General features: G+C 47.4%; 1 pseudogene; it reads left to right on the plus strand.

Moving 5' to 3' along the window:
- The first annotated feature begins 21,234 nt into the window (after positions 1-21,234).
- Positions 21,235-32,047, plus strand: LOC146180683 (protein ABHD1-like; annotated as a pseudogene).
- The last annotated feature ends 40,042 nt before the right edge of the window (positions 32,048-72,089 follow it).

Raw genomic sequence — 72,089 nt, forward strand, 5'->3', positions numbered from 1 at the left:
ACTTAGGTCGAGGCCTCCACCGGGGCGGAACACGATTTTAAGGTCTCGTGTGGGAGCTTAGGCAACGGTGGCGGAAGCTTTAGAACGGTGGAAGACTTGCCTTGCGTAGGCTGCGTTGGTGTGGCTGTGCCGGCCGGGGGCTGGTGAGTCGAGCTCTTGGGGGCTTGCTGGGCAGAGAGGACATCGGGGTGAGCCATACGTCGAGCCTCCATGGCCCGGTCCCATCTTGATGCAGTATCAGTAGTCCCATCTTCAGTGCGCACCATGCCGCTGTTCGTGGTCCGTGAAGTCGGGGGAGTGAAGGGTTAGGCCTAGGCCTAATGTGGCGGTGGCCGGCTCCCAGAGCAATCTCAAAGTTTATCCGCAAACTCGGGAAGACGGGCCCGAAGAGAGGGTGGACAGGTGCTTAACACCTTCATGCGTCGATTGCGGCTATTCGAAACATGAACAGTCAAGAATTCCGCACTCACGGCCGAAAATTGGAGGAGCTGATGCGAACACCAAGCGTCCGTGTCAAGCTCCAAGCCGGGAATCTCCGAGCCGCCAAGGTCGGGTTCGAACCCGGGTACTCCGGCACAGTAGTCGGGCGTCTTACCACTGCACCCCCCCCCCGGCGGAGCAAGCTGAGCCACCTCCTCTGCCTCTGATTAAAAAAAAAAAACTGATTTATTTACTTCTGCCCAGCCGGGGTGGTGCAGTGGTAAGACGCCCGACTACTGTGCCGGAGTACCCGGGTTCGAACCCGACCTCGGCGGCTGCGTTTTGATGGAGGCGAAACGAAGAGGCGTCCGTGTGCTGTACGATGTCTGCGCACGTTAAAGATCCCCAGGTGGTCGAAATTACTCCGTAGCCCTCCACTACGGCTCCTCTTTCTCTTTTTCCACTTTCATTCCCACCTTCCTCCCTTCCCTTACGGCGCGGTTGCGGTGTCCACAGAAAACAAGTGAGACAGTTACCTCGCCTTTCCCTTCCTATAAATAAATAAATCATCTGCCTCTGATTTAAAAAAAAAACTGATTTATTTATAGGAAGGGAAAGGCGCGGTAACTCTCTCACTTGTTTTCTGTGGAAACCGCAACCGTGCCTTAATGGAAGGAAGAAAGGTGGGAGTTAAAGTGGAAAGAGAGAAAGAGGAGCCGTAGTTGAGGGCTAAGGAGTAATTTCGACCACCTGGGGATCTTTAACGTGCGCTGACATCGCACAGCACACGACGCCTATTCGTTTCGCCTCCATCGAAACGCAGCCGCCGAGGTCGGGTTCGAACCCGGGTACTCCGGCACAGTAGTCGGGTGTCTTATCACTGAACCACCCCGGCGGGGCGTCCTCTGCCTCGTGCGGACAGAAGAGAGAAAGTAGAGAGGAAAGAAAAATAAGAGGGAGAGAAAGACGCGCGCCGCAACAGCCGTCGTCCATCACCTAAGCGGTGGCGGGTGCAATGACGGCCTACAAAAGATAAAAGTTCGGTGGCTGGCTAGTTCCTGCCGCAAGCGTCGTTGACCTATCGTCTCAGCCCCGTAGGGCCAGGAACAGCCACCCTTCACCTCCTTGGACAAAATGTGTCCCGCTTTATACCTCTTATGCCTCGGGACCTCTCGCTGCATATGCTTGTATATTTCGATTAACTAATAAACTCATCTTCAACTGCGCCCACTGTGGTCCCGCTGGCACGCACATCGCATCGCACTCTCCACCAACTCCAGATCAGCCATCCACGTGCACCCTAGCAACACAATTTTTCTCTTGCGCAGCCGCGGACTGGAATGGCCTTCCCAAAGACATTGCAACAACAACCTGTCCCATGAACTTTGCCCGCAAAGCTTCATCTATTTATCATAATCATAACACAACTTTGTTTACTGTCACATGGATGAATGGATGGAAACAGGGTGGTGATAGTCATCACCATGTTAAACTTTTCTTTTTGATGTTTTTACCTGAGATAATTCGTCAAATTTAACGACTTCCCTTGTAGTCCAGGGTTATCTATAAACACACGGGTTTAATTTCGACTTAGCTTCCATGTCCCCTCCCCACTATTTGTCCAAAAATCTTTCAAACGTCTCATGCTTACCTCTAGCGCCGATTCGTTCACGCTTCCTTTGTTAACTCTAAACCTCGGGGCCTCTGCTAGAGTGATTATGTCCGCATCGACATCTGGATGAATACTGCTACACTTCACTAGATGTTTAATCTACCACACATAGCACAAGTTTCATCTTCTTGATTGAACTTCCTTTTTTTTAGCTTCGGATTCTAAGGAACCCTGATCTAACTACACAAAGGCCGTTGCCTTTTGAGTTGTCGTAGAAGGTTGCCTTCTTAATCCGAGTTTTCCATTTCCTATATATGTCTAGGGTCGGCTTCTTTTCCCTTGAATTATTCCAGTTTTAGTTTGTCTTTTTTTTGCTTGTCGTTTAATGTTCTTTATTTCTCCGTCCTTCCTTCCTACATACTTAGTCGTTACTTTTCTGGTCCTCTTCCGCCACTGTGAGCCAATGCCCTTTCGGTATAAATATTTATATACTTTAGCTGGCCACCTATTGCCGTCCATTCCCCTGAGGCGTTCTTCGTAGAATATTTTGCTCTAAGCCTCTCGTGCCTCGAAAGATGACGAGCCCATGTTTCCCTGCACTGCTTCGCTTGTAGTTTTACCATGGGCTCCAAGTGCTAACCTTCCCAAATATCTCCGATTTATTTTTAACCCCGACTGAACTTCTGCCCTGTAGCACGAAACTATGTTCCCGAAGGTAAGCTCTGGTGCCATTATTTCTTTCCAAATACTTTAACTACTTCACATTTGTTGTGCCCTCCTAATGCCCTGTGCTTTGCTCTCGCGGCATCCCTTGGCCCCTTCGCCTTGATGACCTGTTCATGTTTTCCATGTATATCTGTCCTTCGTTTATTCATACACAGAGGTACTTATATCCTGCCAGTCTTGGTATCTCACTCCCTTGTACTGTGAGCTTTTTATCACCGAAATTGTTCTATACCACATCAGACCGTAAAGTCGACTGCATCCCCTTCGTATTAACATATATTCACATACATTCAAAAGTTTGTACCCGCCCCTAATGTAATGCCCCTCAAAAGGGGTCTTTATGAAATGAAATGAAAAAAAAAGGCCGTGTAAGGTGTAGTTGCTTGAGCTCGCGCCTCTGGACCGGTTAGATGGTGGTTCGATTCACCGTTAGATAAAGATTGTTTTCTTTAGGCGGCATTCCGATGGACATTTTCTGATCACATTTCTTCACATTGTCCGCATAAAGCCAAGAAAGGCTTTGACCTAAATATTATGTCAATTAATGAGACACAATAGTTCTTTGAGTGGCGTTCAGTGAGCTTTCATATCGTTGCGTTTCACATTTAGCGTCCATATGCTGGTCGAATTGGAGGCTAGTTTGCGACAGGGATTCGAACCGACGTTTTTACGTCGGGATGTGAAACCATTCCTCGTTGTGCAGTGGACTTTCTTATCAAGACTGTGACGCTAGCGTTCATCGTACAGCATTTCGTGGGATGTCACATCATTTAGCTTTGCACCTAGCATACACCTCTTATTCAAATTTCAGGCTATCTAGCTGCAAGGGGATCCAACCAGCCAGGTATGTACGTTTGAATGACATATATTACTACAACTTTCATTTAACAAATACGAGGTCACTCGTCCTGCGTTCGTCGTACAACGTTACCATGGTTTCACTCGACTTCTCGTTGCACGTGGAAAGCTGCCAGCCAATTAGGGTGCGAGCTCATGGTGGGGATTCCAACCGAAGATATATGAACTCGCAATCAGACATTTATGCTTTTTCCTTCAAAGCACGCAAGTAGTCTTTAGTGCCTTCCGAATTTTTTTAACGCGAAAGCTTTTCTAGACTCATGGTGAAAATCTCGTGTCGGCGAGATTTGTCCGCGAGATGTGAACTAGACTCCGCGACTGACATAGTGATAGATACTGCGCCTTTCCTGTCCTGTAAACCGATGATCGAATTCCAGTTGAAGAGATTTCAAGAGAACGCTCGCTGTGTTCAATAAGGGGCGCAAGATGCACCGTCTGCAGTAGCAACGCTCAGGCTTTCGCATTTTCCACAGCAAATTCTGGAGGCATATAAGGCGAAAGCCTTTAATGCCTTATACGCACGACCGCGTCCGGCGCCTTGTCCTACTCTAGCTGTCAATCCTCCTGACAGCCACGCCGGGCACCTGACCTTAGTTCTCCTTGTCTAGTGTCATGCCAGTGCGGTTGCAATGAAGACCGCCACTGCTAGTTATAGTGGTATAGTGATCGATAATGACAGTTAGTGGTAGTTTGGAATAGTGACAGTGATGATGATACCAAATATTACCATGATGTCATCACCTGCTGACACTACATGTTCTGACATCCTGATCGGATGTGACGTCATTATGAGTCCTATCCGGCCATGTCATCATCATCATCAAAACGTTTTATTTCCGCCGAAATGAGACTCCTTTCTGTACCCCCCGGCACGCAGGCCTAAGGAAGTCCTACTTAGGAGCCTCGCAAACTAACGTCTGGTGAAGACACATTGCTGCTTCACGGCCTCAGCCGCCAGGCGGATGGTTTGTTGCTGTTGAGCGTGGTTCTCGCTCCACAGCAAGGTCTCCCAGACTTCTCTATCTATATTTTGCTCGGTGCCCGGGCTGACAGCATATTCCCAAATTATGTGGTCTAGAGTGCCCCTCTCCGCGCATGTTATGCAATACTGACCTTTCTCCTCTTTAGAAATTGTCACGTATACCCAGAAGGGGCTTATATGATTTCCCCCATGCAATCTTCTCCACGCAATTGCCTCCTCGTTTCCGAGTGAATGGTCGGGCGGCGGATAGACCCTCCTGCTTAGCTTATAATATTCCGTGATCTCGTTGTATGAAATCAAGCTATCTGTCATGTCTATGCGAGAGGGCTGCTCTACGGCCGCCCGGTGATAGAGAGCTCGGGCAAGCTCGTGTGCAGCCTCATTTCCTGCAATACACTCGTGCTGTGGAATCCATATTATTTCTATATTACGTTCCATCGGCCTCGCCTCGATGACGCGTTTGGCCTCTTCCGAGATTCTTCCTTTCCCAAAGTTCTTCACTCCATTTTTGCTGTCACATAAAATTGTTCTGGCCGTGGTACCGATGCAAGCGAGCGCTATCGCCAGCTCTTCCGCCGTGCTGGCATCTCTCGTGCGGCTCGAAGCCGCTACCATTAATGCTCCTGCCCCACCGACAACCGCGGATACAACCGCCCCGTGCTGTCCGCACGCCGCGTCTACATAAGCCACCTGGTCTACCGGTCGCTTCCTCACCTTTCTCTCGCAGGCCTTAGCCCTATGCTCTCGCCTTTCTTTGCTGTACTCGGGATGCATGTTTCGCGGCATAGGTGGGACGCGTATCTTGGCCCTGATTCCTGGCGGGATGTTTACCATCTTGTGCATGCTACTTTCTGGCCGGATTCCTAGTCATTCGAGTATTGTTCTGCCCGTTTCAGACTGGCCGAGCCGTTCCCATTGGTATATTCTCACCCCCTTTGCCAGTTCAACCCATCTGTTGTGAACTCCTCAAGCCGCTCCGTCGACGTGGATATGGGGAGTCCCAGAGCTCGCTTGACGCATTTCCTCAATATTCTGTCTATCTTCTCTATTTCTGTCTTGATCATATTTAGGTACGGCTTCGCGTAGCATATCCGACTTATTACGTACGCCTGTGACATTTTCAGGAGGTTCCTTTCTTTTAGTCCTGTCCCCTTTGCTGCTACCCTCCTTAATATGTCTACTACTGGGTCTGCATATGTGGCTAATTTCTTTATGATGTTGGCGTTGTTGCCCTTCTTGTTGATAAACATGCCTAGGATCCTGATGTTCTTGACCCTGGGCACTTCCAGGCCATCCACCAGCACTTTAATTTCTACTTCTTTCTTGTTCCTGTCGTCGCTATTATATACAAAAAGCTCTGACCTTTGCGGTGAGCACGCCAGGCCTCTTTCGGCCCCATACTTCACCACTACGTCTGCTGCCCTTCGCAAACTCCACTAAATTTCCGCGTCGCTTCAGCTATTCCTCCAAATGTTTATGTCGTTGGCGTACATGCTGAATTTTATATCAGGGATATTGTTCAGCATAGCCGGGAGACCTCTCATAGCTATGCTAAATAGGAAAGGGGACAGTATGGCTCCTTGCGGGGTACCTTTGCTGCCCAGGCTTATGCCGGGAGACTCTGCGTCCTGGAATGTGATCACCGCCTTCCTATCTCGGAGGAAGTCCTCGATATACTCGTATGTTCTCTTGCCCACGTTTACTTCCTCCAGACCTCAGAGCACCGTCTCGTGTCGGAAGTTGTCGAAGGCCTTCGTGAGGTCAAGACCTAGGATCACCTTGGCATCTAATCCTTTCTTGTCTATAATGTCATGTTTTAGTCAGAGCATTACATCCTGCGTGCTATGCTTAGGTCTAAATCCCATCATCTCGTGCGGCGACATGTTTCCACCTTCAATGTATCTCGCTAACCACGTCTGCACTACGTGCTCCATGAGTTTCCCCACGCACGACGTCAGCGGGATCGGTCTTGGGTTTTCCAATTTTGGTTCCTTCTCCGGCTTGGGGATGAGAACCACCTCTGCCTGTTCCCATTAATCCGACAATTTACCCTCCTTCCATACTTTGTTCAAGTATCGTGCAATCGGCTCTATCGAGTCGTCGTCTAGGTTCCTGAGCATGACATTGGATATTTTATCCGGGACAGGGGCCGAGTGAGTTCTTAGTCCAGCTTAATAATAGGAACTGACGTCATAATGATGTTATAACCAGATGTGACATCAGCATGACATCGAAGGGTCGCGCTGAAAGGACGAGGTCTGAAGGAAAGAAGCTTGCGTAAACTAACCCAAGCTTACGTAATAACCCGCGAGAGCTATGCCACGCCGTTCCTAAATGTCATTTCGAAGAAGAGGAGGTTAGACTCTCATTCAACGGTGCATAAAGAGGGCCCTGGGCTTACCAATTACCACCTCCACAGAGAAGCTCCTTTCTATGGGAGTGCAGAATATCTGGGACGAATAAATGAATAAAAAACTTCATTTAGACAAAGGTAATTCTCCCTGCGTGGGTGAGGCCGTCAATCCAGGGCCCCAGTGACCTTTGCCGTCTTGCGTGCTCTGTCGATCAGCTTGAGCTGGTCATCAGGCGTCGAGCAGTACAACGCAGCCTCCCACTGCTCTGGTGTAGGTGTGGTGTTTAGTGTTGCTACCTGCGTTTTTTGATGCGCCCGTGTAACATGGTAGAGTGTAGGGGATTCCCCGCATAGTGGGCATTTATTCTCGTATGTTGTGGGATGAATTTTACTGAGTAGACTCAGTTTGGAGTATGTGGTAGTCTGTAGCGGTCTCCAGGCAACCGACTGATCTCTGTTAAGGTCTTCGTTGGGAGGTGGGTGTATTCTCCTTAGGGGTAGTTAATGTTCAAGGATTGCTCAATAGCGTCTAGAGACTGCGTCCAGTTCCCCTTCGTTGAGCGCCTCCCGGTTGGCGTATGCTCGGGCATTGGCGTCGGCACGTTGGTTACCTTTGACAGTCTCATGGCCTGGTGTCCACGCTATGAAGCATCTCGAAAAGGTGATTCTTCTTGCCTTGAGTATGCGGATGGCCACAGTGGATCCTCGCCCTGGTGGGTGACAGCGAGAGCGATTGCCGCTCAATGTTGTTGCCCTTGATCGAACCACAGTTGATTTCCCTAAGCTGGTAATCAACCACGCTGGCTACCGCTCCGTATTGTTCCTTGTATGTCGTCGCGTCGACGTACAATGTCTTTTTTTCTCCCTGCAAAGCTTCTGTCATGTGCTTCCGATCTTGCCTCTCTTCTGGCCTTGTGTATTTTCGGATACATATTTTTCGAAATCGGCTTCTTCTTAATGATCTCTCTTACCTCCTTCGATATGCTCCCCGTGCTATTTATTTCTGTGCAAGCATCTCTCATGCCCAGTATATTTAGCGTGTTCCTTCCCGTTTTCGTCTGCATGAGTCTTATTTTCTGCGCGAGAAGGTGGGCCTCGATGTGCTCTTGCACTGTGTTGTTTATGCCCAGTTTAGTGAATTTTTCGGTCGAGGTGTTGACCGGTAGTCCAAGAGCGCATTTGTAGGCTTTCCTCAGGATTGCCTCCAGTTGTTCTTTTTCCTGTCCGAGCGCAATTGGTAGGGGACACCATATACAATGCGACTTACAACTAGGGCCTGTACCAGCCTACATGTGTGCTCCTCGGACATGCCTCTTCATTTGTTGGAGATTCTTGGGATCATTCGCGTGATCTGCTCTGTGGTATTTGCTAGCTGCCTGACGAAATACCGGAGGCTGTCAGAAATACGCAGCTGGAGAGGTTAAGTATGTTAGGCCTGCAGACAGATAGAGGACTACGAAAAAAATCAACCCGCAGGACTGTCGAGAAAATATAATCATTCCCCCTCCCTCTTAACATGTATGAGGTGGGCACGGCGGACGCAGCCTGGCTATGTCACTAACCAGAAATCTGCTCTGCATTCTGCAGCTCGTCGCATCTGCGGCAACAAGCGGCTACACGTGTTCGCAATTTGATGGCATCATCGTCACCAACCGCCTTCGTCCTGATTTTTCCACGGACCGGATTTCAACATGGCCATTTCCAGGCATCATGCCTCAGCTAGCGACGCCACCTGGCAGTCGTGGTGTGACGTCATCAACTCACGCCGCTATAAAAGAAGCACCTCACGAGTACATCTTCTGTGGGCACGGCGGACGCAGCCTGGCTATGTCACTAACCAGAAATCTGCTCTGCATTCTGCAGGTTAGTTCTTACGGCAGTTCATTGCGCAGCGATTGTCGCAGCATTATTGTCCTGCCGTGCCCACGGAAGTGTCTCGAACTAGCATACGAGTGTTTTCATGTTTGCAAGTTGCTTCTTTGTGGGGACATTGAGGCCAACCCTGGTCCAACGCAGAAAGAGCTGTTTGAGCAGTTGCTTGAAGGTCAAACTGCTATTTGTAATGACATTTCCGAAATGAAAGCTCAGTTAACTAATGCCGAAAAAATGATAAGTAACCTTCAACAGATGCTCACTAAAATTGAAGAAAAGCTATCAGAAGCTTCTCCTTCTCACGACGATCAGGTTGAAACTACCCTTAAATCATTGGAACACGTCATTGGTTTCCAGACAAAAAAGTTAACAGATCTGGAGGACCGAAACAGGCGGTCAAATATAGTTATTCATGGCATAACTGACATCCTCGATGAAACAGAAGAGCTGCTCAAGGAAAAGGTTATAACGGAGGTAATGAAGGATAAGTTGAATGTGGAGTGCAATTCTATCGGCCGCATTCACAGGCTTGGCCGAGAAGGCACTAATCGTCCAGTGATCCTCTATCTCCAGGATTTCAATGAAAAGAAACTGATATTTGAAAACTGCAAAAAACTTAAATGCTCGAACATAAGTATTAGGAATGACTACTCTCAAGCTACACTAAAAAAAAAGGAAGCTTCTGTGGGACAGCGCACAAGCTGATAAACTTGAGGGTAAAAAAATATACCTAGTTCATGACAAACTCAAGATTGATAAAGAACTTTTTTTCTGGGATGAGGCTAAGAACATGCGTGTAAAGATTAACAGCAAACCCTCCCCGCAGCCAGAAACTTGACGCTTTTTACAAAAGTGCGACAAGCAACTGCGTATTATTAACCTAAACGCTCGCAGCGTGTTAAACAAAACAGAAAGTTACTTTATTAGAGCACGATCCACATATAGCAGTGATAACGGAGACGTGGCTGCGGTCTGAAATAAGTGACGAAGATGTGTTCCCTCAGTGCTATCAAGTTTTCCGCAAGGATCGAAATTCTAGGGGAGGCGGCGTTGCAGTCCTTATTAAGAACCATATAGAAGCTGTTCTCCTGGAAGATGACCCAAGTCTCGAAAGTTTAGGCATAAAAATCACGGGTTGGCGGCACAAATTTATTTTGTTCGCCATTTACAGACCTCCCAATGCGCCGCCTGAGTATTTAGTCAAGCTAGAAGGAAACATGTCTCAATTCCAATCAAATAAATTGTTACTAGTAGGTGACCTAAATTTACCTGACATCAATTGGGAACGTTTGCAAGCACTTTCGCGGACCAGTAAATATTTAAACATTATGCTTGACATAATGCTAACGCATGATTTAATTCAAATAGTTCAGGAGCCAACACGTGTGCAAGGACCCTGCGAATCTGTGCTTGATCTGGTATTTCTGCCCAGAATGTTAACTGAGTATAATGTTGGAGTTGTAGAAGGTATATCTGATCACCGTCTAGTCAGTATCGGTGTACCCATAGTCTCTTCCGCCTCATATGAAAAACCTGTAAAGCGATCCTTCAAGGACTACTCACGCGCAAATGATGCAGCCGTAATAGAACATATGGAAACCTGCCTCACAGACTTTAACGACAGTGACGTGACAACACTTTGGCGCCGTTTTAAAGACATTTGTCAGTTCTGTATTGATAACTTTGTGCCTGATCAATGCAAAGTAATTCACAAACAAAATCCGTCGATGACACGTGATTTTATTCACATGACCCGCAAGATAAAAAGGTTAAAGAAAAAACCCCTTCAACTCGATCACGTTAAAGAAATGAAAGAAAAACTTGCGCGTGCAGTACGGACCTCGAAGGAACGCTACTTCAATACAGTATTACCAAACTTTATTGTTGAACAGCCCGAAAAGTTCTGGAACCATATGAGCTAAAAAAAGAAACCAGTATCCCAGATTTGCATTGATGGTTCAATCATTACCGATCACCGGGATATTGCGAGTCATTTCAATTGTTATTTTCATAGCGTATTTTCTAATTCTGGTATTTGTTCATCCAATGAAAAAATTTTTCACCCATCTGAGACAAATTTTATTTCGCAACCTGGCATAGTTTCGATGCTATTAAACTTAAAAACTAAATCTTCAAGTGGTCCTTACAACCTCGGAAACATTTTTTTGAAACGATATGCTGAATCCATTGCAAAGTTTCTTGTTATTATATTTCGTGCTTCATTAATCGCTGGAAAATTACCGGATGACTGGAAGATAGCCAGAGTTGTGCCGGTGTTCAAGAAGGGCGACCGTTGATTGTAAGAAAATTACCGTCCGATATCACTGACATCCTCATGTTGTAAGCTAATTGAACATATTATTGCCAATCTGATTAATGAATTTCTGGATAAACACTCAATACTGTGTCATTTTCAGCACGGATTCAGAAAAGGCTATTCGACAGTTACACAACTAGTCACCGTAATACATTCACTCGCCTCAAGCCTTGATAAAAATGGTCAAATTGATGCGCTGTTTCTTGATTTCAGCAAAGCCTTCGATACTGTTCCACATGACAAACTGATTCTAAAACTGCGACATCTTGAACTTCCTGAAATTTTGATCGCATGGATAACGAAATATTTAACAAATCGCCACTAGTTCGTATCTGTTAATGAGCAACAATCTGGCTGTCTTCCGCTCACATCACGAGTCCCTCAATGAAGTGTCCTAGGCCCATTGCTTTTTTTAATTTACATAAATGAAATTACTACTGCAATCAATTCCACTGTGAAAATCGGTTTGTTTGCGGACGATTGTGTGCTCTTTCGCGAAATCATGGCACCAAACGATCAAATTGATTTAAATGCTTCTCTTGCTGGCATTTCTGATTGGTGCAATATCTGGGGAATGAGGCTTAACACTGAAAAAACTGTCTTTCTTCGTTTCTCTCGTCAAAAAGCTCCATTATCCTTTACTTACACGTTAGATTCGTTGCCTTTGCAGAAACGAACCAATTATAAGTACTTGGGTGTCACAATTGCTAACAATTTATCATGGAATTTACACATTGATAATATCTGTTCTTCGGCTCTGCGTAAATTATATTTTTTGCGGCACAAGCTTAAAAGTGCTCCACCTAACGTAAAATTGCTTGCCTATTATTCCTTAATTAGACCTAAACTTGAATATGCGTGTGTAGTTTGGGACCCGTTTACAAAACAAAATATTAAATGTTTCGAAAGGGTACAGAGAAAAGCAGTACGATTTATCTATTCCAAATTCTCTCGATACGACTCTCCCTCAGAAATAATGCGTAATAATGGTATTGAACTTCTTGAACATAGAAGGAAAGACTTACGATTGCGGTTACTTTCCATGCTTTGTGAAGGAAATTTGGCTCTTCATCTTATCTGTCTCTTTCAACATCTAGGCTTACTCGACACCATCATCCGAATTCACTAACACCTTATTTTGCAAGGACGGATGTCTTCAAATTTTCGTTTTTCCCTCGAACAATTGCAGATTGGAATGACTCGCTGTTGCCTGTTTCTATTGATTGATGTATTGCCCACTTGTAATATTGTTGTATTTTACCACCCTGCTTGGACCTGAGCAAGGTCTGCTGTATCTAATAAATAAATAAATAAATAAATAAATAAATAAATAAATAAATAAATAAATAAATAAATAAATAAATAAAATCCCATATTAACACAGAGAGGAGGGAGAAGCGGGCGCAAGCACTAATCAGATGCTTCGATTCGATGGACAGCAAGTCGGTTGAGTACGTGGACGTGGCAAGTGGCAAATAGGATCTGGCGGTCGCCTCGGTGAACGACGGCCTAGGTGCCCCGGTATCGGCCGCCGCCACCATTAGAAGCCGCAACATGGAAACGGCTGAAGTTGCAATAGCGCTCGTTCGCGTCGGAACGGAAGCCGATTTTATAATTAGGGATAGCAAAACGGCCATCTGGAACTTAGGAAAGGGTAGGGTCTCGCCGGAAGCGGCAAGGATTCTGGCCAGTAGACAACTAAAAAAAAATTATAGGGCTACTAAAGTGCGATGAGGCGGACGCGTTCGTGGTGATGTGGTCCGAAGCCTTACACTACGGCACTTCTTTCTTCTTCTTCTTCTTCTTCTCCCTCGTTGTAATGGCACATGCCCACAGTGGGGGATTGGCCAGAATTCGTTGTAGGTGACATAATATTTTTGATAATGAAGATTTGACTATATGATATAAATAACCTAATAATTAGGAGCTAGTGTTGCTGAAAAAATTTGAAATTTTGAGGCGATGTAATAGAAAGCAATGAAAAAAGGAATAAAATTGTAAATTACTAAAAATAATAAGGAGAAAAAATACAATTCAGACAGCTCAGCGCTAACACACAAATCTTCCAGTAGCAATATTATAATTATGAAGTACTTCACACACCGGTTTTAGGGCATACCCTTTGACGGTTGCACCAAAGGAGAGGAGGACAGGAACTGTAAATGGCAGTCCTAGGCGAGCAAGAGGTATTTCTAGATAATGTCTTCTCTGAGTAGCATACCTGTGGCAGGAGAGGATGTAATGTTCAATTGTTTCCACGTCATTACATGACGCACAAAGATTGGACGGCGTGAATCCAGAGCGACATAAATAAAGATTGAGGGAAGGAATTCTACAACGCATGAGCGTCATGGAAACCTCACATTGCCTCGAGGTACAACATCGGACATTCCAATGAAAATTTAAATGATTAAAATCCGTAGTCGCAAGGAGTGGCTCATGGCTCAAGGAGTTTAACGTTTGAAATCGTTCAAAACGGGATATATTTAGCAAGATAATATTGGGTACAACATCGGCAACAGGCCCACTGAGAGCTGAATTTGCTAAATAATCCGCCATTGTATTAGAAGCGATGCCGCAGTGTCCCGGAACCCACTGAAAACGTACTTCTTGTAAGTGTATCGGAAGGAAAAACATCAGGGTTTGTTTCAAAAGACGCATTTTCGGACTTTCTAATGCTGCTAAGACTGACAGGCAGTCAGAGAGTATGATTACGTGAGTAACATTGCCGGGAACTTTTTGAAGGGCCAAACCAATTGCAAGCAATTCAGCAGTAAATATTGGTGTGTAATCAGGGATCCGTACAGAAAAACTCCAATCAAGTGCTTTGGAGTAAATCCATATTGCTGCTTTTTCATTTCGTTGTGAGGCATCTGTGAAAATAGGTACGTGTCGTGGATATTGTAATAGATAATCTTCAAGGTGTCCCTTTATTACCGTGGTAGTCAAGTGTTTTGCATTAGATGGCAACGACTGGTCAAAGCACAGTGTGGAATTAGCTTGAACATTGCCAACACGTCTTACTGACCTAAGCGAAACTGCAATTTTGGACAGCAAGGACTGAGTAAATACAAATTGTGGTTGCTTATATTGCGGCCAATGATAATCTAGAAACTGAGATTGGTGTGTAATAAAAATGGGAGAAGCCACTCCAGACAGAGATTCCAGTGCTCTTAAAAAGGTTCGCACAGTTAGCAGCTCAAATCGAGATTTCAAGTCACGTACACGGGCCTCTAAATAGAGGACTGCATTTGAAACTGTTCTTGGCAACCCCAAACATAGTCGTAAAGCACGCCTCTCCAGTAGCAACAAAGGTCGTAGTTTGTAATTAGGACTGCCCGAGAAAAGAACACAGCCGAACTCCAGAATTGGTCTCAAATAAGTTTTATAGAGAAACAAAAGAGTATCTCTACGCATACCGAATTTCTTATGGCTAATTCGAATCAGGCGACCAAGGGCTCGTTCACCTTTCAGGCAATTACTTTTGATATGAGGCCGCCAGTCTAATTGGGAGTGGTATAATACACCCAAGTATTTTAATGATTCAACCTGTGAGATTTGTGAACCGCAATACATAAGGGAGATATAAAGAGGGTGTGCCGGTGGGAAAACGAGTACTGAGGATTTCTTCACGTTGAGAGTTAATTTTACTTTACCGAGCCAAACTTCAAGGGCATTCAAGTAGGCTTGCAATAGCTGATATAAGGAATGAACATCTCGTGCAGAAGAGAAAAAGGCAATATCATCCGCATACACGTACAATTTTATATTTGGATGAACAGGAATATCTCTCATTAATATATTAAATAGCAATGGAGACAGCACCGATCCCTGAGGCACGCCTCTAGTTTGGTAATAAGTTTCAGAAGTTATAGAACCTCTCGTGCAGAAAAATTTTCTATTGCTTAAGAATTCTTTTAACCATGCAAACATGTAAGAAGGCGACCTAATTTCGTTTATCTTATTCAACAGAATAGAATGGTCTACACTGTCATATGCTTTGGCGATATCCAAAGTGACCAATGCCGACACTTCTTTCTTCTTCATTGCTAACCTAATTCTACTTTCCAAATCTGTATGAGCCGTCCAAATGGAGCACCCTTGACGAAAACCAATTTGTGCATCATTAAATACATTCAGGGTCATCACATGGTTTGTGAGGCGGCGGTGAACTATGCGTTCAATAAGTTTCACTAGATTTGAAGTCAGAGAAATTGGCCGAATATTATCCAAATCAAAGCCTTTTTTCGGATCTTTGAGGCTTAGTATAATTTTTGCAACTTTCCAGTCTTGAGGTAACCAAGCATTTTCCAGAGAAAAATTGACAATATTCAACACCTCCGAGCTGTGGTCTTGCACTAAAGCTTTCAGCATAGCCACTGTAATACCGTCACACCCAGGAGCTGCAGGTTTCAGAGCAGCCATTATACAATGCAATTCCGGTGACTCAACTGCAACGAAATCAGCACGTGGTGTAGGTCGAAGTAAGGGAGCCACCGTTTGCGCTTGAAAGCGAATAGCAAGACCGTTCGCAATTTGTTCAAGTTTCGCTTTTGCTTCATTGGGTGCTAACACCTCTGACTCGGTTACATGTGGTGGAGAAGAATTTTGGTTGCGTTCCATGAACCTATACAATGCCTTCCGATTAATTGGATTAGAGAGATAGATATTCATATTAGCATTATACTCATCCTTTGCTATACGAATAGTTTTTTTAAATGAAGCCGCATAAAATTTATAATTTATCCAATTTTGGGGACACTGGTTATGGGAAAGGCTCTTCCACGCAGCTTTTCTACGACGGAATGCTTTCTCACATTCTTCGTTCCACCATCCGCATGACATTTTGTTAGGGACAGACGATTTCACAGTGAACACTGAACGCTCAGTGGCATCTAGCAGTGAAGAGAGTGCTTGTTGAGCACGTTCAGAATGCTGAGATGATGCTATTGAGGAAAAAGAGGAGTTCACAAACTTTTTAAATAGTTTATGGTTGACAAATTTTTGTTCACAAGTAGTTACTCTAAGGGGAGTAGATTCTATATTAAACGTAACTGGAAAGTGGTCGCTAGATGTACCACAATCCACCGTAGCCCATGATGAGACCCTTACTCCATTTGCTGCTAACGTTAAATCAATTACTGACCTAGCAGATGCTCGCATGAAGGTTATGCCTGGACTATTACAGCAATGCACATCGTTTATAGACATCCAGTTCCAAAGTCGCTGCCCACATATATCTGAACGGTAACCCCAAATAACATGGTGTGAATTAAAATCGCCAGCAATAATCAGTCTGTTGGTTGAACTCAAAAGATCACTCAAATCATCTGTTGTACGGACACCTGTTGGGAAGTAGACATTTGCAATAGTGAGAGGAGCAGACTGTTTAATTGCGATATCAACTGCAAGCAGTTCGCAGTCTTGTCGTAGAATTTTTTGTGACACCTTCGCCCGATGAATTGTTTTTGACGAAATTAATGTTAGCAAGCCGCCACCCCGGCCGCTAGTGCGATCTGATCTAAAAGTTCTAAAATACTTTAGAGAAAATGGCCGATTTGGCAAAAGCCAAGTTTCTTGTAATAAAACTATGTCTGGGTTGAAATTTGAGATAAGATTCTGTAAATCGTGAAACGAAGATGCAATTGAACGACAATTCCACTGTAGTACTTTTAACCCCGCCATGATTATTGTAGAATCCGGGAGGCTGTAACAGCCTCCTTTAAGACATCAATGTTATTCTGAGGATTAGGGGAACCTTTTTTACTTTTAGTGTTAGAATGGGCGGATTTTGAGGGAGAGGAAGAAGCGCGACGCTTCTGGGACGAACATGGCATCTCTACATCCAATGGGTGAACGGTGGACACATGGGTATCCACAGAACCCTGTCCCTGTACTTTCATTGACAAAAAAGGAGCAGGCGTCGTCTGGGTAGAATCTCCCTCAACTGAAGCCCTAGCAACCATTGGAGCATGGCATTCAGCTATACCAGGGTTGCCAACTGGCAAAGCTGCAATTTCGGTCGAACCAATCTTTGTAGCTATGACCTGTGACACAGCCTCTGTAAATGTGCTTAACATACGCTCGAAGAAACCCTCAAGAGATTTCTCAACAGCTGAGATAACCGACTTTGTTATGCCTGTTTCCACATCTGAAGCTATTGTTTTTGCACAAGCTGCATACGAATTCCTCTTATGGTCTAGCTGGGCATAGGCATCTGCTCTAGAACACCTTTTATGCTGAATGATGTTAAGAACAGTTTGTTCATCTGTGCGTTTTGGGCATGTACCATCATCAGCAGGGTGATCTGCGTGACATAGTGCGCAAATTACCACAGCAGAAGTGCACATGTCAGATGAATGGTTGTCTCCGCACAGTCTGCAGCGTGATGCGGACTTGCACGCCTTGCTGCTGTGTCCGAATCGCCAGCAGTTTTTGCACTGCAAAGGGCGAGGCTGCAGGGGATCTACACGGTACACAATGGGCCATACTTTAATCTCTGTTGGACAGTTAGCCCCGGCAAACGTCGCTATCATTGATTCTGTCGGCACCCTAGAGCCACCAGCATCCCTGCTGCAACGGAATAGTGACAAGATGCCAATGCCAGCCTCATTAAATTCTTCAATCATTTCTTGCGGAGAAGCCGACGAATCCACGCCGCGTATAATACCTTTTGCACATGCCAGCTGTTCAGGTATAAAAGGTTTAACAGGCAATGATGCAAACGATGTGCATCGAAGCAAGTCCGACACACACTGTATATTCGAGGACTTACATAGGATACCTCTCCTGCCAAACGGACGCACCTCAGAGATTTCTAGGTAGTGGGGAGTGACAGCCTTTAGCTGCTCCTGGATTATTTTTGGATTTTTCAACTTCAGGAATCCATCCCCAATTGGTACAAATGCCACCGGTATTATACTTATTCCATTTCGTCCGAAAGATTCCAAGTCCAAGCTTTGGGCCGGCAGGCTGGCAAACCAGGATGCCGAACCACCCCCTGGGGAAGCTAGAGACATAGGCCTAATTGTACATGAATCCTAGGTTCGGTTTAAAACAAATACTGGCCAATCCCCCGACGTGAAATGGCCTCACCAGAGAGAACGGTCAGGCAGAGAGAACGGTCAGGCTTGCAGACAAGACAGGATCAACAGTCAGGAGAAGAATGCAGAACAGCACACCAGCACAGCCAACACTTTCACCGCCTTGCTTCTCGTAAGCGTTCTTTCTGTTTTCACTGCCCTCCTTTTCTTTACAGCTCGTTTAAAGTGTCCGCGGAGAATTGTGACAGATACTGCACCTTTTCGTTGCTGTAAACCAATTTGAAACGCCGCTGATGCCTGCTGTACTTGTTGTTGTAGCTGTAGGAAGCAGTAAAAGAAAATGCACGGGCTTACTACTTGCTCTGCAGCTGAGCCACCTCCGCTTGCCTCGTGCGGATAGAAGAGAAAATAGAGAGGAAAGAAAAAGAAGAGAGAGAAAAAGACGCGCGGCGCAACAGCCGTTGTCCACCACCGAAGCGGTGGCGGGTGCAATGACGGCTTACAACAGATAAAAATTCGGTGGCAGGCTAGCCCCCACCGCAAGCGGTGTTAACCTTCCCAAGAACATGCACCCTGAGCATCATGCCGCTCGCCGATCTGCCCGCGCCTCCACCCTCTGGTGCCAGTACGGTACACGGTCTGACGCCGTGTATGTTGATGCGGCACCCTACCTCTCGCATCCCGCCTATGCCCTGGCCACTGTCTCTAATACACGAGCCCCCCTCTCCGTCGCCACTATCCATGCTCTCACTTCCACTGCCGCAGAGGAAGCAGCCATCGCCCTCGCCATTGCCAGCACACCAGCCCTTTTCATATTTAGCGACTCTAAGACCGCAGTCCGCAACTTTGCAAAGGGTAGAATCTCTTCCTCTGCGCTCAATATCCTTAAGCACTCCTCCCCCCCTTCCCGATCTATCCAACTAATTTGGGTTCCGGCTCACGCGGGGCACCCTGGAAATGAGGCGGCAAATTCTATCGCTCGCGAAATGACCGACCGAGCTGGCCCCCTCCACCCCGGGATGGACACGCGTGACTCCCTCCTCACCTTCCATGACATCACCCTCCACTACCGCAACTCCCGATTATCCCTCCCTCCCCCTCACAAGTCCCTATCTAAAATCGAACAGAATACGTGGCGCCATTTACAGGCCCACACTTTCCTCTCCCCTGCACGCCTTGCCCTTATTCACCCCGGTGCCTTCTCGCCCCAATGCACGCTTTGCAGCTCTCCCCGAGCAGACTATGCTCACATTCTTTACTCTTGTCCGGCGCACTTTCCCCCCGTCTCCTGGCAAATAAACAGCCCGCAGCTGTGGGAGGCTGCTTTGGCCAGCTCGGAGCCGCATATTCAACAGCGGCTTACGACCTGGGCAGCGGAAGTCGCCGCCAGGCGTGACCTGGAGGCCACGACCAGCAGCCGGAAGGCCACCCACGGAACGGCGGCAACATAATTTTACTTTTTTTAATTTTTTGGCCTTCAATGAATAAAGTTTGTACCACCACTTAACCTACCAGTCCCAGCCCCGTAGGGCCAGGAACAGCCACTCTTCGCCACCTGGGGCTTTGCCAGCTGTATCAAGCATACTGAACTTGTGCTTTTTCGATCTCGTAGGTACAGTTTTTATATGGACAGAAGCAATGCAACCTGTATAATTTCAGTTGCCAAACTTCAGCGTTTCTCTGGCTCAGTATAAGCTGCAAAGTGGCAGCTAAAGTGCCCCTAGATTTTTGTAGCGAAAGCTAGATTGGCCACGAACGAAAAGTTTGGCTTGGCGGGAGTAACAGAGCCGTTGCCTAGCAAGCGCAGCAGCTTGCGGACGCCTCACGCTTGTCGCGCCATTTTGCAATGAATATGCAACCAGGCGAAGAAAATGTCTCCTCTTTAATGCAATAACATAGCTAGACAACCAGACTTGCAATCAAGATTTAGATGGCATAGCCGAACTAAGCCACTGCTAATTTTAGGTTAGGCCAGTCTCCTTTCGCCGTATCACAGGAGGATTTCGACACAATAGCCATAATTTAGACCGAACAAGCTAGCTCGTTCCTGCCGTCGCCCCATCACGGTCGACCATCGCAGTCTTAGTAACTCAGAATTGAGAAAGAAAAGTTTCAGATAAATATACGCACATGTTATCGATCAAAACTGGAACTTAACCGTTCTCTGTGTGGAATGGTTAGAGCGGTGTCATACCATTTTTTTTTTCAATCAGTGCCGTCGAATCTTTATGCGTCATGCGATGGCGTGGGAAACCTATATCATTACAATATTATTTAAAATGTCCTCTCACTCGATTAGGGTTGCCTTGTACAATTCATGTCATCCCCTCCTTCCATGCAACCGTCGAGGGGCTGGCCCTAAAGCTGGTGTATGAGTTACTTCATAGCTATGTTATTGTTGTCGTTCTCTTCTAATTTGATAGCACATACCCACACAGGGGGATCGCCAAGAATTAGGGTGCAGAGATACTAGATTTTGAGATGAATAAATGCATAGCGAAAAACGAAAAAAAAAAGATTGCTAGGGAATTGAAAAGGAAAGAAAATAATGAAAAACCAAAATAAAAAGAATAATTAATACCGCACGCAGTAGGAGAACATTGAGATTTGTATTTACAAATTAAAAAATTCAACGCTATGTTTTCAGCTGGAGGATTTTCGTTTACTGCTTCATTGCCTTTGTGTTACTTCCCAGTTTTGCTTACCCAATTCATATTTTTTTCTTGAATTTTATTATTGCTACCTCAAAAATGTTGTCCAAAAAATATTCCACCAATATTGATCCCTAAGATCACGTACGGTAAAAACTAAGTCAAACCCAATTATTCAGTGTGCCTACACCAAACTCTGTCCACTCTTTAACTATTGGTATGTGTCAAGTGTTCTGAGGCAAGAAGAAGAAGGAGAAGAGGGAGAGAAAGGGCATCTGTAGCAGCAATGTCCGGGCAACCGAGCAAATTGGAGCTCCTGGTGTGTGCGTCTTGCGCCATGTACATTTTCTACTACGTGCTGGCCGCGCAGCGTCGGCCTCGCCTCGTCTGCCGCCCTGGCAGGTTGCGAAACTTCATGACGGCCAACTTCGGGAACTTCCTGCGGAGTGTCTATCGCACGCCCATCTGGTGCATCGGCGCAAACTTCCAGTCACTCGTCAGCTTCCTCTACCAGGTGAAGTAGCGGATCCTAAACACTCTTGTGAGATGCGGAAAGGTGGTGCACCTTTTTCAGGCTCTACAATAACTCACATGATACCGCGACCATACTTATGCGTGCATGAAAACAGGTGTATCATCTCATCCCTGTTGAACTTATTTGGTCTTTTCTCAAGGACGATTCACGTTTGTTTTAAGCTCTTATCAACTTCATTCTCAACAGAGGTGATATCATGACTTCTAGCCAGCCGCGGCGAAGGGGACGAACGATAAGTTGCGATATCACTGGTATGAGCACAAGTTTGGACCAATTAATGCATGCTTGTTAGTCCATTTTTTAACAGTACTTCACTTCTGCGACACCTTTAACCTTTCTGTCCACTCTCTCTCTCTGCTCTATACTGGTTGCCTGGGCTAACAATTTTGGCATTTTTACTCTATCTTCCCTTTCGATACGGGTAACTAGATTATAAATAAAGGATAATCTTGAAAGTTTACTGTAAGCAGAAAGGTCGGTGCGAGTTTGACCGTATTTCATTACTAGAGTGTGCATAAAAACTAGTAGTGGTCAGACCACGATGCCTATAGCAGCACTCTACATACTTATGACACGAACACTGAACATGTGACGTTGAAGCAAAGCGCGATTTCGCACTTGTAGTCTTAGAGCAGATGCCTGAATTGTGAGCTCAGCGTATCGATCCCAGATTCGCTGAAAAATCTGGTGGTTATTTGAGATACTACCTGTTACATGAGGGCTGACTGCATTGAAGTGAGCCGTTTCGAGAATGGCCAGATTATGTTGGATGTCTCATCTGAAACCTGGATCCGATTGAAGGACTGAATAATTTAGCCTTACCCTACCATTTTAAAAGCTGGTAGCACCCCCTTTGAGTTTGTACCGCGCAACACCTGCACTCTGTGCAAATGTTACCTTTGTGGACACTGTCAAGAACAAATTATTAGCTGCGTGCTTGCCGTTCAACGTGCGTGCTCTTGTGCGCAGTCATGCCTGCCTGAGGTGTCGTACCGGCGCGAGTACCTGGCTCTGCCTGACGGAGGCCGGCTGGCGCTCGACTGGCTTAACGAGAGCACACAGGGCGCAGTGCTGCTGGTGGTCCCGGGCCTGTGCGGAGACAGCCAAGCATACTACCTGCGCTCGTTTGTCGCGCTTGCCAAGTCACTCGGTTGCCCCGTAGTTGTCATGAACGGTCGAGGACGAGGTGGCGTGCTTCTTCTCACGCATCGCATCACTCACATCCCCAGCATCGGAGACCTGACAGAGGCACGTCCTTTCCCTCGCTTCGTCTGTCTCGAACGCTAACATGCTCCGGGGTTCGCACGTTTCATTTTTATACCCACGACTCTCGTCCACGCTACGTGCCGCGCTAACGAACGGTTGCTGCAGGAACGTGTTAAAACAGGAACATGGGCACCTTTCCAGCTGCGCAGCATACGCATATGCAGACCAGGAATATGCAATTATATTGTCCGTGATGAATAGCAACTATAATGTATTGATACGAGGATTGTTCCACGGTTATAAGTTATAACTTAGCGAAATTTCCGGAAGCGCTGTCAGACATACCCCTGGTCAGCATGCGGCTTGAGCACTTTGAGCGAATATCTGCATTGTGCACGCATGTACATACCGAATAAGCGCTGAAGTAGCTATAAGCCTACAGCTTTCTGACACATAAGCGGAAAAAGAATAGCATATGCTTCTACTACAAATAGGTTAGCCAGGGTTTAAACTATTTAAATCCTTTTAATCGCGCGAAAGGACAGCTGCGTGATAACTGTGTTTGATGCGCTTAGGAAAGCAGTGACGAGGTCGTGCATTATGCAAGGTCGATCTTTATGCTTTCCGTTTTGCTAGGCTTGATACTCTTCGTGAGGAGGACCATGATATCAGCTTCATATGGTTTTATTTGCGAGGTTTAACGTCCCAAAGCTACTCAGGCTATGAGGGACGCCGTACTGAAAGTCTCCGGATATTTGGACCACTTCTTTTCTTTAACATGCAGTGACATCATGCAGCACGCTGGCGCCATGCTTTTCACCTCCATCATGAACAGGCCGTCGTGGCCGAAATTCTATCCCGCATTCTTGAGTACAGCAGTTGAGCGCCCTAACCATTGCACTACCGTGGCGGGGCCTAATGTAAGCTACCCTAGATGCCAGGAGCGATAGATATATAAAGTGCAGCTTTAAGCAAGCGTAGCCTAGTGCCGCGTGTCAGGATTAGAGTCCTGAAAGGCTGGATTCAGGTCTCACTGTGCCATCTCGCTTGAAAAGATCGAGTTGGCAGCGTCTGCTAATTTGGCAGGTGCTCAGAGGTCAGCGGTCGAGAAACACGCAATTTTGAAGACCCGGGAAGACCTTCGTGATAAAACAGCGCAGTTAAGACACGGACGAGGAAGGACACATGGCACAAGACCTCATGAAGCAGTGATTATGCACCAAAATATCATAAGGATAAAAGTATACAAGTAAAGTTGACCACGCGTTCCGAAACACGCATGAACAAACGTGCTTCATGAATCGGTTTGGTTGGTTTGTGGAGTCATAGCCTCCTTTATACTCTGTGCCTGTCAACGCGCCGCGCGAACAATAGAGCGGCGCCGTCGAGTAAAGTTGCGCGGTCCCCTCGCTGAGGGCGCCGCTGACGTAGAGGTCGAGGTGCACGGGTCGCACGGGTACGAATGTCGGCGCGGGGCGGGAGCGCTGTTATTCTCTAGCGGGATAACTGTTCCTAAGCATGAGTCGTGCACATTCAGCATATTTACTTGTAAGGCCGACATCCACTAAGCATAACAAGTGATCATGATACTTGTTAGGCTATAACACCAACGCTATAAGACATTTTATGTCAGGCAGTTTCAAGACATTGCGCATGGCTCGAAAAACTGCATGACTGCTCCGCTAGCGCCAATGGTAATAGAAAAATTAGAATGCTAGTCTACGCTGCAATAAAACAAAATTTAAGAAAGGCAGCAGCATTTATTTGCACATTTCACAACAGCAATTGTGCTTCAAGAGTACCATGTAGAAGAGGTGTGATGAATAGCTGCCACAAGTAGGGAAAAAAGTTCACGGTGACTGCTGTCACTGATAGCACTTCAGAAGCCAGCTTGATTTACAGGTGATTGGAAAAACTACATCGCAGTATGCCATTGAGATCTGTAAGGAGAACAATTTTGGTATCAGCTATAACTTTCAGTGATTCAGCGCGTCGTACAAATGTTTTTTTTTTTTAACTAGAAAAACAAGAAAAGACAAATATATGCCTGGCATCTTTCTGTTTCGATCACTCCAAAATAATCGTCACAATAGGCAAAGCTCGTGTTTTTATTTTTTCACACAATTGCGCAGTTAGCGAAACAAAAAATACTGCGCTGGAGCTCATGTAACATACCACGCAGAAGAGCTAACCAGGGAGGAAGTTCGCATCGCAGTCCAGAAAATACACGTGCACATTTAATATTATTATTACCTTACTGACGCGTAATAAACACGCTTCTAGTGCTGTCATTATTTCTCACAGGCCTTAATGCGGTTGAGTGCGAGAAGGGAAACTAATATAGGCTTTGCAAGATTTGGTTTAACTCACTTTAAAGTAGTTATCTTCACAATAGGTAAATCTTGTGTTTCTATTTTATCACAAACTTTCGTAATCAGCGTATACTGCAAAAAAAGAAAAAAGCTTCGCTGGAGCACACTAACACACTACGCAGACGAGCTAGGCAGGGAAGCAATTAGCAATGCAGTCCAGAAAGCACAGAGCGCATCTAACATTACTATTGCAGTATGGACGCTTAATAAAAACATTGGTGCTGTCACTATTTTTTACAAGCCTCAAAGCAGCTGAATACTACGCAGCGATCGCCGGAAGGACAAAGCAAAGCTGGCACTTACCAGTTGGTGCAATGCTGTATTCCTGCAGCACCCGAAGGCAGAGAAAAGTAGAAGCATGACCTTGCACACAGCAGAACAGTCTACGAAACAGCGAGACAGCGCCACTTCGTTTCGCCTCCATCGAAACGCAGCCGCCGAGGCCGGGATCGAATCCCGGCCTCGGCGGCTGCGTTTCGATGGAGGCGAAACGAAGTGGCGTCCGTGTGCTGTGCGATGTCAGCGCACGTTAAAGATCCCCAGGTGGTCGAAATTACTCCGTAGCCCTCCACTACGGCCCCCCCCCCCCCCCCCCCCCCCCCCCCCTTTCTCTCCTTTCACTTTCACTCCCACCTTCATCCTTTCCCTTACGGCGCGGTTCAGGTGTCCACAGAGCAAGTGTGACAGATACTGCGCCTTTCCTTTCCTATGAACCAACCAACCAGCGGCAGCGCGTGGCTATCCGGACCGCTTGGCAACACGGCGCGCCCGGCACACTCACGGCGCACCCGGCACTCGCCTGGCGAAGGTGACCCTACGTCGCTGTCCCCATCTCTCGGCAGCCAGCGGCGTAACTTGTCGACGGAGGAGGAGCGGCGGCGACGGCCGCGGAGCGCGGAGTTGACAGGCACAGTGTATAAAGGAGGCTATGGTGGGGTTTAACGTCCCAAAGCGACTCAGGCTATCAGAGACGCCGTAGTGGAGGACTCCGGAAATTTCCATCACCTGGGGTTCTTTAACGTGCACTGACATCGCACAGCACACGGGCGCCTTGCTTTTCGCCTACAGCGAAAAGCGGCCGCCGAGGCCGGGACATGAATAGATTTATCGCACCCACTATAGTGGCACCTCGGTCAGGCAGCTTGGATGATAACGCGATAGTGTTAACGGCCCCTATTCTGTTGAAAACCTGGCGTTGCCTGTATGAGCGAAAAATCACTGGCATGGCTTTGGCAGCTGGTAGCTGGCAGCTGAGAGTGCCGGGCACTGATCTTGTATGACGGCAGAGCTTTTGAATCATACGAGCTGGGAAAGTGACTAGTTTTAATACGCAAATTTTGATTGTTTATAGATTGTCGCGCCACCCAGAAGCGATCAATAAATTCTTTTTGATTTTGCCGTCAATACCTTCAGGAAACCCCATTTCTCTCTCTTCTTTTTCATGTTGATTAAATCTACGGCTGTTATGCCTAAGAATGTTTGCTACTGGAACCTTTCACCTTATTTGATTTTCTAGGTGGTAGTGCATTTACCAACAATAGTAAAGCTTGCAACATAGACAGGTACCCTTGATTGGCGCGGGCGCCGCCCTACCCGCAAATATCCAAACTTTGAGCAACCAAAATTGCCATTTTTTATACTTGGGCCCTTTGGGAAGTGTCGCAACGGTTAAAACCAACATCTCTGGCTTGGCGGGTTGCTTGACTCTAGGAGACTACGTACAATGGCAGAAGCTGCCAACTCAGGCTTTCCGTTTGAGATCCGAGGGTGATCTGGGATTCGAACATACCTTGACATTTAGGTCCAGAGTCCCAGTCAGCGCAAACCAGCGGTACAATATTGGCATGTGTTTCAATGCACTCGTTTTATGTAAGGCCGGACATTGCAAGCACAATGCCAATACTGAGCCCATTATTTGTGCTGCCTGGGCAAGCTACGCGGCTGCTACGCCATGGTAGGCATGCTCGTACGCCTCAATTAGAGCAAGACCTCACATCTGCGCCGGGTGGTCTTTCAAACAATGTGGTGTCTTACCACTGTATGCAGATAAATATGCGTTAGAGAGTTTAGTTACAAATTAAGGGATCACCGATTAAGCGAACAGCAAAACACATTACGCGAACGAGGATCTGCGAGGGAAGCAGATAAAGACGGGAACAATTAACAGATTGCTCCCTATCTTAAAGGCGTAGCACATGCTGATATCGTTGCCGGGTGACATTGTGGAAACTCCCGACCTCGTGCAGGTGGTGGACAGTGTGAAGCGGCGCTATCCGGACCGCGGCCTGGTGGCTGTGGGCTATTCGCTGGGCGGCCTGCTTATCGGTCTGTAGCTGGCCAAGTTCTCTCAGCAGGCGGGCATCGACGCCGCGCTGGCCATCTCGACGCCCTTCCACCTTGCCACAGCCAAGCAAAACCTGGAGCAGTGGTGGAACACAAACTATGCAGTACTCCTGTACATGGCCAGCAACCTGGTTGAGCACCTAAAGGAGAACGAGGACGTGCTCAGGGCCACCGTGGGTCTCATACTTTCTTTGCGATGCACATCGCTACATGTTATCTGCATACAGATTTGTTTACGCGATCCTCACTGAGTGTTAGCTCCTCTGGAAACATATAAGGAAGACTCAGGTCATAGCTGATTATGCGCTCCTTGTCATGATGCTCTAGTTCTATTGTTGCATGTTGGCAGCGCCGTATAAGACATTCGTGTAACTTATGTTGGTGCGTTGTACACATATGCTCCATCAAAGAGGATTTAGTCATCGCAATACTGAACATGACTGACAAGCAGCAAATATATAGTCTTCTTCTCCATCAAAGACAGCCATACTTAGGAAGTAACGGAGAAACGTCTTCACAAAGATGCCTTCTAGGGTAATGTTGACTATCGTTTTCTGAACGTCTGCAACTATAAAGGATTATTACTCTATTTTCCAAGTCACACCTTCGTACTATGTTTACATTTCGGAGTTTTAATAGACTTTTTGTTGCTCCATTCTCCTAACGAGTATATATTGCTTAACGTATATCCCACAACTTTCTAATGTTGATTCTCCTATTCTACTCACTGATCACAGTATCACTAGAGAAAAAAAAAAAGAGAAAAGAAAGGAAACCGGCAGCGTTGGTTCTGCAGCTTCGATATGCGAACAGCCCACTTAGAAATGTGCTTGGTTGGTTGCTTCACAGGAAGGTAAAGGCGCAGTATCTGTCACACTTGCTCATTGGACACCTGAACCGCGCCGTAAGGGAAGGGAGGAAGGTGGGAGTGAAAGTGGAAGGAGAGAAAGGGGAGCCGTAGTGGAGGGCTACGGAAATTTCGACCACCTGGGGATCTTTAACGTGCGCTGACATCGCACAGCACACGGACGCCACTTCGTTTCGCCTCCATCGAAACGCAGCCGCCGAGGTCGGGTTCGAACCCGGGAAGAAATGTGCTTTGTAAACGTTTTCTGTAGGGTTCGTATACACCAGACCTGTAACCTTTCCGCATGTGCGCAGAATGAGCTCAACGCGGACGACGTGTTCTCCTGCTGGACCCTGAGCCAATTTGACAAAGCGTACACTGCTCCAGTGTTCGGGTTCACTTCTGTGGATGAGCTCTACGAGAATTGTAGCCTCAAGGTAAATTTGCTCATGAAATCGGCCTAGCGTAAATCGTTTTCAATTCTGTCCACTGACAATTCACTCAATAATTAGACCTCCAAAGACATTTACCATGCTCTGGGAATACTCCTTTTTCCATTGTACGCAATATGGGCTTGGCCTACTTATCTGACAAAAGCACTCAACGCAGTTACACCTCCTTGATTCACAATACATGCAAGCTTGTTACCGTTACGAGGTGGGGCAAGAACTCTTGTGCACCTGATTGGATCGCTTCCCAAACTTAGCCGCACACAACTCCGACCATTTTCCACGCTTTCTCCGGGTACGACTGCGAATGGCGGACTAGATGTATATACATGTAGACACCTGCTGGAAAAGGATCTCAAAGAAGAATAGTCGCCATTACGCAGAGCTAGATATGTTTGAGTATTGTTTCGCTTTATGTCATCGTTCACAAACGTAAAGCGCGGCTTCAATAGTTTGGGAAACGAGTACTTCTGAGCGCTTGTACACAAATCACTGTACATACCAAAGTTACAACAAAGCGTTGATGCATGGTGTCCTAGAAAACGAGATCCTAGCCTACATATAGTCAAGGGCCCAGCTTAGATGTTCTAGGAACAAAGTTAAAAGCACCACTGCTGGCAGTTGCCTAGGCCAAGTGTATACGCCATCACTAATAAAGTTCTCCAGTATTATATCGCCTCGATCTTCCTGTTGATTTGCTTGGCCGAAGGCTTCTGTGCACATTGGAAGATCTCCTGACCCTGATCCTGAAATTGCAAAACTGCTCGAAGCTTAACGCTCTGCCTAACTAAAGTTTAATACTACTACTGTTTTATTGCTTTGTTTTAATACTACTGTTACTGCTACTTTTAGCTTTATAGTAGTTGTATTACTGCTACTGCTTGAGCAGCATTATAAATAATCAGCCAAACCACAAAATGTACGCACAAAGCTTGAAAAGCTTGAAAAGAAACTAGAAATAGCACAGCTACAGAATTGCTTCATTTTGAAGTCGTCTATTTGGAATCATGAGGACACGCCCGTGGCTCACAAGTTGTTGGGCGAGACGGGGGGGGGGGGGGGAGGGGGGGGAGGATCTCAAATGCGAAATAGCTAATTTACAAGTCTGCTTTGTAAGCTGCAATCGCTAAAAATCGATTCAGCCAGTCTAGGTTAAGTGCACCACGGCAACATTTAGCGATAAGTGCCGTCGCACGCAACAATTAATTTCATTTGCAGGTTTTGCTGAGAAAATTTGATTCTCACGCACGGCTTCAACATTTTCTGCATGCTGTTAATAAAATAGCAGTTAGAGAATTGGACTCACGTGTTTTGTATTGCGGTTTTTTGCAACTCGCCACCTAAGCTTTTCACCCGTTTTAGTGTTCAAAAGTTTTATGACGGTGTGGACTATGGCTTGCAATGGCTGGCTGGTGGTGCAATGGTAGTGGCCAGTATCTATCCAGTTCCGGTGCACAGTGGCTTTTTCCAAGAGCTCAGATGCGCTTTTGAAACGTGTATAGTTATTCCCGTGGAATAATCGTTTGGTAAATTAAAATTTAAAAGCGCAACCTATAGCTTTGTCAGGATGTTGCTAAAATTTCTGCTGGTAATTTACCAAAGCATTAATAGCCGCAATGTAAACAGATATTTGATTTTTTCTCACTAAGCTGTTCTGTACTGCGCTTTTGGATCGTTACATAACGTATTTGCGCGTGCTAGGGATCCCGGAACTGAACAACAGAAGCCAATAAATGCAATGGCGCACGCAGGGCAAGCTGTCTCGGGTGCAGCGACCGCTTGTTTTCCTCGTGTCCGGCGACGACGTGTTCGGCTCGAGGCAAACTTTTCCTGGAGACGAAATCACCAACTCGCGTTGGCTGGCTGCCGTGGTGACTCCGTGCGGCGGTCACCTGGGCTTTGCCGACGGAAGGCTGCTGCCACGGCCACCCTTCTTTTTTTTTTTTTGGATCAGCGACTGCTTGGCTCTCTCAGGCAAAAAAGCAAGCACTTCAAACTATAAGTTTAATAAGAAGAATTGCACCTAAAACGGGTGGCGCTGGCTCGTCTGTTGCACGCCAGTTAGTGAGGGCGGTTCTGCAGCCCCGTATTGTTTATCAGGCCCAGTTCCAGCATCTTACAAGGGCACAATGGGATCGCCTTGAAGCCGTAAATCGAGAAGCTATGAGGACCATAACATGCCTTCCACGAATCACACCGGTCGTAGCTTTACAGGAGAATGCGCAGCTCAACACCATCGATGAACTGGTGCAGCAGCGCCGAGATGCTCGCAGACTCAAGGCCACTTTGTCACATTCAACGCAAGCACTGAGGGCGTATGCAACGTCACACATTATTCTTCAGCCACCTGCGCCAGTTCTCCCTCCCTGGAAATTTATACAGTTAGGAGACAACAAGCCAACTGACATCCGCAGACCGACGTCTGCCAACTCTGCATCGTTGCTACGCCAGAGATTTGAAGAGCAAGATACTAACCTGCCTCAAGATTCCATAGTAGTGTACGTAGATGGAAGCCTGCAAGGCTGTGAAGCCAAAACGGCAATCCACTGTCCACGGAGACCTAGCCTGAATCAGACAACTACGTTTCAGCTTTCAGAACCACTTACATCTTTCTGCGTTGAGCTTGTGGCAGTTCAAGAGGCACTCTGCTCCGTGACTTCTATAACCATGCTCCCTACAGCCCACATTGTCATCCGCACTGACGCACTACATGCAGTACGTCAGCTCCGACGTGTCAGCCGCTGCCCTAAAATTTGCCAGGACATCCACCAGCTTGCGGCGCGCATCGCACAGTCAATACGCATTGAGTGGGTCCCACGGGATCTGCTGCCTTCCCAAAGTCAAGCTGATTTTGCAACCCGCCTCGTGAACCAAGACGCATCAATCCCACGGCTTCTCGAAGTCGACGACGCTACCCTCCTTTTGTCAAGAAAGGAGCACCTCCGGCGCCGCACACGTGCACTTATCCCTCCGTGTGCGATATCCCTTCCCCGCGGTCTCACCCGTGCAGAGGAGGTTGCGCTTAGGAGGATCCGGGTCGGTGTTGCCCTTACACCAGCAGTAACCAGGACGTGGTCATACTTCCAACACTTATATCCACGCCCAGGATGCCCGATCTGTAACAACGAAGATGTCGAGGCCGACATCCACCACTTGCTGTGGGACCGCCCAGCACTCAAGCCAACACGAATCCGGCACCTGAGAATAGCTGGCCTTTCAGCAACCAATCCTGCCTCATACGTCACTTGGACGCAGGGACCTCATCATCGCTCACTTCTGGACTTCATAAAATCAGCCAACCTATTTCCATTAATTTAATCATTTATTCATCCTTCATCTCATAACCTACTGATGCCCTGAGGCAATAAATATCGACTTAAAAAAAAAAAAAAAAAAAACTGCTGCGCATTTCCAGTACCCACGGTTCCCAAGGGCTTGCGAACCTGGGCGATGACTGTTGATGACACTCGCCGTCACTCGCGCATAGTGCTATTAAATATTTTCAGACGTCATGTAATGCTCACAGCTGACTTCACAACGACGGTTGTGTGAAGTAAGTGTTTCACTAATGTGCAATTGGTGATTTTGCCTGTCTATAACTGCGCGCAATTGCCTGTTGGCGCAGCAACGAGGTGCGATGCAAATTAGATTGGCTGAGAAGATCTACTGGCTTGAGTTGAAATAAATGTCATGCTCCCTCATTCAGGAGTGGTTCCATCGCCGTGACAGCAGATTACAGGGCGTTTTAAAGCGTACCACTTGCTCACTGTGGCCCCGCTAACAACATCATAAACTTGAGTTCCGCTCACACAGACATCTCTGCAAAACGCCCCCATTTTTGTAGTGAGAAGTATGACGACGGCAGGCAGAAATTGTTCGCTTCAGGGTCCGTCATCCGAGTTTGCGTTGTCAGTGAAAGTGTCGAAGGTAGAAACACCGGATGTGGAAGAGGTGGTGGCAACATCAAGTTCCGGCGTTTCCATCAATAAGATAACTCGAGGTCGGTGAGACAGCGACAATTTCAATAACGACGCAAACTAGGAATACGGACATTGGTGTGAACACACTTTTTTGATGTCTTGTTGTTCGCAGGCCAGTGCCTACTCAGTTCCATGCAGGCGCTATGATTGCTGATACGAAACATAAGCAACGTAGACCTTTTAGACTGGCTGACTGCTTAGGCACCATCACTCGAAATTTCTACTCTTCCTACTCGTCCTTCTACTCTTGGTCCTCGTTTTTCGCGCTACCTTGAAAATGTTCTAAAACCAAGGTTCGAGCTGACGATTGCTGCAGTTTTGGAGCGACGTGACAAGTGTCAGATGCCGTTATTTCATTTTAGTTTGATTTGATTTGTAGTGTTTTACATCCCTTAGTGGCTCAGGCTATGAGTGATGCCGAAGTCTTAGAGGGCTCCAAAAATTACGACCGGCTAGGTTTCTTTAACTTGTACTGACATCGCACAGCACACGGGCGCCACTCTGCTCCGCAACGCAACCGTCGGCGGTCGGGTTCGAAACCGGGTGATGTGATCTGCTACAGCAGTCGTGCATCTTAATCATTGCACCACCGCGGCGGGGCATTTCATCCAACTTTCATCGAGCAGCCATAGCCGGCTCCATACAAATGCGGCGTCTTATGATCCAAGCGGCTGAGAAAGTTAATCCTCGTCTTCGTAATATCCTCGATTAGTTCACTACAGAACGAATAATCATTTCCTGCCGCGCTGGCGCAGTGGTTAGGAGGTCTGGCTGGGACACCGACAAGGTGTCCCCGCGATACAAAGGAACTAGCCAACATCATCATCATCATTGTCACCGGGGTTCGATCCCGACCGCCGGTGGCTTCGTTTCGATGGAGGCTAAACGGAGAGGCGTCCCTGTGCTCTGCTATCTCAGTGCTCTTAAAGACCCCCGGTGGTCGAAATCATTCCGCAGCCTTCGACTACGGCACCTCTTTCTCTCTCTACTTTCTCTTCGACATTCCTTCCTTTGTTTCTACGAAAAGTGTGGGAGATACTGTACTTTTCTTTCCTGTAAACCAACTGACGATTAGTTATGTGGTGTCAGTTTTAAAGAAAACCTCAAAGCGACTTGCCTGTATACAGAAGAAAATAAATGCCGACCGCAGGCTTCTGCGCAATTAAAAAAAATTGCAATGACTGTGAATGCTGTAGCGATAGCCTCTTTAACACCCGCTCTTCAATCAGCCATTGTTTTCATAATAATGCTAATTGGTTCAGAGAAAGGTAAAGGCGCAGTATCTGTCACATTTGTTGCTGTGGACACCTGAACCGCACCGTAAGGGAAGAGTGGATATCCGTCGAAACGCAGGTGACGAGCCGCCGACTGCGTTTCGATGGAGGCGGAACGAAGAGGCGTCCGTGGGCTGTGAGATGTCAGGGCACGTTAGAACCCTAGGGGGTCGAAATTACTTCGTAGCCCTCCACTACGGCTCCTCTTTCTCTTTTCACTTTCCATCCCACCTTCCTCTCTTCCCTCATGGCGCGGTTCAGGTGTCCACAGAAACAAGTATGACAGATACAGCGTGGACTGAAGAGCGGATGTTAGAGGCTATCGCTGTAGCACTCAGTCGCTAGGTTCAAGTCATGCTTAAACATCCGCAATTTTTTTTTAATTGTGAAAATGCCCAAGGTCTGCATTTATTTTCTGCTACAGGCAAGTCGCTAACAGGTTTGCATCAAAACTGACCCCACATAACTCAAATAAGCTTTTAAGGAAAGGGAGGAGCCTTATAATTTTGAATGGATGCCACGCAATTGTGGAATCGCACACCCAACCAGGTCAAGATCAGGTTTCATATTTCAAGAAAATAATGGCGGAGTATCTGTCAGAATTGAGTGCAGGAAGATGGGAGTGTCGTTATTGCGACTGTAGAAAGAAGGAAAATAAAGTGCTTGAGCCCCGCTACTGGTTCTGTAGCTGAGCCACCTCCGCTGCCTTGTGCGCACAGAAACGAAAATGTCCACAATGCTTTCAAAGCACTTGGCAAGACAGCTCGTCAGAGCCGTTGGCCTATGATTGCCTGTGGAGTTTGGCGACTTCCTAGATTTTAAACGTGGCACTATAATGGCTTTCTACCAGGTCTCACGAACTTTCCCGGATATCCAGATTTTATTAAAGAGTTTCGACAATCTTCTACTGTGGTTTCAGATAAATGAGCTAACATTTCATAATGGATTCCAATATTCCCTGTTGCAGTGTGTCTGCCATATAACAGCACTCTGTTTATTTTTTCAAGTGTAATAACAGCATTAAAAGCTTCATTTGCACTACCAGACAATGGGAGTTTGTTTTTCAGGTATTGATTTGTACTTTGAAAAAGAATGTGTATAGTGTGTGGAGATTAAAAATGCACAAAATGTTCTCCAATATGACTGCTTATTCCTCTATACTTGTTTATGTGCCAGAGGTTGCCAAATGTGGAATTGCAAAGGCGGAGTGTTTTCCACCTAGTTTATCAACTTGCTCCAAGATCTTTTTGGATGTAGTGGAGCTGTTTATCGATGATACGTAATTCAGCCAGGAAATTTCTTCCCCAAATCTGAGCAGAACATCGGCTGCCTTCGCGAGGCGCTCCTCGAGTTGAGCCACGAACCACGAAGAGTTGTGTCGACTTTTTAGCTTCCTTCGCTTTTTGCAGCTCCGCTATGAGCTCTGCACAGCGACACGCGAGCCCAGACGCGTCTCCAGAATCTGCAGACGGGCACATGTGGACAGTCGCTTCGTCCGCGAATTGTTCTGAGGCTTTGTGTTTTGTGACCAGCTCGACATTGAGGCCGCCAGTCGGGCCTGCAGCGCGTGCATCGTTTTTACCAGTATTCGCGCTTTGCGTCTCTCACAGTTGCGTTTCTTCTTCAGCCCAAGCAGGCTATCTTGCCTCAACTTCACATCTCAGCAGAAAAGCGCCACTTGTCGCATAGCGTCCGCTACGTCTTCTCGCTGCCTATCAGGTTCGTCTTGAACGGTATTCAGCCCACATTCAGCTGGAGCAAATTCTTCGTTGACTCTAAAGTGCTACGACTTCACATCACTAATGCGCTTGTGCGCTAAACCGGCTGAAGTGTCTTCTACCAAACACACATGCGCAGAAACATACACTAACGGACACACAAGCCAGACTAATCGGGAATCTCTGAGAAAATTTCCAGTACAAGAAAGGAGAGACCATTCGATGCACTCTAAGCCTCGACACTAGGTGGGTTCACGTGGGAAACAGCTCCAGGAACAGCTTTGTCAGACCCTTGCCAACCCAGTGGCTGTTGAGGTCATTGTGACGTGTCGTGCGCGGCACCAACCAATAAACCGGAATGACTGCATGCGCTGGCAACATATGGCTTCATGTCGGAAACATGCTTGAAAAAATGTGCACACCGCATGGGCGATGCTCAGGCAGGTCTTCCAGACGGTGTGTCACAGTGCCAAGAAGAGGAATGACTCGGTATGGGCCACGATGTCTGGGAAAAAGCTTCGCAGCATGGCCGGCGGCGAGGCGGCGAGGTGCTCCATGACGGAAAACAAGATTACGCTCCACAAAGAAGACGGCATGGGTAGACGATGTATCTGGGAGGGGAAATGCCTCCACTCACTTGGAGAAATGGTCGATTGAAACGAGGGCGTATCTGCTTCCAGCGCGCGTCTTCGGAAATGGGCCCAAATGGTCCAATCCAACCAATTGGAAAGGCGAACTGGGGAGAGGCAGAGAAAGTTCTTTGGGCGCCTTCATAGACGGCTTCGTGTACTGGCACTTCTGGCACGACGACACGTGAAGCTTGACGTCGAGGTGTATATTAGGCCACCAAAATCGCTCCGAGACGCGAACATAGCTCTTCCTTCTACCAAGGTGGCCTGCCATGGGAGCGTCGTGTAAGCCGCGCAACACCTGCGTTCGTAATGCTTCAGGAAGCACCGGAAACCAGACAGAAGGTCGGCCCTGCTTCACATGGAATAAGAGTTCATCCTCTATCCGGCATATCCGGCGCAGCTTTCGGTTGCTTTGCGCGTCACTGGAACTGAGAGAGCATTTTATGGCAGCCTGCTTCCTAGACTTATGCAGTCCGCAAGTCGGTCAAGGCCATTATGGAGCTAGGATGGCAAGAAAGTAAGCCAGCGCTTGATGAGCAGCGCCATGGCGATGCACGATGGTGAAATCGTACTCCTGAGGTTGCAGGAACTAACGGGAAATCTTCGCATTCAGGTGTTTGGTGGACTGGAGCCAAGTCAAAGCGCTATCGTTTGTCACAATAGTGAAGGGGCGCCCGTAAAGGTAGGACCGGAACTTCTCGACGGCCCAGACAACGGCGAGACATCCTAGTTACGAAGAGTACGAAGAGTGGAGGCGTCGTTCAACATCCAAAATTTGTCGGCTGGCATAAGCGAGAACACTCTGGCACCCAGACTTGTCTTGTTGTAGGAGAACTGCCCCTAGACCCTCTTGGCTCGCGCCCGTATGTAAAATAGATGGGGCCGATTCATCGTAATGGGCAAAGGGCCCTCTTGATGTCCTGAAAAGCGTGCTGTTGAGTTGGTGTACAATTCCAAGGAGCACTTTTCTTGAGTAGGGCTGTGAAATATACACTGCGTTTTTCAAAGTTCGGGGTGAATCGACGGAAATAGGAAGCGAACCCGAGAAAACCTTTGAGTTCTTTGGGAGAGGTTGAGGCGTCATAAGCCATGAGCGCCCACAGCTTTTCAGGGTCGAGACGAATGTCATACCGGTTCACAACGTGACCCAACTACGTAACTTGCGCAAAATCGAAAAAAACTTATTTTGGTTTCAAACGAAACCCAGCAGACATGTAAGGGCTTCGAAGACAAGTTTGAGGTGTCTCTGATGCTCTTTAAATGTATCGACGTAGAGAATGACGTCATCTAAGTAGACCAGCGCCATATTCAACTTTATATTGCCCAAGACGCAATCCATGCGACGCTGGAATGTGGCTGGATAGTTGGAGAGACCGAAAGGCAGTCAGAGTCACGAACGCTGTCTTTTACCTCGTCGTCGGGATGAAGAGGCACTTGCCAGGGTTCAGAGAGGAGATCTAGGTTGGAAATATTGCGGGCTCTCTTCAGACGGTCAAGCGCTTCATCGAGGCGGGGCAGCGGATACGCATCGAGATGGATAATATCAGGATACTAGCATGTCGATCAAGCAGGCTAACGTCGAAGAGTATGTAAGACGTATCAGGTGTATTCGAAGCCGATACAAGGAGAGGGCGCGATGCAAGGAGATGTCGATCAGGACCCTAACTTGTCGATCAAGCAGGTTAACATCGAAGAGTATGTAAGACGTATCAGGTGTATTCGAAGCCGATGCAAGGAGAGGACGCGATGCTCGGAGAGGTCGATCTAGACCCTAACATGTCGATCAAGCAGGTTAACGTCGAAGAGTATGTAAGACGTGTATTCGATACCGATGCAAGGAGAGGACGCGGAGAGCGAAGGAGCGTGGGGACGAATTTTGTTTTTCGGTGGAACAGTAAAAATTATGCTGAGGGACATTTTTCTGCTATCTGCAAAAGCACACAAGCCCGAGTGGCCTCTCCGCGTAGTCGCGTCAGAGAACAACACATGGCGAAAATTGGTTGTAAACTTTCTACAAGGCAAAATCAGTGTCCTGGAAATAGAAGGCCTGTTTTTAGTGAAAGATTCAAACGCCACCCACGTCGTGACCCCTTTAGGTTCCTCGAAGGTTGTCCGCTGGAGGTGCTTTCCATGCTTTCCATTCAGAACGGACGTCTTCGTCAAAAGGTGTGCGATGTGCGAAACGTTCTTGACAAATCCTCGGTAATACGCGCACAGCCCAAGGAATCGGCACACTCATTTTTTATAACCGAGCTGTGGAAGCTGTGAAATTACAGTGGTCTTCTGGTGGTCTCGACGAATTCCCTCGTTGTGTACGATATTCACACATTCCTAGGCCTCGAGTTTCTGCAGGCGAACGGTGCTGTCATCGACCTACAGGAGGCGCGACGCAAGCCATGGCGCACAGTAACACAGAAGACCCAGGAATCACCGCTTTGCGTACTGATGAAAAAATTACCGACGATTACGTTACTTCCTAATGCGAAATTTGAGCGCAGCAAATAAGCTGTTTCACCTTTTCGATAGATTGAGGCAAAGAAATCGAGCAACACATGTATGCGCTATCACAGAATTTTTTAAATTTTTCACACGTATTCCTTTAACAAAAACTCCACTAACAGTTCTTGACAGTCATGAAGGAAGCTTTGCGGTCGGAGAAATAGGCTGATATATGTTCGACTTGGTACACCAATGCTTGATTCTCAAAGACGAGATCTATACAAGTGCCTCGCGAGGTTGTCACAGCCGTGGGACGCGTTACGAGCGAGAGGAACGGGATGTTCTCCCGCATAAGTGTGAAGAAATTCCTGTTTGTCTTTATGTCAACATTCGTCTCGCTCATGGCTCAGAAAGAACTGGCAGATAATTTCGCAGTGGCGAACGGCAGCGGCAATTTCGGCTCGGGCGGTGCACATATACAGATCCGCCGCCACCGATCTGGCTCTGTCATTGCCACCGCACAGGGGTTGCATTGGAGGAGGAGCGAAGAAAGGAATTAAGTTCGAGCCGGCGCTTTGACAACCGGAGGCTCGCAGGAAGAGGGGGGAGGGGGGCGGCGTGTACACCCAGCGGCAAACGATGGGGGCAGAAGCGCGCGCAGCAAGCGGACAAGGCGATAAAGGGAGGAGGGAAGAGATAGCAGCGACTGACTGATGCTGCTGACGCCGATAGTGAGTCAACCCCAGCTGCGGAGTTGGTTTCAGGGACAACGCCGCCGATGCCGACGCAAACAATATGATACCCTCGATTCCGCAGCGCCAAGAACCAGGTCTAGCCGTGGGAAGGTGGTCACGTATTCGTCGACGTGCCGGGGCCTTCGTGAAATAACCGGCGCGTCGGCAACTGAAGAGCACCGTATCCGCCACACAGGAACAGGGGGAGGGGGGGAGGGACCCTCCCCTTTTCTTTCTGCATGGCGGCGACGGTGTTCTATGCAGTCACGTTATCTTGACTCTCTAGCGGCGTCAGCGGCATCCAGCGGTATCAGTCGGTCGCTGCTAAGGATGGGGGGATGAAAGGGGGGCGGAGCTGGTTACGAGGCCGACGCCGACGCCGACGCGAAACCCAGGAACGGACGCCGAAGAGCTGCGCTCTAAATGGTAATGCTGTCATCACGGTGCAGTGTACTGGTGTAAGTGACGAATGACTCACTTCATGGATACGAAAATATTCGCTGTTGTTCGAGAAGGGAGTGGCTATCGCAAGCGGTCTTGTCGAACTGAATAACGGCTGTGCGACAGTTTTCCTGACGAATTTCACCAATGACATTCAGCACCTCGCCAAGGGAATGGTGCCTTCCTCCACGAAGTGGATGGGTTGGCAAATCTGTGCCCCGTACAGATGAATATCCGCGACTATACCGCACCATGTAACCCCCCCCCCCCGAATGTTAAAATCAATCCGGGCTTGTCATCTCATCAAAAAAAAAAAACTTGTCCCTGCATTTTTATTTTAGATTGCTTCGCGACGAGCTCCAAGGTCGGGCGTACGCCTGTAGCCAATCATCGCATCATCACTGATTGGGCCACGCCACTAGTTTGCCAGCATCCATACCGTGTTTCGCCAAAGAGCGGGAGACTATTAGAACGTATGTCGATGAAACGCTTTCAGACGATGTTATACAGGCATCAACAAGTCCGTGGGCGTCATCGGTGGTCCTGGGGAAAAAGAAAGACAACGCATTGCGGTTCTGTGTTAATTACCAGGAACAGAAATTTTACTAAAAAGGAAGTATACACCCTCCCCGGGATCGATTACGCGCTTGACCAACTCCGCTACGCCAGATTCTGCGCCACCCCGGCGGGGGGTGAACAATATTCTGGAGGTGCACTTAGTAACTATAGGGTAGTATATATTTTATGGTACGGCGCTTATCTTCAAGACATTTGAAAATGTTATCATGGTCCTCCTTTATTCAAGAGAATATTGTTTTCTTTCGACGTACAGACTGTTTATTGGACAGGTTCCATAAGCACCAGATGCGAGGCGCAAACCAAGGTTATGCCCTGGGTCTAGACGTATTAGGTATAATGCTCTTGCAGACCCGTAGACTACACAACCGTAATACAAACAAGTTCGCACAACAAATTGATAAACGCACAAAATTCATGTTCTATCAGATCAACCGTATTTTTGTGAAAGAGCTTTGAGTATATTTAGGTATTTGATAGATTTCCTGTTAGGAGCATTGATACGAGGCAATAGTGCGAGTTTCCTGTCAAACGTTATACCAAGAAATTTGGGCTCATTCTTAACTGGTAATTCGGACTCCTTTAGGCGTAGAGCAGGATTGATCTGTAGGCCACGTCTGAGAACGTAACTGCCACTGTTTTCTGTGGGAAAACCTAAAATCCGTTTTGCGTGCCCATGTCACTAGTTTTTTATAGTTAACTGTATTTGTCTCTCGCATGTGGATACGTTAGAAAAGTGCAAGCTATCTGAAGGTCGTCGACGCAGACAGAGCAGATAAAAGATTTTGGTATTACTTTGGAAACTGAAATCATTTTTACTACAAACAGCGTTGTGCTTAAAAGACACCCATGAGGAACATCATTTTCTTGAGTAAAGCTTTTTGACACAGTAGCAGAAGACGCACCTGAAGTGTGCGGCTCGATAGAAAATCATTCAGAACTTTAAGCACTTTGCCACGGCACCTAACTCGGTTAGGTCGCGTAGGATTCTGAACCTCCAGGGCTCCAGGGCACGGTGTTCCAGGGTTTATCGCTTTCTCTAGATCAAAGAAAACAACAAGACAGTGTTGCTTGTGTATAAAAGGCTGTCGGACTGCGTTATCAAGGCGAACCATATGGTCTGTTGTTGAACATGTCTTTCCAAAATGGCATTGATGGATGTCCAGAAGTTCCCGAGATTCAAGAGGAAACATTAATGTGATATTAAGAAGGCTTTCAAATTATATGGCTATACAGCTGGTGACAGAAACAGGTCTATGACTGCTTACTGGTGTCTGTGGTTTTCTTGGTTTTAAGTACGGTGCAATTATAGCTTTCTTTCAAGCCTCCGGGAGCATTCCGGCAATCCACATTTTGTTAAAACATTTTAAAAGTGCTTCTTCTGATGATTCTGTTAGGTAGGAAGCATTTAATAATGCATTTTATCGGAACCGTGTGCAGTGCGTTTACCTACAGATTAAACGTTTTTAATTCTTGGACTGTAATTAAAATATTGTACGCTTCATTTGCACAGCTGCTTGTCTGATTTTTTTTTCAGCTGTTATACTCTACAAAGGATTCTGCGTAGTGTGCAGAATTTGAGCATGGAAAAATGTTCACACAGTATATCAACCTGTTCACCTAAACTTGTTTGTACAAGTGGGGAAGTAAGAAAAGAAGAAGAAAGTGTGAAGGGTGCGTAAGCAATGTTTGTTAGTAAACCCGCTCCCATATTTTCTTGAATGTTATTGAGCTATTTATGGATGATATATACTTGTGCCAGGAAGTTTTTCCTGTACCACGACCGATGTACACAGCTTTAACCCTTGCCTATGTAAAGGTTATGAAGTTATCAAATGTTGGGTATCTGCGAAAGACACCCTATGCTTTATTTTGTCGTTTGTGGCTGCTCTGCATTCCTGATTGTACGAATATTTGTGACTTTATCTTACCATTCCCTAACGAGCGAGGAATGAGAAGGTCCGCTGCAGCGAGAATGCAGGCAGTGAACCTTTCATTCAGTTCTTTGATGGTTAGGTTGTACGAGAAAAAGAGTTTGTAAACAGGTCTTTTCTTGAAACTTGGCCAGTTTGCTAGGTATAACTTCCAGGGCAGTGGTTTTGGTGGAATAATTGATGGGGCAGGTGATAACGATATTATTCCTGGTAAATGATCGCAGCCGTGTGCATTATCTAAAGCATTTCATTTAATATCGTAAAAAACACGGTGAGTTAAAGGACAGAGCTAAACAACTCACTTTGCCTGTGCTTGGGGAGCAGCAAGTTGGTTTGCCCGTATTGAGTAAACCGATATTGCTAGAAAGAATAAGGCCTTCTATAATCTGGTCTGTCGCGTCAGTTTGTTCACTTACCCCAAAGACTAGAATATGCATTAACATCTGTAACTACCAGATATGGTTCTGGCCGTTGATTAATAAAAGTGTTCTAAATCATTGAGTGTTATTTTCATTTGGGACTCGATGTAATGCACTGCACACAATTGTTTTAAATGTGAGGTGGCTGCCACCGCTTCGAACCTGGTACTAAGCTTATGTTCATGAGCCGAGATGATATTTTGGCCTATATGCAACGCCACCTGAGAACCTATTTCCAGTCTCTCACTGCACACTGCATTGTTTTGTGTCCATCACATCATCAGATACATTGGACGTTGGCACAGACTCTGTGGCCTGGTTAGTGTTAGGGCTCCCAAAGTGAAGAGAGACTTTGAAGGGGATTGACCTATAGGTTCGAGTAGTTTGTGGGGCGGTGGCGCACCGACAGCTGCTGCCATCAGGGGCATGGATGGCCCTGCTCCAGGCTCATTGTGCGGGGTCTAGGCAGGTGCCAGAATCTGTTGTGGCGCTATGCCTTGTAACGGCATAGTATAGTAGGAGAGTTTAGAGAACGGCAAAACACACTTTCGTGTTTCTTGGAATGCTATAAGTTTTCTTTTATTTTGATAGTTAGAATTTCCTTTTTCTTTTTCCGTACAAGGCATGAGCGTCAGTAAGCAGGATGGCTGTCCTCAGAGTTTGAACATATTGTAGCTGGACTTCACATTTTTCTGAGTTGTGTTCGCGGGAAGAACATTTTGCACATGTTGCTCCAACGAAACGTTGGCATTGGAAGCAGCGTCATGGATTTGGGATATAGTGCCTAGTTTGGAGTTTCAGGTAGCTCATTTCAACAGATTCTGGCAGTATGGTTTATCGGGACGGGATTATCCAGGATTTAAAGGATTCAAATTAACCGGGCCCTGCGTTTTTAGGGGCCCCTCGAGAGGTGAACAAAATGGCGGATTTCGACGTTTGGTCCAGAAAATAGTCAAATAATATTATTTCTTATTTCTTATGACTAAAGTTGAAGCTTATGTATTGCAATGTCGAATGCTTCAAAAGCTGTTCGTAGTCTAATACGCTTAAGTCTATAGTCAGCTTCATTTTTCGCCTGTCAAAGTACGAAACTTTGTATTCGCCCACATAGATAAAGAAATATTCAAAATGGTTTTAGCTGCTTTCAACTGGCTTCAGTTGGTTTTACCTGGTCCCAGCTGTTACTCTAGTGGCATTAGCTGGCCCCAGATGCCTGTCAGTTAGAAGTCAGCGGGTCCCTCCAGTTGGCGGTGAAGTGGAATCAACGGGTTATAGCTGGCTCTCGGCTGGCTTGCGATCCCAAATACCCATTCTTTTGAACAAAAATAAGAATCTTGTTGCCGTTATTGAACAGCATGCATCATTTGGTGTATTTAAACGTACACTGATCGAGATGTGGAACTACGTGTTTTAATTAAAACTGTAATCGATGTCAAAAAGTTTTTAGCTTTTTGAGTGCCTGATACTGTTTTTTTTTTTCATTTTTAATTTGTTGAGCTTTTTGAGTGCTTCTTACTGTTGTATGTTTCCATTGTTAGTTTGCATCTTTGGGTGGAGAAAACAATTTAATCTGTACCGCGCTGTTTCCCCTGTACAAATTGTATGGGGCTCTGAGCCTGGTCAGGTGCAAGTACGCACCTTTTGTTCGGGGTCCTTTAGTTTCTGTATAAGGAAACTAAGAATAAATTTTAAACTTCAACTTCAGTTGGCAGTCAGCTCGTACCAGCTGACAAACACACTTTCTTTGGTCATTACTGCTGTTGAGGTCAATTGTGTGTTTTATTAATCTCAGCGTAAGCAGTGAAAGGTGTGACAAAATGCATAAATTATTAGTTAGAGATTATGACTGCTCATAGCTGACAGCCGCATCAGTAATATGTCGCTGCCGGGAGTGTAGACGCGAGATTCTCAGGCTTGTCAGCGTTGATCTCATCAAGAAATCCTCCCATCTGAAGACTCGAAAAAGCTTACAGACACGTAAATGCATTTATTCACATGCATAAAAGTGGAGTGAAAAAAAAAAAAAAAACCAACAACAACACAGATATGTTATGCGAATACACGTCCAATTCAAAAGTTGAATGGGAAATATTTAAACTTATTTTCTTCGTTATGTAAATGTGTGATGTTTCTGTAAATCGGGGCTTCTGGGTCGACGCGCCCACAATACGTGCGAGCTTGCAACGAGCTGGGGCATCGACGCATCAAGGTTTCCTTTTAGCGGAAGAAAAGTGTGCAGTGATTGCATTTACGGGAAAATCCTAGACGCGATAGCATGGTTTAAGTGTCCACCCTATTTTAAAGGAACGTGCACGTACGCGAACGACGATTTCAAGGCAAGCCGGCAAACGGGAGCCATAAACGCTGTCCCTTAATACACGTAAAGACGGAGCTTAAGTAGCCACTGCCGTGTACGACAGGCGGCTTCTCAGTGGGAAGAGCTGCATAGCTTATTTCGTAAAACCTAAATTTATTCTGTACAGTGAAAGCAGAAAACGTGTGCGATACACGCAAAAGTGCGTCCTCTTTTAAAGTGGAAAATATGTGTAAAATGTAAATATATTGTGAGCACTGTGTGGCACTTCATCTTCCACACGGCTGAACGTGCTGCGTCATCTTCATCCTGCTCCCTCTTGTAGATACCCATCGTCATCGCGAAGTGTGGTTGGCTGCAGTGTGCGACCAAGGCTTCAGGTCTCCAATAAAACCTGATCTCCCACGTCCGATCTTCGCGGTATACCTTGCACGTGGTGGAGGTGCGCCTTGATTTCCCCGCTGCTTCGTCACCTGCATCCACCTGAAGCTCCGTCCTGGCCGCCGTTTGACCCCGACCACCATCGTCACGACTCAAGAGGGCCACTTCGCTATTTCGGCTTCTACCAACTCGACCCCAGCTCCCCTTGCCACTTGGACTGTCAGTAGCCGTCAGCGCGACCCGCAGATGCTCGCCGGTCTCCGCGGCGACGACGCTGATGTCTGGCTCGGCAGCTACGACCGGGTCAGTGCTTTCAATCGGTGGGAAGATTCTGTTAAACTAATTAATGTGTCCTTTTATTTGACGGATGTGGCCAAAACGTGGTTCCTAAATCATGAATCGATGATTCCGGACTGGGCTACCGTTAAACAAAAGTTACGCCAGATTTTATGCGCTTCTACTGTCGCACGTAGTCCGCCAAGAAGCTAGAAGCCTGACTTCAGCGGTCCTATGAGACCTATACCTCTTACATAGAAGATGTTCTTGCACTTTGTCGGCGCATAAATGACACCATGCCAGAGGCCGAGCGGGTTCGGCACGTCCTTAAAGGTAATTGGCCACCCGCCTTTAACACCATGGCTGTGCAGTGGTCATATCGACTTGTCAACGCCTTGACGAACTACAGTCAATACGTCTGCAGCCTGACCCCACTTCCTTTGGTTTCACTGCCGACGCTGACCTCCGTACGTTTATTCGCGGATTAATTCGCGAAGAGCTCTCGGCTCAAGGTAATTTGTGCCGCCCTGCATCTGAGCCACATCCTTCAAGTGCCGGCCTGCGCAGCGTTATCAAAGAACAGCTGGCCTCAATGACCTATTCCCCCCCAACACCGGTCGCTCCTACCATCTGTCATGTGCCAACGTACGCTCAGGTCACGTCCTTGCCACGTGCAGTTGGAGCGCCTACGCCACTGGCGCCTACCACTGCTCATGTCGCCGCATTGGCACCACCTGCCACGGCGCCGACATACGGCGAAATAGTGTGAGCACTGTGTGGCGCTTCATCTTCCACACGGCTGAACGTGCTGCTTCATCTTCATCCTGTTCCCTCTTGTAGATACCCATCGTCATCGCGGAGCGTGGTTGGCTGCAGTGTGTGACCAAGGCTTCAGGTCTACAATAAAACCTGATCCCCCAAGTCCGACCTTCGCGTTACCTTGCAATATGGCTTTCGTAAATGTGCATAATCTGTATAAATGCGAATATATAACATTGATTATGGAAGGCGTAAAAAATTTAAATTTTTCGATATTGAAGCAGAGGTGCCATCTTCTACAGGTGCCACCAATTCTAAAATGTTTAGTTCTTCGCATTATGACAGAGCTCGGAGTAATGAATTTTATTTGCCGTACTTCAATTAAGCATATAGAATATAATATCGCAGTTTCTGTAGAAACACTGTCGTAGATGAGCTGAGATTCGTCTTGATAGATGAATTCACAAAACTATTGGATGATTGGTAGCGTGTTTACGGTAAGAATGTTCTAACAGGTTGTGAACAATACCCATCTGTACTTTGTCTTGTGGTCACACGCAGCCAATCATCCTGCGCTATGGAATCAGTCAAAAAGAAACCACTCTAGAACTTTATCTTTCACGAAAGCGCGTTTTTTTTGTTTTCTCGGTAGATTTTTATTCGGCACGCATTAGCCGCATTCCGATCCTTTAGGTCTTCCACAAGTTTGTCTTCGGTCATATATTTGGTTCATAACCTGAGATTACTCCTCGTAGTTTGTTCAGTGAGTGGTGTTCGGTGATTGTCACTGGGATTTCTCCAAAGCAAGTTATTCCGCTACGTTTTCATATTTGTAGTAGTACAGATGTTGCAGGAGAAGGTCGCCTTTTGCTAGTTTTTTTGATGCTGTATCCTTCACCAATTGCTTCAGTCACTCATGATGAATGGGGAGATCACTGTGGCAGGTTTCGCAGCATGTTCACTATGTACCACGTGGAAGCGTGGAAAGTTCAAAGCATTTTATTGCGATAGCAATACTGCGCCAGGTTTCGGACTGTCGCGCCGTCCCGGGAAGGCCCACGTTAAACCTTGAACAGCCGCGAAGAAAAAGAAGAAGAACGCTCGGTCACCGCAAGCTAATGCTTTCGCTCCACGTTCGGTTCAGCATCATTGAACCCTTCTCATTTATATGTGGGCTGGTAGCTTACGCTCTCGCGTCATACTCTTAAAGGATGAAATTAAGTGTCCCCCATAATGTAGCACCTTACACTGGTAGGGCGAGTTAGTGGAATAATTTAGCAGGCAAAAGAAGCTTCCGCTGTTGCTATCGCAATTCATTTAGGATTAACCAGAATTAAACCACAATAAACTTTTTCTTCAAAAAGTTTATAGTCTCTTCGGTGCGTCCTCTTGTCTGAAAACGATCATTCAGATGTAGAGAAGTAGCCACAAAAAAGAACGGTTTCGGCCATGGTGCAGCCACTCACCGCGGATCCCAACAAGGGTACTGGACATAACCTTAAAAACGAAGTCCTGCCTACGCCTGCCGTGCACCGTAAATATTACGAAATATATGGCTGAGCTCAAGGTGGTTCAACACACAGAGTTAACCCACCTGAAAAAGAAAAGGGAAGAACAAAGAAGATAGAGAGTAGGCTGCAGGGAAGTTGTAAGATAGAGGATAGGAAAGTGAGAAAAAAAAAAGATGGAGGGGAGATTAGGAAAAGGCGACTGCCGATTTCCCCGAGTGGGTCAGCCCGGAGGAGCCATTTATGGGAAGCGTGGGCCAAAACTGTGTGTTGCCTCCACCGATGGGCCTTAGAGGTCCAAACACTCAGCATCGGCTCAACCACCAGGATCCCCATTTCCCCAGACACGGCAATGCCACGCACACTTAGTATAGTGTTCTACACTTAGCGTAGGTGCTCGGGTCCGTGGTGCCGCACTCCTGACGCAAGTATCTGCTTTAACAGATGCGCTCAGTGGGGTCTGTTTCGATCAGCCTTGTTCTTTATATAAGTGCACTTGTACCAATTTTTACCTGTGGTCATTTTTGCCTTGTGCCTATGTGAAAGAACATGTGTGTGAGTGGGGAGAATTTTATAAAAGACGAAGAAGGAAAACCACGTTTGGAGAAAGAAGAGGAAAACGGGGAGGTTGGCTCGAGGAGCGCGAGGCACGAGCAGGAGAGAACAGGCGAGCAGCGGAGCCGATCGGTTAAGCTCGGAGCTCGGAGCGGTGCGTCTTCTGCCAGGCCTGACCCGGGGATCCAGACCTGGGGCCTACCGGCCGCATCCTGTCCTGTTCCTCCTGCTGTCCCAGGCGATCGGGCCCGGGAGCACCACAGCTTCAGCTCATCGCCGCTGCTTTAAAGGCAGTTCGTCACAGGCACGGGTGTTCGGCGCCGTGCTGGACCCAGGCACGTCGGGGAGACTTGCCTCATCGGCCGTGGAACGGTAAACCGAGGCCTCGTGCCTCCACTGGGCCCCATCCGGTGGCCTAGTCTTGCGTCTACACCGGAGCGTCTACAACGACTTTCCTGCATACCCAACGAACTGGTGACTGTAGACAATTTTGTGTTTAGTCTTCGTCCTAATTGCTCGTCCTACTCTCGTCCCGTTTATGTGTGTGCATAAAATTATTCGTCGTTAAATTAGTCGGTCTGGTCATCTATTTAGATTGCTGTCTCTGAATAAGCCACAGAACAAGGTGGCCAGAAGGTTTAAAGAAAAGAACCTCACAGCCTACTGCTGATTTACAAGGATGATGAGGCCCGTCAAATGTTGTACAATGCGCTGCTTCTCACTCCCCATGACTAGTTTTTTGCGTACAAAATGAAATAAAAGACAGACTTGTGTTCTTGTTCTGCGGAAGGTGACTTCATTCGTATCAAAATGCAACAATGTAAGAACGCCTGTGTGGCGTCGCCTTTGGTGTAGCCATGGCGTGGTTAGTTGTTTTTGAAATAAAAACAATCCAAACAACAGTGCGAAACATTTTTATTGTTCATCTTTACACATTTAAATACATGTTTTGAATAAAAGCAGGGTTTAAATCAGCCAACATATTTCATGCCCGTATAGATACAGCAGTCATAAATACAGCTCAAATTTGATGAGTGCATCCAAATTTCAGACCTGCGATGAAACGAAAAAACAGGGCAATATATTATATAGTCTAATAATGTGATCTGATGAATGTCACAAAGTACGCTTTGCAAGAACTTTACTTTATGAAAATTCAGCCAGCTGATTCAATCCCTGTAACTTGAGCTGCGTTTGCGGTATGTAAACCTGTGGTACTACTTTTCAGTGGGCAAAGATTGCTACTAAAGATTTCCAGGTTTTCCAAGAAACGTTAGCCGCTCAGAGAATGGTGTCAAGTGATAGTCAACTCAAGGATTTTGGTGTAGCTCCTGGGATTAATATGTATGTGGAGCCACGAGTAAGGCAGCGAAGTGTTGTTGAACCCTGAAGAGTGAAGCGCTTCTGCAATTTCAGCCGCGCTGAGAAAGTAGCTAGCCGAGGGAAGAGTAGTTAGGTGCCAGCTAAACGACTTTTACGGAATGTAGAGCGCTGAGGCCCGGTGCCGAATTGGCCTTTTTCGCATGATGTGGTGCCCTCTGGTAAGTGGCGAAAGTTCATCTTCTAAGGGCTAAAAGCAAGCGCACTTGTTTCGAACAGCCGCGGCCTGGTTTCACGAGACATCAGCTACATTTGGGTATGAAAGCTGGTGCTGGATAGCTGCCGTTGTAGAAAGCATCATTTGCCAATATGAAGGCGCATGCGCCTGTCTGTGACAAAAGGTGGCTTTTGTAAACCTTTTATTACGGTACTCTATGCTTAGCATAGGGCGTGCGGTGGTATCTTCACTTCGCTTTAAACTAAACGGAACTCAAATATGTCAGTGCTTACTGACACTGCTTAATACAATGACGTGTCTAAAGATGTGTGACGCATATGCACTCAAATCGCATTATAGGTGCAGCTGGGGTTGTAGCATAGAATAGATAAAATAATGTCCAAAATATGTCTCTTATGCCGCCTGCTGCGTGCTCTTCCTCGCAAAAGTTACACTAGTTACACTGTACATTCATGATCTCCAAGGACCTACCAATAGAAGTTCGCCCATTCTCACATCTTTGCACCGTCGTTTTCATGCCAGGTTTCGCGTGTCACTCGCGCTATAGGCTGCAGCAAGTGGCGGCTGCAGGAGACGCGGCGGATGGAAGCAGACGCTTGTTCGTTAGGTGCCTTGGGTTCGCACTAAGTGAGCATTCTCGTTATCGCTAACCTTAATCTGCACCAAATTTAAGCGAGCTATCACTAGTACTTGTGCCGTCGGCTACAACGCACCGACCTAACGTGCGTATCGAGCTGTACCTGGTTCAGCGTGCGTGTCGCGTCACTGTTATGTCACGAAATGTTATGTCGTTAAACATCCCCGGGTGGTCGAAATTACAACGTAGCCCGGCTCCTCTTTCTCTCTTTCCACTTTCACTCCCACCTTCCTCAGTTCCCTTACGGCGCAGTTCAGGTGTCCACAGACAGAAGTGTGACAGATACTGCGCCTTTCCCTTCCTGTGAACCAATTACCAATTACCATCTCCTTTACTAGCAACAGAGGAAAAAGGATTCTCATTTTAATTGCTTTAGATTCTACCGCGCATCTATGGTGAAACTGGGGCGGAAGCTGTAAACGTCATATAATTGATAAGAGGGAGGGGGCAACGACCAGTAAAGCTGTGGTTATCGCTTTTCACCTGTCTCCTTTCAAAGTTGATAAGAAGTATACGTTGTATACCCATGTACACCGGTAGTGGCTAGGCATGGGAAGTGCGCTGATCCAAAGAGACATGATATACACCAATGTACAGTCTTCGTCGAAAGTGTAGAGTGCAGGGGATCTGCTTCGTAGCCACTTCGTTTGGCTTGCAATACATTTCCAGTGTTCCCAATCTCTTGATGGTAAGAAGTTTTTTTTTTTGTTTTACCGTCTTCAAAGGGAAGAGCCTCAACTAACGCAAAATCAGCACCACTGCATGGCTGGGAAGCAGACAGCCTGAACCCTGCACTTTTGACAAAGGCTGTTGTTCACCTGCTGCAATCCGTTTGACCACAGGGGCTGGCACAAGTAAACGAAACACGCATTTAGATTTGTCAAACGTAATAACATCTGTACTGCCTTAAATTAGCCAATATATATATTGTTTATCCACGAGGACGTGTACTAGCGTCTACACCAAGGATGCGCACGCTCTTTTAATGAGGCAGCACGCAAAACATAGGGGGACGATCGCGGACTTCTCTGTACATGGGCTGTCCAACAAAAAACGTGGTGTTTACGAATTTATGATGAATGTAGAAGCACTTCAGATTTCCTTTTATTGCTCAAAGTACGCATGCCGAAAGCTAATGACTTCATTCAGCAAGAAACATACACTTGAGTTTGTTGTTACGACAAATATTGGGTTGGGAAACACTTTCGTGTCCATGGCTCTGAACTCACAAAATATTTTGCTGGGACCCATCGTCGGACTGACAAACATTGATAATGACAGTAATAAATGAAGGTGTCTCATCACAGCAATGATCACTGATGGGTTAACTCAGTAAATCCCGGAATATCTGCAGCAGCAGGGCGTTTTGACAGGATTCTAGTTGCTGTGTCGCAATTATTGAACGTTATTTTGCTGTGTTAATCAGGCAGCCGTGCTTCCAGACCACACATTGCACGTGTGCTGCAGCATTAAAAGTTCCGAAAGCATATTAGAATCTGCAGTGAAGAAATACGAAAGCCTGAGCGTTGATGGTGCACACGGTAGATCAGGCGGCCCCCGTCAAGCAACCAGTCAGAGTTCATAGTCGTTCTGTAATTGATCTGCACGAAAGGAAATGCGCAGGACCTGTCTTACATGTTTCTATGGACGCCTGAAGTCCCTCGGCAAGGCCAAATTGGCTGTAGAGGTCGGGTTTTGGCGAGAATGCGGGTAGTAGTGCTGCAGCAGCACGAAATATTATATGGTGTCTTTGATGTTTCTTAAGAGGAGAATGGCAAACGCCTACCCTTCCTCTCCTATAATTTCACTATCATAGTTTGCCTCTTATCGGCGTTCGTTTTAGTGCTGCATGTAATTATAATTGGTTTACAGGAAAGGAAACGCGCCGTCTCTCTCACAATTTCTCCAGCAGTGTGTTTCGACGCTACACCGTTGCGCCCCGCCGGGGTGGTGCAGTGGTAACACGCCCGACTACTGTGCCGGAGTACCCGGGTTCGAACCCGACCTCGGCGGCTGCGTTTCGATGGAGGCGAAACGAAGAGGCGTCGTGTGCTGTGTGATGTCAGCGCACGTAAAGATCCCCAGGTGGTCGAAATTACTCCGTAGCCCTCCACTACGGCTCCTCTTTCTCTCTGTCCACTTTCACTCCCACCTTCCTCCCTTCTCTTACGGCGTGGTCGAGGTGTCCACAGAAAACAAGTGAGACGGTTACCGCGCTTTTTCCCTTTCTATAAATCAATCAGTGTACGCCGTCGCGCCTGTCGCGTGCTGTTCCTTGGCTCGCGCTAAGTATGGCATTGCAGATGGCAGGAAAGCTAGACAAGAACTAATCTAGGGGAATTTCACGAATTATGCGCACGGGAGTTTGTTCCGTGAGCCTAGAAAGGCTTTTGCTTTAAAAAGGAGAGCGTTGTATCGCCGGCCGGCACACGCAGAACGACGGAACATGCAATTAGCAGAGCAAGCACGGCGCCAGTAGCCGAACGAAAAGAGCCCCCTTTAATATATTAGTAGCTGCACTATATACACATCTAGGGGCCATCCGTGACGTCCGCCTTGACAGATTGACATAACTATAACAGAAAGGATGGACGAAAACGAGGAAATCGAGAATGAATAAAAAGCCGTACGGGCCGCTAGCACTGTCAGCAGTAAGTCGAAGCCTCTCCATTCACGAACTTAAGCGATACATGGCCGAATTACACACTGACAGGAGTTCAGTCACGCACGGTTGCCGTGCCGTCTCACTGCTTGCTCGAGATCTACCTGGATTATCGGCCCTAGGTTATCCTCCTTCTGTCAGCATATGCTCCCGCGTCTGGCTGCACGAATGGGGTCTGGTTTTGTACCCCATTTATTTCTCGCCCTGGACACGTTCCTTCGCTTCAATTTTTAATTCCCTACCCATGCACAACCTTTCGCAGTGACAGCAGACTGAGCAACACGGATAAAGGGTGCATAATTACCCGAATTTTCAAACTTCTACACAACTGCACGCGTTGCCAGTTAATTAATAATATTCTGAACTTGCGATGCCGCTGTGACATATACGGCCTGTGCATGACTATAGTTTCAAGATGGAAATGGATAGCAGCAGAGCAACCAAAGAGGAGTTTATTCCGGCATGAAAACCTAGTTTTCAATGGTAATTCTGTATTCTGGCTGTATATACATGCTCAGTTCGAACATATCTCGAGCTTGATGGCTAATGATAAATGACCATGCCTTGTCTCGCTGTGCACCGGCGCGCGCTGTAGGCAAGGGTGCTCATCGGTATGTGTGAGCATCACCAACGCTCATGAGTGGCATGCACACGGCGCAATAGTATCTGTAGTGCAATAAACTAGTAGTACTAGTATAAAAGATTTAACTGAGAAAATGTTTTAGCGATTAAGGGCGGGGTTGATCGGGCCCTCAGCACGGGACTCAATTGTCTGAAGCCGGGTGCACACACTTTCTCAACCAAGGTCCTTTGTGCCGAACGTCGGAGCTGAATTGAGCCACCTCCCAATAACCCTGCGTTAGGTTTCCTTTCCGGTGTACGGCTTGGGTTTCCTTGACAAACCCGTACAATATGCTAAATTTATGCTTTTTGACCGCAAAATGCGCATTCAGATAATAAACATTCTGGGATAATTGCAAAGTCTTGTTGGGCTATTGTAGGACAGCGTTTTTAACGACTTGAGGTGACGTTCCTCGAATTTACCGAGTCTATTAGCGGGTGTCAGGAATATCTGTCTGGATAAGCGGACGTGTTGCAGTATCTGACGCTATGTAGTCAGAGTGGGGTTGGTCAAGTGAGGGGATCGATAAGGGATCCCCGGAGAGCAGTGCTGAGTAGGCGGCGTGTGCACTCTCATTTCACTCTACCCCTTGATTACCAGGCACCCATTCTTCTTTGTCTGAAGCCTGGTGTCTGGCATGGGCTAAGCTTTGACAACTTTTTCTTGTAAAAGGGCAGACCCTGTCTCGCATGTAGTTTCCGCAGAAGGTTTAGGAGACGGTAACGATGTGTGTAGTGGACATGGTGTGGCATTCTGCGCGAAATGCAATAAGCTCTGTCATGAATTGTATTCTTTTCACTCGGCATAAAATGCGCCAGATAAACAAGGTTCTTTCTTTCACCTGTTCTTCCCGATACCACCAGGAAACGAGCGAGGACTCACTAGAATCAAGCATTTGGGTTTTCCTTGCAGTTGCGAAGGCAAATCAGCCCTGCCTCTTTGAGGCGGGACTGGTGCGCCGTGGTCCACGCCTCATCTCCCAGGCGTGGACAGCAGCCAGCTATGATGCCACCACCTCTGGTGGCCGCGTGCTCAGCAAAGGGCCGCGTACGCCTCGTCTCTTCGCCGCCTTCGAGGCGCCAGTGTCAGCCCCCTCCGCGCTGCCCTACTCTGGGATGGCTTTGGCCCATGGCCACAAAATCGGGCGCACCACACACGCACGAAACACGCACGCGAGCAGTCCCCGCGTCAGTTTTCGGATCTAGTTTCAGGGAATTCATCACGCATCTTTTGCTGTTTTACCTCACCAATGATGTTTGCCTAGCTACTGAAATGAGCAGTGGTACGAACCAGCTTCAGCTTACAGACTCCAGGGCACCGCGTGGTGCCACCGAGCAAAGCAGTGGCGGCACCACTTTCAAGTGACATCGATATTTACTGCGTATTTCCTTTCTTATAAACCAATTTATGATAGAAGCGAAAGCTTCACTACGCTAGTAAATTTGGCCTTCAAGTTATCTTGATCTATTTAAGTATGGCTATCCAAGATTTTGTGCTCTTATTTCCTTTCTCCAAAACCGTACTTGCACTGAGAGGTAGCCCTGGGTTGTGCGATTTTCGCGCACATTAAGTGCCCTGAGGTGGTCAATTTACTCAGTGTCTTTCCACTATGGGACCTCTTTACCTCCACGTATACTCCCATCTTTCTCCATTCTTTCAAGTCTGACAGATATGGCGACTGTCCTTTTTTATAAACCAATGTAAAATATACAAGAAAAAAATAAGAAAGCCTGATCGTGTAACCTGGTTAGGTGGGGATATCCCCAATTCCGGGGCGTCCACTGAAACGTATACGGCTCCTTCGAAACCTAACGTAAATAAAAATTATGAAAACAGGAGGCGAAACGAAGCGGCGTCCGTGTGCTGTGCGATGTCAGCGCACGTTAAAGATCCCCAGGTGGTCGAAATTACTCCGTAGCCCTCCACTACGGCCCCCCCTTTCTCTCTATCCACTTTCGCTCCCACCTTCCTCCCTTCCCTTACGGCGCGGTTCAGGTGTCCACAGAGCAAGTGTGACAGATACTGCGCCTTTCCCTTCCATGAACCAACCAACCAACCAACGCGGATTGAAGAGCGGGCGTTAAGGAGGCTATCGTTGAAACACTCAGGGCTTTCGCTCTGTCACTAGGTTCAAGCCGCGCTCATAACACTGATTTTTTTTTCAGTTCTGATATATAGTTCACAGAGTTTCGTTACAGAATACATTAATGGCGACATGGCGTGCTAAGCTCTCACTGCCCCTAATAACGGTAGCGAGAAGTATAGGAAACTAACCACTTTATTGTCTATGCCTACGAGTTCATTTGACAGGTTGCGAATTTTTGTGCGTAAAAGGAGTTTCTTTCTCTTTTTTTGGCACTACGTAGAGTCGATGAACGCTAAAGTACGAGCTAAAAGGCTCGGCATGCACCGGCATGGGATGAAACCCCAATCATAGTACTTGCCAATCTAACCGATCCACTTCTCGTTTATATTCTCGTTAGTATTTTATTTACAAATTCTACTGTCTCGGAGGGCAGACATAGTCGGAGTGGGTAAATACAATAATAGATACAAATAACATAGGTATATAAGAGTACGTTCAGTCTCAGGTCGATGTTCCCGTCGAACGTTTAACTAGCAGGCCAGTCTCTTGCGTCGTCTTCCTTGGCTGACGTCTTCTTTTTTAGCACGCGCCTTTCGACATAAGCTCGTCTTCTTTGCAACAGTCACCGAGCGTTGGTGCTACACTGCAATTATCCCGGGGAGAAAAAAAATTAGAAGAGTTCAACGCTGCTGAACCGAATATTGAACGAAAGCAATAGCTGCGGGTGACCGACCATTCTTCTAATTCTTCTTCTTCTTCTTCCTCAGCCCACACATAAAGCCCCGCTTTAACCAAGCCGTATGAGCGTGCCTTAGTGGCCTATAGGGGTAACGTGAATGCCAGGGTCCTAGCAGGCTGATTCTAACATAAACGTCCCATGTGAAACGAGAAACCCAAGTTGGCAGCTCCTGCCAGCCCACCAAGCCGTATGAACGTGCATTATTGGGCCCTCCACTGTATTTGGCGCTCGAGAATGGCAGGATACCATTGCGATCCTGACGCACGGCCAGCACGGATCTATTTTCGGGAAGGCATGAATAGATATATTGAAATTCAAAAACTTGCTCCTGAAGCTCCCGAGTGGCTCGGAAGATTGGAGCCATTAGTGACCCTAAGAGAATTTTAGAATGACGACGCCAGAACCCACCTGGCTGATTGTTGTATTAATGAATGATCATTGTGCCCTGTAAATGCCCCTCTCTGCTGTGAGCATTCTGTTTGTAGCGCGTTTTTGTTGGTTTTGTTTTGTGTTGGTGATGACCGGCAATAAAGAAAAAAAAATTGTGCCCTGCAAGTGGGTTTGTGTATTGTGCCAAAGTCAGGCAATAATGAAAAAAAATTGGGCTCTAGGAGTAACGTGAAAATTCCAGGATCCTGGCAGGCTGTTTCTAATATAACCGTCCCATGTGAAACGAGAGACCCAAGTTGGCAGCTCCTGCCAGCCCACATATAAATCCCTCTTTAACCAAGCCGTATGAACGTGCATTATTGGGCTCTAGGAGTAAAGTGAAAATTCCAGGGTCCTGACAGGCTGATTCTAATATAACCGTCCCATATGAAACGAGAGACCCAAGTTTGCAGCTCATGCTAGCTGGGGTCTTCTACGGGGGTCGTGTAAAGGTCAGAGGTCAATGGTGGTCACCGCCGGGCCACGATGACGGCTCAAATTGCGAGCAGTACTGCTTTCGCACTAAAAGGGGGCATCCTGCCGACTCATGGCATCGACACAACAGGCGGGTGATAACAGGGCGGTCAATTTGCACTCTTTCACGCCCGCGGCGACGCATATCTGGTGTCGGTGCAAGCGTTTCTATAACGTAGTTCACCAGATAGGTCTGGCAAATAACCCGATATGGACCATGATACTTGGAAGCAAGTTTCGTAGAGAGGCCGGAAGGGATGGCAGGAACCCAAAGCCGCAAGAGGGAGTCTGTGGTGTATGAAGGAGCTGGACAAGTCGGTGCGCGAAGGAACTGCTTATGACCCTAGTTCTGGGTTGTAAATGATCGGGCCAACTGGCGACATTCTTCTGCATATGCTGCCGCGTGTGAGACTGTGTCGATTCGGAGTTGTCAGGGCGATAAGGGAGTACGGTGTCCATAGTTGAGGTGGATTCATGGCCGTATAGAAGGAAAAAGGGGGAGAAGCCGGTCGGGTTTTGTATTGCAGTATTGTATGCGCACGTGACGAATGGGAGAATCCGGTCCCAGTTTGAGTGGTCGGACGTGACATACATGGAAAGTATGCACTCAAGCTGCGGCTAAAACTTTTCCGTCATGCCATTTGTCTGCAGATGGTAAGCCACGGTAGAACGGTGGACAATGCGGCATTTCTTAAGAAGGGCTTCAATGGTCTCGGAAAGAAAAACACGGCCACGGTCACTGAGCAATTCTTTAGGTGAACCGTGGCACAGAACAAGGTGGTGCAGGACGAAAGATGCAACGTCTGGCTCCGACGCCGAAGGTAAAGAGGATGTTTCTGCGTAGCGGGTAAGGTGGTCAACAGCCACGATGACCCAACGGTTACTAGCTGTAGTGACTGGCAGTGGCCCGCAAAGATTAATACCCACATGGTCAAATGGCCGGCTGGGGCAGGGCAAGGGCAGTATCGGAACGGTGGAATGGTGAGGAGGATTTTTGCGACAACGAAAACAGATAACATAGAAGCATTCAAAACAGTTCAACAGGTCAAATCGTTAGGCAACTGAACAACGAACTCTTCAATTAGCAGCCTCCGCAGACAACCTCCTTAGTTCTTGTCTGGAAAAATTAATGGAATTCCCGACAGGTTGTCCGAGTTACTGGAGAGCAAAATTTTTTCACAGAGACTATGTTCGGGTTCCGCGCACATCAGTCCATACTGGATGTCCTTCTTCAACTTGACAGGGAAATTCTCAACCCAATCGAGCATCCCCTAAATGATAAAGCAGTACTCGCTTTGGATTTGAAGAGGGACTTCGACAACATCACCAAAGAAATTATTCCAACTCATCTTTCCCAAAAAGACTGCGGCCAAACTCTTTTAATTTCATTAGCCAATTTTCCACTGCCCCACAATCATACATCCAGATTCAAAACATCGAATACGGCCCATACTAATAAAGCACGTTAGGGACCCCGCAAGGAGCACACCTCTCGCCCTTCCTGTTCAACTTAGCTATGATGGGACTTCTCGGTCAGCTGTTGAGGATTAACGACATCCAGCACGCGCTGTATGCCGACATCACTGTCTGGGCTAAAGCCGGCTCGGTAGTAGAATGGAGGCTAACTTGCAGCATGCGACGAACTTCGTAGAGAACTACGCCCGTCGTAGCGGCCTTCAGTGCTCCCCCCTCCCCCCCCCCCCCCTCCGAATCCGAATTCGTGCACATAGGCCCCTCACCAAAGTGCCCCACTAAAATTGGCCTCACCCTTAACAGTGTATCCATACCCGAACAGGACGAAATCCGAGTACAGAGTCTCTTCCTTCACAAAAATCGCAGAGCTAGCACAACACTGGCCAAATTACGTAAGGTAGGGGGCCAGGTGGGCAGGAGTGTCCGCCGGGGTTCGAACAAGCACGGGGGTTACGATTCAAAGGATGCCTTGCGGATGGTGGATGCATTTGTAGCCAGACGAGTCCTATACTCGACTCCATACCTACATCTGCACAAATTTGGGGAGAATGCATTAGAAGTCATTCTCCGTAAAATATTGCCGCAATGTTATCGTACTGGCGCCGCCATGTGGCCAGCTCGGGAGACTGGCACGCGCTCGTCTTCTTCGCTCTCGGTGCTCGCCCGCCAGTCGGTTCGAAGACGTTGAGGACTGGCTAACCAGCTACGACCGGGTCGCTGTGTTTAATGCGTGGGACGAGGAGCGAAAATTGCAGAATGTTTATTTCGCACTAGAAGACGCCGCCAAGATGTGGTTCGAAAACCATGAGGCTACCATTTCCACCTGGCAGGATTTCCGGCGACAGCTGCTCGCAACATTCGGCAACGATACAAGAAAAGAGATGGCCGAACTCGCTCTACAGTCCCGAGCACAGCGGCCTAATGAAAGCGTCGCCATGTTTGTGGAAGAAATGACTCGGCTTTTCAACCGGGCGGACCCGTTCATGTCGGAGGTAAAGAAGGTGCGCTACCTTATGCAAGGCGTCAAGGAGCAGCTGTTCGTTGGCCTTGTACGTGATCCTCCACGTACTGTTGCTGATTTTACGAGAGAAGCAACAAGCATCGAGCGTGCCTTGAATCAGCGATTTGTACATTTTGATCGCTCTGCGAACATTGCTGCTGTAGACTTCCGCTTGACAATGGCCGGAAACGACAGGGAAGCCCTTCGCGAGCTTATCCGAAGCATCGTGCGCGAAGAGCTGCAAAAGCTGCCCTCTCTCGGACAACATCCACGTGTTGGGGGCATCTCGGATATTGTGCGCGAAGAGCTCCGCCAAGCAGTGCCATCAGTGCCATCAGTACCATCACCCCAGCCGCCTGCGCCACAGATCATGACGTACAGCGACGTGTTGCGTACCCCTGCGCCTGAACAACTGGCACCCAGCAACCCTGCCCCTCCCGCACGTCCTCCACCGCAATATCCAGTTTCGACTGGTGTGCCTGAACCTCGACCACCCGTTCGCAAAGCACACGCGTGGCGCACGCCGAACAATCTGCCTTTGTGCTTCCACTGCGGCGAAGCCGGTCACGTTCTGCGCCACTGCCCGTACCGTCGGATGGGCTTGCGCGGATTTTCCCCGGATGCCCCTTGGCCGCGCTATGGCGAACGACCTCGGGATATCGACCAATACCTCAGCGACCACGTCCCCCACCTGCGTCCCTCCAGCGACGCCAGTCCAGGTCACCACCGCCGAGACAGTTTTCCACCAGCCGCCGTTCTTTCCTCAGGCAGTCCCCAAGTCCGCACCGGGAAAACTGCAGACGGCGACCCTCGGGGGTAGGGCCGCCGTCGATGGACACTACGACCAACATCCTCCGCTCACCGATTGGATCACACAGACCGACCTCCGACCCTTCGCTCCGACCAACAGTCCGACCACTTTTCGACGATCGCCGAAGCTTTCCTCCGACGCCCCCAATCGACGCACCGCACGACCAACGAGTCCGACGACCTCCCGACGATCACAGAAGCTTACCTTCGACGCCGTAATTCGACGCAACGAACGACCCGTCAGCCCGACGATCCCTGACACGCCGCACTTTGTCGACGGTGAGCTACATTCCGCCGAAATACCGATCGTTGTTGATAACCACAACACGACTGCCCTTGTATCTACAAGGGCAGTCGTGTTGTGGTTATCAACGACGATCGGTATTTTTTGATTTTTGCGCTGATTTTTGCGTTATGAGTCATGGCCTTGCTACCATTCTGCGAAAAGTCCTGACTCCTTGGCACGGAGCCCCGATAAAGACAGCCGGAGGGCACGTGGTAACGCCGCTCGGAGTGTGCACCGCTCGCGTCGAGATTCACCACGTAACTTTCTCGTGCTGCTTTGTTGTGCTAGCAGAGTGCTCCAAGGACCTGATTCTCGGCCTTGATTTTCTTAGAGAAAACGAAGCAATCATCGACCTCCGTGACTTCATAGTGACGTTTTCCACTCACCGCGCAATTTCCGACGAGTACAGACAGCACAACGACGACTACACAGACAGGCCAGTTTTCCGAGTGTGCGACGACCATGTCACTCTACCTCCACGCACCAGCTTGTTTGTTACAGTGCAGTGCGACAACCCTCCCGCCTTGCAAGGCCTCGCGGAAACGAACGTGAATTTATTGTTGAGCCTACAAGTCTGCGTCGCTCGGGGGATCTTTGCCTTGAGAAATAAACGAACTGAACTGCTTTTAACGAACTTTAGTGCCGAATACCGCCACTTACCGCAAGGTACAGCTATCGCTTATTTTGACGAAGTCAGTACGCCATCCGCCCATTGCGCCCTTTCGCTGGCCAACGAGAACATTCCCGAGAGCACTGGACATACTGTTCAAACTGACGTGAACCTAGCTTTGTCTCTTACCCAGAAACGCCGCCTTCAAGCAATTCTGGACACTTACCGTGACTGCTTTGCCGTCACTTCCAAAGTGAAGCAGACGTCAGTAACCAAACATCGAATTATAGTTGATCCCACCGAGCGCCCTATCCGCCAACACCCCTACCGAGTATCGCCGAAAGAACGAGAGGCTATTCGGGCGCAAGTTGATGAAATGCTCCGCGATGATGTCATCCAGCCGTCCACAAGTCCATGGGCCTCACCAGTTGTGCTGGTCGCTAAAAAGGACGGAGCACTCAGATTCTGCGTCGACTATAGGAGGCTTAACAAAATTACGAAAAAGGACGTCTACCCATTGCCTCGAATCGATGACTCGTTCGACCGACTTCGCCACGCCCGATACTTTTCATCGCTCGATCTACGCAGCGGGTACTGGCAGATCGAAGTCGATGAACGTGATCGAGAGAAAACCGCATTCATTACTCCTGACGGACTGTATGAATTTAAGGTGCTTCCATTCGGTTTGTGTTCCGCTCCCGCAACCTTTCAAAGAATGATGGACACTGTCCTAGCCGGCCTGAAATGGCAGACGTGCCTCGTCTACCCTGACGACGTTGTCATTTTCTCTGCGACTTACGAAGAGCATCTCAAACGATTGACGGCCGTGCTAAATGCCATCCGCGGGGCCGGACTCTCACTAAAACCAGAAAAATGCCACTTTGCATTCCAACAGCTCAAGTTCCTGGGTCACGTCGTGAGTGCTGCGGGAATTAGCCCTGATCCAGAGAAGACGGCTGCCGTAGCTGCTTTCCCGACCCCCACTGATAAAAGTTCCGTGCGTCGGTTTTTGGGCCTCTGTGCATATTACAGGAGATTTGTGCACGACTTCTCCCGAATAGCGGAACCATTGACTCGTCTAACAAAGGACGACCAGCCTTTCATCTGGGCCGACGAGCAGCAAAGGGCATTCGAGGAGCTTCGCAAGCGCCTTCAAACAACGCCCGTACTTGGCCACTTCGACGAGGAGGCCGACACAGAATTGCATACCGACGCCAGTAACGTTGGCCTCGGTGCAGTTCTCGTTCAGTGGCAAGAAGGCGTTCAGCGGGTGATTGCTTACGCCAGCCGCACCCTGTCTCGTTCCGAAGCGAATTATTCTACTACCGAAAAGGAGTGCCTTGCAGTTGTGTGGGCGGTAACAAAATTTCGGCCGTATTTGTATGGTCGGCCGTTTAGAGTGGTAAGCGACCACCACTCACTCTGTTGGTTAGCGAACCTTAAAGATCCTTCAGGCAGGTTAGCCCGCTGGAGTCTCCGCTTACAAGAGTTCGACGTCACTATTGTGTACAAGTCCGGCAAGAAACACAGTGACGCTGACTGCCTATCCCGAAACCCTATCCCGTGCTCTTCAAGTGAAACAGATGACTCCGTCTTTCTCGGCGCTCTCTCGACGCCAGATCTCGCTCAACAGCAGCGAGATGACACCGAACTGCGACCCCTCATCGATTACCTCGAAGGAACCGCCTCATCGCCTCCTCGCCTTTTCACGCGTGGCCTATCGTCATTCTGCTTGCGTGACGGCGTCCTCTACAAGAAAAACTACGCTTCCACAGATATTCAGTATCTGCTGGTTGTCCCAACGCCGCTCCGTACCGACGTTTTGCAGGCATGCCACGACGAGCTTTCTGCCGGACATCTCGGTTTTTCGCGCACCTTGGCACGAGTACGACAAAAGTACTACTGGCCCAAGCTTGCCGCTATGGTTCAGCGCTATGTTAGGACGTGCCGTGATTGCCAACGTCGGAAGATACCACCTGTCAAGCCGGCCGGCATGCTGCAGCCTATTGTTCCTCCGCGAGTACCTTTTCACCAAGTCGGTATGGACTTGCTCGGGCCATTTCCTACGTCATCATTGGGCAACAGGTACATTATAGTCGCCACAGATTATCTCACTCGCTATTGTGAGACGAAAGCTCTTCCCAGCGGCACGTCTACTGATATTGCGAACTTTTTCATCTTTAATCTGGTCCTTCGTCACGGTGCCCCTGCGATCGTTTTAAATGACAGAGGCACGGCATTCACCTCAGCTCTAACCCAGGAAGTGATGCGGCTCAGTGGCGCTTGTCATCGCAGGACAACAGCTTACCACCCTCAGACGAATGGCCTTACTGAGCGACTCAATAAGACCATCGCCGATATGCTTTCTATGTACGTCAACGAAGATCATAAGAACTGGGACCAAATACTACCGTATGCAACATTTGCTTATAACACCGCCGTCCAGGAAACGACCCGCTTTACACCGTTTCGTTTGGTGTACGGTCGCGAAGCTGTTACCATGCTGGATGCAATGCTACTGCCAGATGTTGCCCAACCATCGATTGCCGGTGCCGACCAATTCGTCCAGCATGCCGAGGCTGCTCGCCAGCTGGCTAGACTGAGAGTCCGGACACAGCAAGGTAAAGATGCTCGACGGTATAACCTTCGTCACAGGGAGGTAATTTACAACCCTGGCGATCAGGTTTGGATGTGGACACCTGTTCGCCAGCGGGGTCGCTCCGAGAAGCTTCTGCGCCGCTACTTCGGCCCGTGCGAAGTACAACGCAAACTCAGCGACGTCACCTACGAAGTGACCCCGCAAGGAACTGTTCGCTCATCCCGACGGCAAGCACAATCGGAAGTCGTACATGTCGCCAGGATGAAGCCCTTCTACTCCCGCTAGGTCAAGCTACATGTGTCTTTTTTTTTCTTTGCTTCCTTTAACTACTTGATGTGAACGCGCATCCTCACCGACTACGGTTATCCTCGACCTCGCCACTCGGCATCGGGACGATGCCTTTTCCACCGGAAGGGGCAATGCCGCAATGTTATCGTACTGGCGCCGCCATGTGGCGAGCTCGGGAGACTGGCACGCGCTCGTCTTCGCTCTCGGTGCTCGCCCGCCAGTCGGTTCCGTGCCTGATCTTGCCGGTGCTTTTACTTAATCCTAAGTAAACCTGCTGAACCAGTTTCACTGGCTTCTGTGACAATATAGAAGCGGGCCCTCGACCGCCCGGTCAACACCTGTAACCAACGCCTACTTGGCCTGGGGACGGTGAACACCTTTAAAGAGCTACGAGAGGCACATTTGATGAACCAACGCAGAATATTGGGTAAAACGCTGTCGGGTCGCTGTCTCCTTGCCAGTCTACACATCCATCATTCAGTACATTCCGAAGAGCGCGTACATATCTCAAAACAGGGAAGATATGCCTTGCATGTACGCCTTCATCCGGCAAACACGCAGGCCGGCTTTCGCATGGGTATGACCTTGTCAGAGCTGTAAAACAAGATATAGTTACGGACTTGGTCTCAAGCAGAGCACGGAAGAACGAAAAGGAAGAAAAATTGCGCGCGCCCGTTCGACGTTTGTGTTGTGGCACCTGTGTTGCTACAAAAGAAAGGTCGAACGGGCGCGCACACTTCTTCCTATTCCTTGGTATACCGGAAAAAGAAAGGTACCATTGGATAGATCGCCGAGGACAGGTATGCAAGTGACAAAATTGTTAGTATGGATAAACTGGGTAACTATTTAGAGCCACTTAGGTGTGTAATTGGTAGCCAAGATGGCCACTAGCCAGTTTCGGTTCTCAGCTTCTAGTCACGGGCTTCAGTGTAGAAACGCGAAAGCCTGAGTGTTGATGCTGCACAGGTTACATCGCGCGTCTGTTGTCGAACACAACCAGCGTTTCGTTGAACACATCCAATTTAACTGGCGTTCTGTTATTGGTTTACAGGAAAGGAACGGCGCAGTATCTGTCACTCACAGAATCCCGCTGACACGTCTCGCGGAGAATACATCAACGCTTAGGCTTACGCATTTATCCAGTGCAGATCCTGCAGTAATCTCGGAATTTTTTTTGACGCCACATTGCTATTCGTATAAAGCGTACATAGGTCTCATTAAGATTTGCATGCTCAAACGAATGAAGACTCATGCCGCTTGGTTCCGTCACGCATAACCTAAAAGCAGACCTTAAGGGGCCTCCAAACTAACTACGCTGAGAGATGTTTCGAGTCCAATCCTGTTTTCGTCCGTGAATAATCAGCGATTAGTAAAGAAGTCGTGAGCGATACCTTGTTCGGGTTGGTGCGGGGACCTGCTGCCTATAAGCATAGTGCCGTGATTTTGAAAACTAGTTTATTAATGTGATATAGTTAATTGCCTCATGCTTCAGGTGAGCAAAACATGTGACCAGAAAGCTTTCTTTCGTACCTGTCTATCCCCAGAGACCGATAATATTAAGTCAGTCGTTGGTAATTATGGTTTGTTTGGTCATAGCCTAGTCTGGGCTAGTATAATCATAGTCAAGGTCGTGGCTAGTCATAGTCAGCTATGGTTAGTAATAGGTATACAGTCAAGGCCAGTTTTTCATATTCCTTAGTCAATGACCATGACTAACTTTGACTACAACGATGACTATGAATATGACTAACTATAGCTAGGACTAACCGTGGCTGCTACCATCACTAAGTATGAGTATGACTGATTGTCTAACTATGACTATGGCTCTCGTAACTTTGACGATGGCTAAGCATGAGTATGATCAACCATTGCCTAACCATGAGTATGATCAACTATTGCAAACCATAACGAACTACGAATACAGCTACGACTGTGACTAAGCTTATACGTAATAATAGTCATGGTTAGTCATAGTCATAGTAAAGGTTAGTCATATTCCTGGTGGCAGTGTCTCAACAACTAAAAAGCTAGGCGTTGCCATAGTTAGAGCGGTGGCACCACTGCCTATCCAGGAAAGAAATGCTTTCGCATTTCCGCGTTTAGGGAGGCTTAAGTGGCCTCAAATGTTTTGTTTTGCATCAATGTACGCAGATGTTCAATTGCATGCCACACTTCGAAGACGTGCAACAAATACTAAAAAGTTGAAGTTACTTACCACTTGTTCTTTTGAATACAAATAAAAATATTAACCTTGCTTTTTTACATTTTTCTGAAGAAAATAACAGTATAGTCACTGAGCATTAGAGTTTTGGTAAACAGTTACAATCTCAGAATGAAACAACAACTTAATTTAGAAAAGGTGCACTTTCTGGTCTGTCTAAGGTATCTTGAAACCAAGCAATTATGCGTCTCACTAACACAAAACCCGCCCGCGTTGGCGGCGATGTCCATCGCACTAAATCTGTGAGCGCGTCTCTTGTAGACGCCTTCACATGGCCAGGCAGTGATTGCTGGGCCGTAACATGACTCAGCACATTACAAAGTAATGTAATATAAGGCGCGGGAGCTGACACAAACCCATTATACAATATAGCACGGCTCAGCACTCATTGTGCAGCTCATTGTGCAGTATTGGTACAGAATAAAGAATCACGCGTGACCGAAATCATCCGGAGCCCTCCACTACGGCGTCTCTCATTGCCTGAGCTGCTTTGGGAAGTTAAATATTATAAACTATTACAAAATACCGTTATGTATATAACCTAAAGTTTTCACATTCCTGCATGTGAGCAGTGTTAAACGTTTGGGCCGAATTTTTAAAAAAGTGATTTGAACATGAAGGGCTTGCAATATATGATGAGTACATTACTTCTCTTCATATTTTGGTGCGACTTGTGTCTAGAGCTTAACACAGGAAATTTACTGTGCGTGCTCCAATTATTGCACTTGCTGCATGAAAGAGCATGAAATGAAACAAAAGGCAATGTGTTTTGCTTGAAGAGAAAGATGTTAACCAAATTTGGGGAGCTTCCTTATAAAGCTGTAGAGATAATTTGTAAGACCAAACTGCGCCTAATAGAATTGAATTTTATTTTTGCAAGCGTAAGTAAACGCTTAATTAGAACATTCGAGCAGCCTCTAAATAAACGCATGCGTTAGCGTACTTCTATAAAGCGATCGCTAACTCGGTGGGCTCAGCTTTTGCGGAACAAAAGAAAGTGTAGGCGTGTCCTTTACCCTCAACAAGGCACTCTCTAATTTCTGGAGCACTCCACTACGGTGTCTTTCATAGCATGAGCCTCTTTGGGACATTAAACCCTAAAACCAAACCATAGCTTGCGCCCGGCGGCTCCCACAGCTCATCTCTGTCATTGCCGTTGTGTAAATGCGCCTGTGCTAATACTGCACTTTCAAGATTGGTGTTAAATATACATTATAAAGCTATCTACCCTACAGTGAGTCGTTAGGAAATTTATATGATATATAAATATATATATATATATATATATATAAACTGTAGTGTGGTAATCTTCATCGATATAACCACTGACATGCGTCGCGTGCTGCCGCTCTCAAGGACGAAGAAGTTGTTCGCTGCCTTGCTCTTTCGCCACGCCTGACGCTTCGCTGCGAGTCTCCCCTGAGCGGCTGGAATCACCTGGGTTCACCGAATAAACACACCCCTACAATTATACACCCCTACACTATATATATATAGCGTTTTAGGGAAGCTCACAGGCAATTTAAAAGAAGAATGCATCGCTATGTATTAAAAAGCAGAAAACACTCACTAAAAATGAAGCGCAAAATGAAGGAGACGTGAGGGAGACACAGGACAAAGCGGCTTTTCCAGTGTCGCTCTCAGATGCCGGACTTCTTTCAGCTTCTGGCTTCGCTAAAATGAGCAAAATTCATCGACTAACCCAAGAAAAAGCCTTACTGAGCTCACGAAAAGTCGGCATTCCATCGGTCCTTTCCTTTAACTTTTTAAGCCAGCTTTAGTAGCACCAAAGTTATCGGCGATCAAACATAATTTCCTCTTTTCTCAACTGATGTGCACGCCGGTGACAAGAAAATAGCATAATAAAAGCGCGTGTCGACGACGGTGCTCACCACGCTCGCTCTGCGGCATCACTTTACCGCGCCCAACGACAGGACGCAGTAACAAAGCCCAGTTGACATCGACAGGAAAGGGCAGCTATAGTAGCTAGAACCGTTCGCCGCCGATCTGGCCGACATTTCACTATACGTTCGGAACGAATGGTTAAATATCACCCAGATCGGTTGCGAGCGGCCGTCAGGGGCAGTGTAATAAAACTTCGGACACTTAACCTTCGCCTCAACAGTAGAGGCGATAGTGTGTGCACTTTTGTTTGACATGCAGTTTTAGTTAGGACGAACTACGACGCAGTGGTTGACCACTTTTAGTTTGCCCTTCCTCTTGTTTAAGTCTTTTTCTTTGCAATTTTTCTACTTTTAATTACAATGTTTTGTATATTCTTTTTGTTAACACTACGCAAGCCAGCTGGGCTCGTCGCGTAGGCTCGTATGCCGGAGCCGCAAATGGCAAAAAGCAGTCAACTTGGGGTTTCTCGTTTCACATGAGACGGTTACGTCAGAATCAGACTGCCATGACCTTGGTGTTCACGTTACCCATATAGGCTACTAAGCTACGTTCCTGCGGCTTGGTTCAAGCGGGCTTTATATGTGGGCTGGTAGTCTACGCTATCGTGTCACAGCCTTAAAAATGGAGCTTAAGTGTCCCCCATATTTAGATGCAATAAAAGCCTTTGCCACCACCACTCAAACGCCGGTGAAATTTGATGCGTTCAACGGAACGATGGTTTTGTTCGATGTAACGCTCAGTCGCCCGCAGCCAAAGCTTTCGCTCCACACTCGTAGGCCGTAGCCATTAATGGCAGGCGCAACGAAACCCTAAGGTTGGTTGGTTGGTTTGTGGGGTTTAACGTCCGAAAGCGACTCAGGCTATGAGAGACGCCGTAGCGGAGGACTCCGAAAATTTCGACCACCTGGGGTTCTTTAACGTGCACTGACATCGCACAGTACACGGAGACGGCGTGCAGAAGAAAGAGGTCCCGGACGCCGGCAAGCTTGTTCAGGAGAAGACTGGCTGCCCCCAAGGGACTCTTAAAGTTTCTTTCGGGACAAGTTGGTGCATATTGTACATCATAAAGTTAGATCGCAAAAAAAAACAACTACAGAGAAGAATACCAATTTTAATTTGAATGTTATGCTCCTTCTTGCCTGCGCATGCGTACTGCCTTGCCGGTTCTGTTATCAATCTCTGTCATGTTTTTTTTCTCCATCTTTTTCATGCTGTTTTCGCTGTAGATAATTAGTCACCTTCAGGCAATAAAGCAGTTGGCAGTGAGCGCTTGTGCTGTGTGTCCTTACCATGTCTGTGTGTGGTTGAGGTTTAGCGCTTTAACATTATAATGTACGTGACCCTGCGGCAGCGCTGTAGTTTCTACCCCAAGAAAAATGAAGAAAAGCTGCTGTCAGGGCGGCCGCGTCGCATGCTCTTGCTCGCTCGCTACATGCAAGCCGTGACGTGGAGTCACGTGAGAAGCGAGCTGACGATTACTGGTCCGTCCTTTTTGGGGCAGAATTCCATTGACGCTGGCTGACGGAACCGTAGAGCAAGAGCCCATGGCTTCGACCGCCATGAGGTCTTGCTCTATTAACTGCTCTGCTCCGTCAAGCGCCAGCGCGAAGGAGGAACCCAGACTGACAGCGAGAGAGCGTATTCGCGGCGGTTCCAGCTGCGGCGGCACGGAGAGTGCTCGCGGCCAGTGTGCTCTGTCTCATTGAAGGTCAAACTCGAGCCGCCGCTGTCCTTGGTCCGAAGTGGTGTAGTGAAGCTTTCGGTTCATTAGGTTTCGTCGCAGACAAAATAGCACCAAGTTAATCTCGCATAAGCAAAAATACACGTGCACTGCTCTCGTTCTCTAGATTCAACCTCTTTACCCTGCTGAGAACTTTGCTATTATTTTCGGATATGACGTGATTAATATATTGACGAACACTTTACGTTGTTATAACATACCAGCTAAACGACAAGCTGAAGCAATGGGACTATTTTCACAGTGCCTATTACTGCACCGATGGCATAGTGGCAAGCTCCCATCAGTTAGCTGAAAAGCTCTCGGTGCGTCGTGATTGCCTCCTCCTACTCTTTGCGGTCAGTTAGGAAGAGGCGGCAGCCGGGGTGCTTCATTTGCTTTGTAATCATGAAGTCGGCCACAAGAACGACTAACGCGAAATTTATAAGTACGCCCGAATCTTGTCGATGGACTGCTCTTGTAAATCGATGAGCTGTGAACTCTCTTTATTGCACCTTTAACAATACCACCTCATTATCAATGCCTAGTTAGATTGAAAGAGCAATCATTTCGTTGAATATTTTTTAGAGAGCTGGTAATAAGGACTGATCTTAAAATAATCTGGAGGCTGTGTTGCCAACTTCCTCTGCTTGGCTCCACGCCAGTTATTTCTCACTGTGCTTATTTTGCACAGAATTTGCCTGTCACCATCCTGTGCCGCCTGTTTTGTTGCCCTGATATCATCCCCTCCTATTTCTCATACAGACTACTTTGTTGCGGCCGTTCTTGATCTCCTGTTGATCCACCGAGTTGCACTGCCCCGTGTCATCGCCACAGTTAAGGATAAAGCATTATTTCTGCTATCTCGAAACTTCGATTATCCTGAAGTTCTCGCATGCAGCGTTTGTGTGGTCATGTTGTCTCCACTTAATCTTATGTCAGGAAGAATACAGACCCTCACACCTAGCCCCTAATTGAAGCGGACGCCTTCATGCCAAACTATCCCAGCTTTGCGAAAATCAGGAAATTTCTCGGATATCTCCGATCTTGGTAACAATAATCCTCTGAGCCAAGCTTATGCTCTGACCCACCGCATTGACTCTGGGGATACGTGTCCTGTCTTTCGCAGATCCTACCGTCTCTCCAATACTGAACGCCATGTTATCAATACCGAGATTACCGAAATTGTTTTCAAAAACACAATCGAACCTTCTCGTAGTCCCTAGGCCTCACCAATTGTCTCGATAAAGGAAAACAAGGGGTCCTGGCGTTTTTGTATTTATGGCGCCTCAACAACATTTAAAAAAGACACATGTGCTTCCTGCTGTGAATCGAAGATGCTCTCGATTGTCTCCTAGGTGTTAATTTTTTCGCTATAATACTATTATGTCCGGCTGATGGTACGTTGCGAAAGACTACCTTAATATGAAGAATGTGCGTTTGTAAC

Source organism: Amblyomma maculatum, chromosome 8 (genome assembly GCF_055883805.1).
Source record: "Amblyomma maculatum isolate TAMU_Amacu chromosome 8, ASM5588380v1, whole genome shotgun sequence".
In the NCBI taxonomy this organism is placed as follows: Eukaryota; Metazoa; Arthropoda; class Arachnida; order Ixodida; family Ixodidae; genus Amblyomma; species Amblyomma maculatum.